Source organism: Ovis aries, chromosome 2, assembly GCF_016772045.2.
Source record: "Ovis aries strain OAR_USU_Benz2616 breed Rambouillet chromosome 2, ARS-UI_Ramb_v3.0, whole genome shotgun sequence".
NCBI lineage: Eukaryota > Metazoa > Chordata > Mammalia > Artiodactyla > Bovidae > Ovis > Ovis aries.
This window is the reverse complement of record NC_056055.1, coordinates 193,679,521-193,745,569: the sequence shown is the minus strand read 5'-3', so window position 1 is coordinate 193,745,569 and position 66,049 is coordinate 193,679,521. Positions and strand designations below refer to the sequence as shown.

Sequence of the window (66,049 nt, the reverse complement as noted above, 5' to 3'; positions counted from 1 at the left end):
AGGAACAAGAGAGGGTTAGAGGTTGCAAAGGCTTAGGAAAGGCTTTCAGTTCAGTTCAGTTCAGTTCAGTTGCTCAGTCGTGTCTGACTCTTTGCGACCCCATGAATCGCAGCACGCCAGGCCTCCCTGTCCATCACCATCTCCCGGAGTTCACTCAGACTCAGTCCATCAAGTCCATGATGCCATCCAGCCATCTCATCCTCGGTCGTCCCCTTCTCCTCCTGCCCCCAATCCCTCCCAGCATCAGAGTCTGATGGAAACACTATTCCCTCGGATGGGCCCACCAGGATGTACGGCCCTCAGCTTCCTGCATCCTCCTTGACTTTGCTAACAGTCAGGGCCCTTCTCTCTTTACCTGAGGAGGCTTACAGGGAGGCGCTGACAACATACCCTTGCCTGCATGCAGTAAAAGCACTTCCCGCTTCCTCCTTTACCATCTGGGTTTCGTAGTGGATTTCCAAATGCAGGGAAAGGGAGGAGCCCTGGATGTTCCAGGCTCACGTTGCCTAGAGATCCAGCATAAATGACTCAGGGTTCTGTCAGAGGGGCAGAGTCACTCTGTGTTTCAGGATAAAGTATTTTTTAGAGGAACTAGACCTCATGCAAGTGTGGAGGCAGCTGGGGAAGTGAAGGTGTGAAAGGGCAAGTTGGGGGATGAAGTGTCACAAACTAGTCAAGCAGAGGAGTTAATCATGTTTCAAGGACTGAAGCGGAATTGTGGAGTGGGATTGTGATGAGGTTTTCAGGGAGCTCTGGCCTTTGTTTCTGCTGTGGGTCTGTAGCCTGGTATCTGGCAAGGGGCTCAGGGCTGCTGGTCAGCATGGCCAGCGGTCTGGATGCACAGCAGAGTGAGGATAAGCTTTGCCCATCCTTCACCACACGGGACTCCAAAAAGACCCTCAGAAAGTGACAGCCATGGCCTCTCTTCTGCCTTTCAAATCTTGTGCAGTTTCCACTTCTGGTCAACTCTAACCTGGCTCAGGGCAGGAAGAGGACCTACAGAAACAAAGTTCCCACCCAGGGTAACTTGGCATAGTGCAACCCACCACATACAGTCTGCATAACTGGGAGGCTGAAAATGTGAAATATGCAAGAGGCCCCTCTGGGCAACATGCAGAATTCAAGGCCAACTTCTGCAATGCTCCACGAGCTCCTCTGTTCATTGGCCTTTGTGCTCCGATTTTCTCCAGGATAGCACTGAAGACACTGTCTTTACTTGTGTGTGCTCAGTGGCTCAGTCGTGCCTGACTTTCTATGGTCCCATGGACCTTCCAGGCAAGACTACTGGAGTGGGTTACCACTTCCTACTCCAGGGGATCTTCCTGAGCCAGGAATCAAACCCACATCTCTTGACTTTGCTTATGTCACTGATAATCAGAACATTGCTAAACCTCAAAAGGAGTGCCAACAAAATGTCATCCACAGAAGAATATTCTGCTCTCTCCAAATTAGTCTACTCCACCCCGGAGATGGCTCATGGAGACATCCTTCTGGCTTCCACAGGAAAAACCTTAGACCCTAGCATCAGTGAAAGCTTTTATTAGCAAAGGAAGTTGCCTGGTTTCTCTACTTTAGTTCTCTCTATATAACTTGAGATGGTGAAAGAGATGATCCCTAAGGAATGTTCTAGTTCTGACATTCTATAATTCTACATCTGTGGAAGCTTAATGTCTGGAGTGGCAAGTCTGCCATTTTCATGCACAGGATGAAAATCTGCCAAAGAAAACCTCCAACTTATGGAAAAGAAAAAGCAGTAGTCATCTTTTCTCATTAGCAACACCAGATTCCGCTACCTCAGCTGGATGCTGGTTAGTCATCTCCAGTAATAACCTCCACTCCCAGCTCCAGGCCGCTGCCCAGGCTCAGGCTGAAGTCTGTGGTCATGAGTCACAAACTCTTAGGGCCAGGAATCGAAACGAGACCACGAAAGGCAATTTGCCTTCCCAAACTGGTTTCCTAAGAATGGGTTCCTTCCCGAAAGAAAAGAATAGTATTTGTGGCTTATGAAATACCAAGTTGTATTCCCCCTAAACGCATGGCTCCAGATATAAGTTTAAATCTCCAATTGGAAAAACCAAGATTTTGGTTTTAGTTATCGCTGTCAGTTGTTGGAACCAGAGCTCCTTCGTGGGACATTAGGTCACAGCAAATGCAATGCTTAACAGAACACAATCATTAACACAATCTGCTCCTGTCTGGGAAATGTGATGAGGCTGCTTACTTGTCCTTTTGGAATTTTCCTTTTGCTTAATTTTAGGACATGAATTAAACCAAGGCTTTGCAGTAGCAGTGTCCTTCTAAGGCCAACCTACCCATCCTCGCTCCCCACAGGTGTGCTCACCTGAGCCTTTGCTGGGATTCTACTAATAAACACTCACTGGCCATCCTCTCTCTCCTGCCTCATTATGAGAAATAAGAAGGAGGTGGAGCCAGTCCTACTTTTAGAGTACCACACCCAGGGCAGCCTCCACTGCCTAATTTCAAAGTTTGAGAGGAAACAGGAAATGCAATTTGCAGACTATAAAAAGAGCCTTGGAGAGGATCAAAGTTTGGATAGAAATGGAAACCCAAGTATCTTCTGCAAAGCTAGTACACTGGGCCCCAGGGAACAGCGGGGAGTGGCTGTATGGACAGTGTTACTGCCAGAATTTGGCCAAGGGAGATAAAGGGCAAGGCTGAGGGTGGGAGTGTGATCCTGGGAATCTAAAATGAGTACATGAGAGGAGAGAAGCATAGAAAACAAGGGAAGAGGCCAAGGAGAAGCAAGAAAGACCACAAAGAAGCAGTGCAGGATTTGAAGATCAAGCAAGATGATTCACGATTGGTGATCTTGCTCAAAGCCCAAGATGAGCTGTTTCTAAGACCTCCCATGGGAAGGGGAGAGGAGTGGGAAACTTTCCCCAAAAGATCCCTTCCAGCTTCCAGGGGAGGTGATGTCTGTGCTGATCTTAACAACTGGGTTGGAGGGAGTTAGTGATACCACACTGACTAGGAAGCCAGACAGCTGGGCGCCAGCCAGTCCCCACGGCATACTATTGTGTCATCTTAGCCCAAGCTATGCCTTGGTTTCCTCATCTGTAAAGTTTATTCAGTCAACACATCTTTGCTGAGCTAGGCAGCATTCTGATAAATAAAACAGACAGAAATCCCTGCTCCCTGTAGCTTACTTTTTAATGGATAAGAATAATACCCAACTCAAGGAGTGGTCATTGAAGATTAAGGAGCAAATGCATATCAACCACACAAGACAGTCACAGCATATATAACAGATGTTCAACAATGTTATTATTATTTTAATTGTTAGGTGGGCAAGAAGGCAAGGGCATTCCAGTCAGAGGTAGGAAGGATGTGGTGAATATGAAAACAGCAAGGAGTTAATGGTGGCCGCTTTGATGCACACCAGGGATAAAGATAAAGTTGGAGAGTTGATTTAGGACCCCAGCTCCCTGAGCCCTTAGCACTTCCTACACATCTTCAGAGGCAGCAGGCTTCAGGCTCTAGAGTTTACATCTCAGCTCAGTTATTCAGTAACTTGCTTACTGTGTGACTTTGGATAAGTAACTGGAGCTCTCTGTGCTTCTGTTTCCCATAAGTTGTAGTAATGAGATCTATTTCACAAAGTTTGTAGGGGATTAAGAGGGTTAATACTTGTTAGCTCTTAAAACCTGTGGTCACAACTCAGGGAGCATTTAAAATATCTAAGCTTCAATTAGTCATTCTTATCATTTTTATTTCTATCATCTTCCTCAACTCTCTAGTTTACCCATAGGTTCTACAGTCATTCTTCCTGTTTTGTTTTTTTCCTTCTATCTCCTACACAACTCATCAGGATGTTCTGCCTTTACCCTTTACTAGGTCTCTGGGATGCTTTCTTTTCCCCCTAGGTTTTCTTTTCTACTCTAGGCCCTCACTGCCTTGTTCCAATAATAGAGCAGCAATTTTCTAGTTGGCTTCTTTTTCTGAAGTTATCCTTTATCCCAGGATGTTTTTACAAAGCTGCCAGAATTATCTTAGAGAGCAACGTGCACATGTTTAAGAATCTATAATGTCTACTGCACATATTAGTCTTATCCTGCCATTCAGAATAATTTCATAAGCCCTGCCACCCCAACCACCACTACCACTTTCCTATAATTCCCCTACCCCCTCTAGGATGGCTAGCTCAGGTGCAAGACAGAAAAGGTACTTTGCCCTCTAGATATTTGACTGCCCTTGTTATAAGCTAGGGTCTCATCAGGAAACAGATGGTACATTCAAATTGAATACTTTAGGTATGGTTAATAAAAGGACTATTTACAAAGCTTTGGGTAGGATTTAGGGAAACAAATAATGAGGAGTGTAGTACCCCAGGGGCTGCAACATTCAGGAGCTGTTATCACCCACTAGGCCTGGAGGTTTAAGGGCAGAATGTAGTTACCAAATTGGGACCTTTAGTAGAGGGATGTGGGCAAGACATGGTAACCTAGCAAACAGAATGGGAAGAAGAAATGCTCTCACATTCTGTTTACCCTCTGATTTTCTCTGAATTCAACCAGAAGCCAGAGAGTGGGGCGGCCCATTGAGACAGCTCATACAGATCAATGTCTTGGACACAGAGCAAGGTGATAAAGTGGGAAGAGCAGACCAGGAGGAGCAAATGAGAAACACTCCTGCAGAATCATAATAACAAATATAAATCTATGATGACCCTACAGCTGCACAGTAAATAACATGCGCAGTCAAATGCAATAGTCCTGACACCATAATATGGTTAGGACCACCTCCACCTCCAATCACATTGTACTTCCACCCCCTAGCCTTCACCACCAAGGCCAAGGCTTGACCTAAAGGTACAAATCAAGAAAATGTATACCCTCCCCAAGACACGACTTTTATTTCATGGAAAGTTTTGGAACATGCTGAGTTTGTTAGAATAAGAGGTCTTACAGCCATCTGCCAGAAAGTGTTCATTATCATAAAGATACAAGCCTGCAAGGACGCATACACAAGGACAGCACCATGAGGAGCTCTGCAGACCCACTCCCCAGAGGAATAAGCAAAACTAGTGAAAACTATTAAAACAACAGAAACCACATTTAAAGTCTCTGGAAATTGTCCTAAATGAGGAAACCTTTCTTTACACAAGAAAATTTACTAAAATTTTATTTCAAAATCAGAGAGATCCTGAGGCATCTGAATCAACAACCAATTTCTTCCCTCCCCCTCACCCCCACCCCCCGCCACCCCACCACTTCCCCTGCATCTCAGCTGAATGGAAATTCTACTATAGGCAGGTGTAGCCAAAAAGATTGAGCTTCTTCTCCCCTCAGCTCCCTATCAAAAGTTACTATATCTCACCAGGAGAGCATTTCTTATCCCCTCCAGTTCTGAGTTAAAGAGGCTAGATTCCTTGTGAGTGTGGCTGAGAGGCTGGGATCTCTTCTGAAACACAGCTACCACTTAGAAGATAGGGCTCTAAGCCAGGCGTGGAACAAGAACCCTGGAATGGGATCACCTTCATCCCAACTCACTGATGGGGTTGAGGCTCTACCCTGGAAGAGACAAGCTGAGAAGAGGAGAGATTCTCACCCTTCCCAGCGCCCAGATGGCTTAGAGGTTTTGACCTGGGGAAGACAAAGCCCATAAGAAAAGGGAGCCCCCATGCACTTCTTTAAGAAATCAACTTTATTTAAAACAAAGTATAAAATGGAGTAGGACAGTGGGACCCTCCTGGGTACAAGTCTCCCATTTCTTGTTTGTAGGATATAGGCCTCATTCAGCTTGCTAAACCCACTGTCATTCCAGGGTGGTTCTGTACACACCTAAGTTTTCACCCTCTGAGGAGCAACACTACCAGAGGGTGAGACAGAGGGGGAAACAGACTTCACCAAAATAGTCTAACCAAGTTACTAAACAAACAAACTATAAAAACAAGCTCCAGAGACAAGAGAGGGAAATTGGAATCCAGAGTTGCTACAATTGCTGTTACCTAAAACATACAGTTTTCAACAACAACAAAAAAAAATTATAACACAGGCATAGAAAGAGGAAAATGTGACCCATACATAGGGAATGAAAGAGCAGACAATAAGATCTGCCTTGATAGGGCCCAGATGTTGGATTATACAAAGACTTCAAAGCAATCATTATAAAGATATTCAAAGAACTAAAGGAAACCATGCTTTAAAAAGAAAGATATGGTGATAATGTCTCATCAAACAGAAAACATTAATAAAAGGATCGAAATTATTTTAAAAAACCAAATGGAAATTCTCAAGTTGAAAATACAATAACTGAAATGAAAAATGCACTAGAGGGGCTCAACAGTAAATGTGAGCTGGCAGAATAATGAATCAGAAAACCTGAAGATAGATGGAGATGGTTCCGTCTGAAGAAGGAAAGAACATGCAAAACAATCGATAGAGCCTTAGCAAAATGTGACACACCTTTAAGTACAGCAACATGTGCATAACTGGAGTACCAGGAAGAGAGGAAACGAAAAGAGCAGAAGAGATAAGGGCTGAAAGCTTCCCATTGTGAATGACAACAATTTAGATGTGATGCTTTTCGTGTGGTGCACAGCCTGTGCAGCTGTACATGGCAGTCTGAATTTACCACCACAGTCACCACCACCATTACCATCTCTGCATTCCCCCCCTTTTTTTTTCCTCCAAAATAACAACTCTGCTCTATTCAGGTCAGTCTAAATTATCATCTGAACTTGTCTTAAGTCATTCTAGCACGTATCTTTACCCTTGTCAACTCCTATTCTTGGCTTACCCTTCTGGTTTCTTTTTATTAGTTACAAACCTATCATTTCTACCAAGTTCCCAAGCCCACGTATTTTTATCTGACTATATATATTGCTGACATGCTTTCTGATTGTTCTAACATTTTATTTAGTTGCCTGACAAATATTTATTGAATGCTTATTATGTTTCAGATATCATACTTAGCAGTAGCAAACAAAAAGACAAAGACGTCACCTTCATTAGGCTGCACACAAGTAGGCAAATAAACAGCATACTTTTAGACAGCAATAGGTGCTCTGTGAATATAAAGCAGGGTGACAGAGGTTACCTGGGGGTAGAGAGCTGTCTTAGATAGTGTGCAGAGAGGGCATGGCTGATATTTGAAAAGAGAACTGAATGAAGACCAGGAGCCAGCCAAGTAAGTGCAAGGAAAGAGGCAGGGGAGACAGCAGAGGTGAAGGCCTCAAGGCAGGAACATTCATTTGTTCTTCTGAAGAAGAACAAAAAAACCAGTGTGATAGAAGATCATTACATCAGCAGGAAAAGAGTAGGAGCTGAAGTTGGAGGAAAAGGGTGGGGGAGGGGGCTCCATTGTATAGGGCCATATTGGTGTGCCCTGTCTCTCCTTGGGAAGTCTGGCTGGGAGTACTTCTTGAAATACCTATGTTCTCCCTCATCCTCTACCCAGGCCCCATCTGTCCAGTGGAAGAAGGGCAATTTTTTTATATGTAGACCTCAGAGTCTCTGATCTTGAAAAGGAGAACTGTTAAGAGCCAAAGGTGAGGGCCAGATTGACTGCAGAACAGGACCAGGGGCACTGAGGGTTAGAGATCAGCGACAATCACTAAGGATGGTAGGGCCCCAGTAAGTCAACAGATAGATATTTTGTAATGTTACGAACTGTAAGTTTAATCTGTGTCAAGACCTTTATATACACAATGCCATATAAACTTCACTGCAATCTTGAGACACAGGCTTTATCTTCCTGTTTCACACAGAAAGAATCTGAGACACAAGATATTAGTAGTTTGTCCACAATTACCCTGTTGAGGGTAAAGCTAGGATTTTAATCTACATTTGTTTGGTCAAAAGCCCAGACTTTTAAGCAACCACTATCGCTTCTGTGTAGAAGCTCAAAGGTTTTATAGGAGAAAAACAGTAGGAAAACAGTAGGAAAACCAGAAAAACAGTAGGAAAAGGAGGAAAGCAGTGAAGGAATTTAATAAGAAGAAATCCTTAATTTCTATGACCTGAGAATATTTTGACCACACAAGTAAATATTATTGACCTGAGAACATTTTGACCACACAAGGAAATATTATTGTTTATGGTCAATCTGTTCTTTTTATTTCATATAAGTAAGCATTTGAATGAGAATTGACTTGGGAGTAGAAAATAAAATCCTACAGTTTTTATTTTAAAACCAATAGCAAGGTTTTTGTTGTCTTCTTACAATACTGTTATAGGTTGGTTTGTTTAGTTTAGAAAACACAGAAAATAGAAGAAAACAAAAATCACTTAGTGAATACTCATTCAGTTTAAGTGCTGACATACCTGTTTAGAATCTTCTGGGTCCTCACTGTAAATTCTTAGTAGAATCTGATTGGTTCAGCTTGGATCTTATTTTGTTCCTCGAGCCATTCACCTGTAGCCAGGAAGGTTAGGATCATATAGTGATATCAGATTTGCAGAGACCCACCCCTTTGGATTTTTAGAGAAGAAGATCATGAAGGACCCAAGAGGCAATGAAATTTGGTTGTGGAAAACTCTTCCTGAAGGCAGTGTTGTTGGGGAATGGGGGGCATCTAGCAGGACCAGAGAAAGATGAATTTGGGGCTGTGCACCTAGGCAAAAAAATAGGCTTCTGTACTAAGTAGTGACTATTGGATGGAGAGCTGAAGAAGAAAAAATTAGGAGGGAGAACCAACTACCTTTGGTGACTGATTTGATGGGGGAGATGAGACTGGGTTTAGGTAAGAGGACAGGAAAACTGGTTAACAAGATGGTGATTTTGAGGTGCCTGTGGAACAACTAAGCAGATATGTCCCATGGGCAGTTGTGAGCAGTTAGAGCTTAAAAGAGTGATCTGGGTTGGAGTGAGGTGGTGGTTCCAGCTGGGAGTGAGGATAAGATAATCAAGGAGAATGTGCAGAGTGAGAAGCCAGAACCCAGGGAGGGCTACTAATGGATAAGGGGCAGTCAATTAGGAGTCTGAAAAGGTGTGATCAAAGAGCTGAGAGAACTAGCATGGAGTGCTGTCATGGAAATCAGCAGAGACTATTGTCAGGAAAGTTGACAGGAAATGCTGCAGGCAGATCCAATGACACAGATCCTGGAGAGAACCTTTTCAACCCAGCAGCAAGGTAGACTCAGTGTGGGGAGGGGCGGAAAGCGAAGCCCGCTTGTGGAAGTGAACACACTGTGAGAACAGAGATGATGTGGGAGGCCTTTCAGGAAGTCTGGCCATTAAGGGAAGAAGACAGGATAAGGCAGAAGCCAGAATAAAACAAATATGGACAGATGAGAGAGAAAGAGTGTGTGGTGTGTGTGTGTGTGTGTGTGTGTGTGTGTGTGTGTGTGTGTGTGTGTAAGAGAAAGAGGAGAGAAAGGGAGAGGGGAATGTGGCTAAGTGCATTTAGGAAGTTTAATAAAGAATAAGATGCAGAAGATGGGATCCTGAGCACAAGCGAAAAAGATGGACCAGTGCCTTAGAGGATGGGGAGGGGTGAGTCTGGGTGGTGGTTGGTGTGCAGACCTATAAGCAGTGGGTTGAGGGATCTCTGCCTGGTGGCCTTCCTTTTCTCAGTAACCAGAGACCAGGTCATCTGCTGATGAGGTGGGAGAAGGTAAGCTAGGGTTTGAGGAGTATGAACTCTATGTGTGCTGTGCTTAGTTGCTCAGTCATGTTCAACTCTTTGCCACCCCATGGACTGTAACCCACCAGGCTCCTCTGTCCATGGGGATTCTCCAGGCAAGAATACTAGAATGTGTTGCCATGCCCTCCTCCAGGGGATCTTCCCAACCCAGGGATCAAACCCAGGTCTCCCACACTGCAGGCGATTCTTCACCACCTGAGCCACCAGGGAAGCCGAGTGTGAACTCTATGCCATGTGAACTGGAGACATAAGAGACATTTCCTGCTGACATCAGAATCTGTGATGCTGTGGAGACCTCTGTCTGAGCAGCAAGGACTTCTCTGTAAAACTCAGCAGCCCTGGCTGAAGAAAAAGAATGCATATGATTAGACTGGTCTGGTTTCGGGGTTTTGCTGAATGTAGGGGACAGAATGGCAAAAATGAAGGGGTAATAGGCATAGAGAAGATGGATTAGGAAGTGGGAGAGGAGGAGGAGGGGCCAGGGCCAAGGTGGGACAGCAGGAGCACAGCACTGTGTGTTTAAAATAACCTAGTTTCTCCACCCAGGAGACCATAGATGACAAAGGCTTGACTCTTGTGCTTTAGTACCTCTGTGTTAGGCTTAGACAGTCTAGTCTCTAGCTAAAGGCTCTCCCAACCACAGGGGTAATAATAAACTAATAATCAGCTAATAATAAACATTTCTGAGCCCTTCAGAACATTTGTGCTAGTGGCTTCTCATGGTTTACATCATCTAATTCCATGCCAATCCTGTCCTTATGTCTGCTCTTACCCTCACTTACAGAGGACATTTGGATTCAGAGTCTAATCAACTCCAACAACATATGAGCTTGGCTGATTTTTGAAAATACCCCTTCCCCCAAATCAACTCCAAATGTGTTGTTAGCTTCATCTATTGAACATTCTCCTAGGATTCCTGACAGCCTTGTGCATCTCCAAATAACCCAAAGAAGATGACATATCAAAGAATACTCATTTTAAGTTCCATAAACTGTAGGAACTGGAAGAGAAGGGGTCCTTAAGGCTGGCAGAGGGGACAGGGCAGGGGAAGGATGATGGAGAATATCCTCAAGGTGCCGAGAATCCCCCAGAACTGCAGTTTTAACTGAGGTAAATCTGGCAGGAAAGCCCTGAAATGCCTAAAATCTTGAGCCTTTGATCAGTGGCTTTTCTGAAAACTATTTCTCCCGCCGCCTGCCCGACACGTGCAGGGCTGAGAAATCTTATTAAAGACCTTTCAAAAAGGCTCCATGTCTTAGAGCATCTGCTTGTGGTGTGCAAGAGATTATACATGCTTGATCTCGGCCAGAGGGACCCAGCCAGCTCCAGGCTCCATCAGGGAGACAAGACTTCAAACAGGAGGCTCTCAATTAAGGAAACAGCCTTTCCTGGCCGTGGCTCTGAATCTCATTTTTAGCACAGGCTCCTCTGGTTAATGATAAGGAGCCTGGGATAAGAGCCTGCTTGTGTCCTGAATGGCTTCCTTCCTGAGGGAGGAGGAAAAAAAAAGGAGCAAAAAAGATTAGCACAAGCATCAGGCTCGTGATTTAGCTTCCCTTCTGAAAAAATTTTTTTACAAAGAGCTTTTGCCATCTGAGGCTGTTTGGATTTCTCCTCTCACATTGCCCCATTCAGGGTGTGTTTTATTTTCTGTGGTTGACCCTGTGCATTGTAGGGTATTGCATACTTTTTCTAGGGAAGGCACTTAATGGATTAAATCTGAAAAGAGTCAGTGGTAACAGACATCCATTAGAGAGGGCTATTTACATGCAGTCACTCCTGGAGTTTTTGAAAAGCACAAAATTAAGAGAAAAAATTGCTGGAAAATACAATCATTAGAGTCCTTTGTCCCTCCAGGCTCCTCCTCTTTATACCCCTTACCTGATGTAGGGGAGGGGAAGGGAAGGCAACAAGGCACTTCTAGGGATTGACTTTGGGAGGGTGGGCATGGTTTCTGGGGTGAAAAGGACAGTCAGGACCAATGAAGATTGTGAGGCTTTACCATTTTTCCATTCTGCTTCTGCTATGTCTCAGGGTCTTTTCCTCTGGCGCTCATAGAAGCTCTCTTGAACAATCTGATTCAGAACAACTTCTACAATTCTTTACAAAAAGCAGATGGCTTGATATGAAGTTTCAGATTCAACCTTGTGCTTTAAATCAATAGTCCTGGGCCAGAGAGTAACTGACAGAGAGCTTTAAGAATTTTACGTCTCCTCCTCCTTAGAGAATTGTCACATTTGAGTTCTTCATTTAAAGGGCTATGTTATGATTTGTCATGTTGGAAAAATCTGCACATTGAGAACCTTGTGCTTTGTGATCTTCACAGAGTTAGTTTATTTAGCACAGTTGTTAGCCGGATACATCTTACTCATTAATGGAGAGGGCTGGTAGAAAACACCAGATTTAAGTCTTTTCCAGGTCATATTCATAATGGATGCAGAGATCGGATCTTTGTCTGATTTAGAGAAGAAACACAGATGAGAGGAAATACAGGATCAATGCTCTCATGTGTTAAAAGATAAACTGAGGCATATTAAACATTTTAAGAGTTTGAGCAAAAATCAGTTCAAAACAGACAGCATCCAATTTAGCAGAAAGAAAGGAGCTCTAGGGAGCTGTACAGAAGGAAAGAGGACTATAGACAGGCGGGAGCAGAAACAAGGAAGTTATACTATAGGCAAAAACGTAGGTTGGTTGGTTACTGTAAGGTCACTTTCCTTTAGGAGTTGGCAGGGGTCTATCAGGCAGATTATCTCACTAGTGCTGATCAGGTGATTCCTGAATGACTGGTTTAAGATTATATTTCTGGGTGAGCCCAGTCTGTAATTAATTGGGCCTGTGGTCTTGTTTTTTTGTTTGTTTGTTTGTTTTGTTTTGTTTTTTAACACATCTCAGACCTCAAACCTACATCTTTAAAGTAGAAAGGCTTGGGGTTATAGAATATAAAATTAATAAAAATTCAAAAAGCTTCTGTTAAATTGTGTTGATAGTCTAAAGCAAAATGAAAATCAATTCAACAAATATTTATTGACTATGCTAGATGCTTCTGGGACTAAAAGATAAATTCAACATGAACGAATGTCAAGTCCAACATTTAGGTTGGATCAATTGCATAAACTCACAATACATGGTACACGGATGAATCAGTTAGGAGGTCATGTGAGAAAGGCCTTGAACTTCTGATATGCCTGGAAGATGGCTGATGAAGCCTTGGGTTGCTCTAGCTGGGATACAATACTGTTTGAAAAAAATTGAAGTATAGTTGATATACAATATTATATAAGCTACAGGTTACAATACAGTGATTCACAAATTTTTAAGGTTATACTCCATTTATAAATATGGTCCAACTCTCACATCCATACATGACTACTGGAAAACCATAGCTCTGACTAAATGGACATTGGTGGGCAAAGTGATATCTCTGCATTTGACAGAATGGAGACTGTTTAACCTTGAAAAGATCTAGTTTAGGAAAGAATAACAATCACAGAATTGAGTAAGAGTGACCTTCTCTACATCTTTTAATCTCTGTCTCTTACAGATTAGAAATCAGGCCCAGCAAAGGGAATCCCTTGCTCACCTCCATCTACAGTCATGCCTAAACCTGCTAGTTTTATTCCATAGCATCAGGTTACATAATCTCAATACTCACTGTATAACCCAGGTTATGCTTCCTGTCAGCTGGCTGATTCCTATGGTCAGAAGGATGGACCTTCTTGCCCTGAAAGTAATAGAAAAAAGACCTAGAGTCTAATTCCTCTTCCATCCTTCAAGACAACTCAGATGGACCTCTTGGCTAAGCCCTCACCCATTAGGTGCTCTCTCCTTTTAGTTCCCACAGCTCTCTGCTAATATCTCACTGTAGCATCTTTCACACTGAATATTAACTATGTAATGAGATTACATGTATGTTCATCTTCCCACTAGACTCTGGCCATGTGGGCTAAATGACTCCAACTCAGCCTGGCTGACACTGTTCCCAGCACGACAAGTGACTTCTCCTTTTGGCCAGAGCTTCCACACAGTTCGACTGCCTTGGGGTAGTCAGGCTCCAAGAGCAAGTGTTCCAGTGAACACAGCAGACTGCACGACCTTTTATGACCTTGCTTCAGAAGTTGCATAACATCATTCCCACCATGCCTGCCAAGATTCTGGGGAGAGGGACAGAAACCTCACCTCTCTATGAGAGAAATGTCAAAGAATTTGCAGTCGTGTTTTAAAACTATCACCTGCTGACAGAAAATAAACTAATAAATATGTGAAATACTAGATACTATGTCTAGTGGTGACTAACTTTGACAAAGAAGAATTTTAAAGGGCAGATAGACAACACTATTATTTGAGGACTTAAGGTGAAATTCTAGATAATGTGGTCAGATAAGGCCTCACTGACAATATGGCATTTGAGCAAACACCTTTCACTATTTGATCTTCAATCCATGTCTTTCCATTCCTTCTGTGTCTTTAGGCCTTATTCTTACTGACTCCACTGTACTCAAAGTTGTTCCAACCATGGACTTTTAAACTCTCATTTTTATGGCATTGTCTATCAGGGTCTGCAGTGTGGATTCCCTCAACCTATGGGTCAGCAGAAGTCACATACAAGCATTCTTGACTGCATGACACCATGTCAATAAAAATGCAGGCATTTCAAAACTGTGTCCTTGGTAAGAGGTGTCAGTTACTAAGGAACCAAGAAAGGGAACACACAGCCCCTTCCTATTTGCATAAGTTTCAGTTAACATGGCACTGTGCAAAGACTGCCTGTATTAACTAGTTTAAAAAACCCTACTTTATTATTTCAAGCCTCTCCTCAGTACTTAACTACCTCTCCTTTGTGTACACGGCTTGGGATTTTTGATCTAGGATACTTAAGTGTTTGTTGACTGAGTGTTTTCTAGAAGAGAAAAGTTCATGAAGGTGGAAGAACAGTCAAATACAAACTTGTGGAATAGCACACAATGTGAATGGAGGTAGCTGGTAGATATTGTGTGTTCCTGTGCGCTCAACTGGATGCCCTTTTCTTCATTCACCTACTGTTTCTCACAGACAAAACTGCGCATAAGCAAAGGCAAAATTAGTGTTATGCTCAAATTATTCCCTAATGTATCAATCATGTTAGAACAAATTCACAATTTCAAAATAAGTGTTATAGCAGAACCGACTGTATTGAGTTTGAGATGTCTACTGTCAGGCAAGTGGAGCTGTTAAACAGGCATCTATCTATAATTTAGAGAAAAGACCAAAGTTGAATATATACACTGAAAAGCCATCAGTTTATATAGATATTAAATCCACAAAATCTTTCAGAGTTTGAGTATAGATAATGAGGAGATTCAGACCAAGGTATTCCAACATTTAGGGGTTAGAAAGACGCGGAGCAACTAGGAAAGGAGCCTAAGCAAGAGTAGTCTGTGATGAAGGAATAAAACTAAAGATTGTTCTAGAAACAAAGAGAATTCCAAGGAGAAGAGAATGATCAACTTTGCTCAATTCTACTGATAAACAAGATAATAACTGATGGAATGGTAGGAGTAAAAGCTTCATTGCAGAGGGTTCAGGAGAGAAAGACAAATTGGAGACAAGTATAGATAACTCTACCAAGAGGTGTGCTCTGGGAGGAGAGTAGAGAATTTTGCCATAACCAGTATGAAATATGAGGTCAAAAGAGACTTTAGAGATTTTTTTCAACGTGGGAGGAATGACCGTCTTGTATGATAATAGAAATAGGGAGAGGAAAGGGGACAATTAGTGAGGCCCTGGGGGAAGAAATAATTAAAGGAGATAAGACATTCCATGTGAGAGAAAAGATGGATGGAATTCAGTGCCCACGTGGAAGGGCTGGCTGCAGATGGGGTTGTGGATGGTTGACACGTGGAAATAAGCGGGAAAGCAGAGAATATGGTACATGGTAGGTAGGTATGTACGTGAAGTGGTAGGAGCTCTTGTCACAGCTTCTTTTTCCTCAGTGAAATGAGAAGCAAATTCATCAGCTGAATAAAGATGTAGAGGAGGAGAGATTGAGGAAAGCTATGAGGCTATAAACAGTTTTCTGGAAGGTAGGAATAAACTAGGGATGGCCCAGTGGAGATTAGGGATCATGAGATGATAAATTAAGTACTAATCATATAGTGTTTGGAACAGTGCCTGGCACATCATTGTAATTCAATCTTTGTCAGCCATTTGTTATTATTATTATCGTCAACATCATCTCATAATCTTTACTCTTAAGAAATTTTAAGCAATCGTAAAAGGAAGGAAGAGGGGTTTTATATTGAACATTTAATGTAGCCTCCTTACAAGAATTTTCCATTACCACTTCCCACCACAAGGCCTTGCTTTTAACTAGATCACACTTTGTCTACCATTTAGTTACTTACTCCAGGCTGCTGTGACAGTTATGCTGGCAACTCCAGGAGAATCATTCACTCCCAAATGTGATACAAGTTGAGCTGTCATAGAACCCTATGTCTCTGGTAGCAGTAATCCATCGCATGGTAGACATATGACCCAGTCAGATTCTTTCCCTATATTACTATATAGCTCCAGGAATTGGTGAAGGGCAGGGAAGCCTGGCATGCTGCAGTCTATGGCATCTCAAAGAGTCGGACACGACTGAGTGACTGAACTGACTGACTGACTGACTATATAGAGCTAAGAGAGAAAGAAAATCTTCTTTCTCTCAGGTTGCCTAAAGTGGGAGATGCTCTACACCATTGTCCAACTGATGCTTTCATCTGATTGCTGGTGTATCTTCATTCCTTCTTTAGCACACACTGAATGATGCCCACAGCACTTTGAATACTCATGCACTGCTTCTAGAGGACTCTCTTGTTTTCTCATTTTTGCTCCTATTGGTTGAGATGCATACTTACCGAGAGCTGGTTGCATTTGTTCCTAAACCCACTTATAAAACCTGTTCTTGAATATAACTACATAACATCATATATATGTATAAATCAATGATATATGAGTATGTAAAGAGAGTTGTGTCTGTGAAAACAAAGCCAAAGGCTTTGGAAAGACTTGATAAAAGCAAAGCACTACACAAAATAAAGTTTCTATCAATTTAAGCATGGGCAAGAAAACTTTAAATGATTGAAAGAATCATAAAAATTTAGATCTAAAAGTATCTTTAAGCTCTCCTGCCACAATAAACAAAGCAGAAATAGAAATGATAGATAATACACAATGGAATGGTTCATGTAAGAAAGGCCACTCAGAATAGTAACCAGAGAGAACTTGGCACTTCATCAAAAAGTTGGTGAGTAAATGTACATTAAAATATTTTAGGTTAAAATAGACTAAGGTAAATGCATATCATTCTTTAAACTTTATACTGTAATAATATTTCAAAATTTACCTAACAATTCCTAGACCTGATCTCATAGGATAAGAATAATTCCATAGAAGCTTTTGACAACTCTGTTTCAAATTTACTAGGAGGCAAAATAGAGACAGTGAAAGGTTTCATTAGATAAGTGGCATGCAAGAGCCACTTGATGTTGAATCGGGAAGTGGGACTTGGGTCAAATTCTGATCAGGAGTCTAGCTAAAAATTTGTGTTTGGGGGTGTTCCTTGATGTCCCCAAGTTAGATCAATGGGAATTTAGCTAAAGCAGGAGGATAAGTGTTTCCTGGCACATGTGTAGACATGGGGTGTGGTGATGAGACAGGTGATCAGTCTAGAGTCAGGATTCACAAGTTGTGCAAGCAAAGAGCAGGAGTAGAAGTGAGCACTGACCCTAGGGGAGAGGCCTAAGGTTGTCTGCACTACTTTATGCTGCTAACAGGACCTGGTAATCCTGGGCCTCAAACTGCTATCGAGAGGCAGAAAGGATGGAAAAGAGTCTCATTTGAGAAAGAGCTAATTTGAGAAAAAGCTACAGATGCTGAGATTAATTCACATTATGAAAGATTTTGACATTAATTTTTAGTGTGTAGGCTAGTCTTATTGAACAAAAGTTATCTGAAGTAGGAAGGCAAAATACTTTCTATTTTGAAAAGATTATTCCAGGCATTATTCATGACTGTGATTTTTTTTGTACTTAAAGTCACGTTCATATGTATACTCAGTGCCAGCAGACCTAGGAAAGAATTTTAATTCCTCTTCAAATGCCTTATCAAAAGAGCAAACCTCATGCACCCACCTTGCACTTAATCATTGTTTCCATAGATAAATCAAATACAGTCACAAGTTTTAAGTGTTCATCACTTTTACTGAAAAGTCAAAGACCCCTTTATGTATTTTGAAAATCACACTGCAAAGCTGGATTGATTACTGACACAACATAAGTCTAACTTGAATTTTTTGCTATGTTCCAGATTAACTCTCCAGAGTTTTATGAGGCTTTCTTAGAAAATTTGACTACTATTTAGGTATAGTTATACTTAGCAATCAAGTGTTACTTTTCTGAACATATCTTATTGTGCATCAGAATTGAACAGTAACTGTACAATCTGAATTTCTTTTATTTCAAACAATTCCAGCAATTACATATGCTTCTTTTGTTTGGACAGATACTAACTTGATGAGTCTCCTATGTTATCAGCACCTGGCTAAAATTTATTTTGAGGCTCTGTGAAATCAATTTCTCTATCTACAGAAGAAATTATTCATAATAAATATGTGGAAGAATCTGGAGATGTAACAGATTAAGTCCCCACAGGGTATCTGGATTCATTCTCAATGGAAATCTGATTCACATAGTTCTGAGGTCAAGGGACAAATTCTACTCTAGAAAGCTTCATAATGATCTTAAAACTGCAATGCATGCTTTTGGAGCAGTCAAGTTGTAACCTTTCATTCGTTCTCTGGTTTTCTTCCTTCAACATTCAGCATATCTGAAGGTTTTATTATATGCAGAAAATGTAAACATGGGATAGTACATGGTTATATGGAAACTTAGGACAAGTGCTCAATAACATTATAAAAACCAAGTAGCAACAAGGTAGTCCATTTCTAATTGTCATTGACGTTGGACAATGAGTTTTGTGAATTAAAAGGAGGAGGGAACCCTCATAAGTTAATGTGCAGGATGGACTTGAGCAAAGTTCTGAAAGACACAGTGGATTCAAGGAAATGAGATGCACAGGATGACTGAGGGAAGCGGGGGATTAGGCATGGACATGGAAATCATTGTGCTCATTTAACAGCATGGACTAGTCTAGGCTATCTACCTGGGGTAGCTACCCAAAATATTTTTGTTGAATTTAATTGATGGCACACTGGAGTAGAGTCTTGAATGCTGGCCTCCAGGTCATGGAAAGTCTTTGAAGTCTCTTGAACAGGGGCCTGGCAGGATGTAATTCAAAAGAAATTCCTGCTGTAGTTCAGGAATAACAAAATAAGGACTTGGATTTGGCCAATCAGTGCACTGGCCACAGTGATTAGTTCAGAAAATTGAAAATATGAATCAAATATATCCACTGAAAGTGAATCCCAACATTTTTCTGTGATGTCTTCTTCTATGATGTCTGGATAGTTCTAGATAATTAGACTAAGTTGAAGTTTTGGAGAGTTTTCTGGGCTTCCAGAAAAACTTTTAAAGGTCAGATTCAATAAATATGAACTATTTTTGCCTTTTTTCCTGAAAAGTGGAAGCATGGGCTAGAGCCATGAAAAAGGGACAAGAGGCATATTGAGATCTTGGCCTTGATGATTACAAGTCACCCAAAGAACATCACCCAAAGAACATCACTCAAAGAACATCACCCACTTCTTACTTGTTCCATGAGAAAAACAACTGCTTATCTTATTTTAGCCACTGTTATTTGTTTGTTTTTTTTTTTGTTTTGTTTTGGTTTTTTTTGCTATATACAGTCAGTTTCACCTCTGGTAACTTTTCCTCCTTAATTTTCCAATTTTAAGAGGACGAGATGGTTGGATGGCATCACCAACTCAATGCACAGGAGTCTGAGCAAACTCTGGGAGATGGTGAAGAACAGGGAAGCCTGGCATGCTGCAGTCCATGGGGTCATGAAGAGTTGGACACAACTGAGCAACTCAACAACAACAACAACAAATTTTCCCCCATGCCATTTTCCTTATCCTGACCATGCATTTTCTGCTCCAGGAAAAACAAAATACTTTCAGTTCTTTCAACAAGCCATGTCTTCTCACCTACAGGCCTTTCATATGCTTATTCTTTTATTTTTTTCTCTCTCCCTTAAACTCTTGTCCTGGTTAATTCTATTCAACCTTCACCCACCTCCACCCCCACCCTGCCTCCATAGTGGTGCTTTTTCCTTGAAGATGTCACTTTCCTGTCCCCTCCCACCACCATCACCACCACTACTCCCCCAATCCCTACCCAGATTCTAAGCTTTCCTAAGAAATCCAATGCATACATCACTCTCTCCATTAAGAAAAATAGAACATCAAAGCGGCTCTTTCAAGAATATCATACTTTTCAATGTGTTCAACATATGGGAAAGCACAGTGAGGGAGCACGTTTACACATCCAGGTTAGCTGGTTAGTTTTGGTCTTCCCAGAGAATCTCTCTGCCTGACAGCCTGTCTGAGATCTCATCAAGGGCTGGACTCCTTTACTCCCAAGGGATCTTTTACCCAGTGGAGCACAAAACAAAAAAATGGAGCAACTCAATTCTTATCCTCTACCACATGGATCTAATAGTTAATTCAAAACATAGGCAACCTTGGCTCATTCTTTGCCTTTGGAATTATTTTGATACCTGACTCAATTTATCATACTATGATGTAAAAGAGTCTGGCCTCAGTCTGTGAAGGTTCTATCCTTCACAGTAGTTTATTTTCCATTAAAACAAAAATAGTAATTGTGGGTAGATAATTTTCCCCACTTTGTATCCTTTCCTTTTTCCTTCCTTCTTTTCAAGGCGGTCCGGAAGTCAGCCCTGTTCTCATGGTCTCTGGGTAGGCTTGTAGAAGGAGAGAAAGTGAAGTCACTCAGTCGTGTCTGACTCTTTGTGACCCTATGGACTGTAGCCTACCAGGCTTCTCAGTCCATGGGATTTTCCAGGCAAGAGTACTGGAGTGGGTTGCCATTTCCTTCTCCAGAGCAGATAATAAAAAGACCAAGTAGCTGAACACGGGGATCCGTAAGTACCTTTGTCTGGCCAAGGTGCTAGGGGTAGGACAGGAGAAGGTGACCCTGCACCATGCTGTCCGGATGTCCCAAACCTCCCACAGCCTGGTTCCCCTGCAGGAGGGGAAGGGGTTCCCTTACTACCTGCATGGGTCCAGGGAAGCCCTGCTGGCTGTCAAGCCAGAGCAGCATTTCTGGGAGACAGACAGTGTGTTGTCTTCCAACACCTTGGGTGAGATTCTGCATGTGACCTCGACTAGATGCCAGCATTTCCTCTCACTAAGGAGCAGGGGCCCCTGGGATGGGGCCTGAGTGCGGGGCTGACATACAGGGTTATCTTGATGTTAATTATATCGCCAGATCAGAAGTAGCTTAGAGAAAGATCTGACTTTATCTTACAAAAACCCTTCTCTCCTCTTCCTCTCTTTCGCCAGACTCAGAGAGGACCTCTTAGCCAGCTTATGGAGAGGAAGAAGACAAAGTGAGAGAGAAGACAAAAGAGAATGAGCAATGGAGAGAGAGGTGAGCTCTGAGAGAGAACCACAAGCTGAGGCTGCTCTCTGCAGAAGTTCTGTGGGGAAATGGCTGCATGGTGAATCCTGGGAAGGGATCACAGGCTTCTGAGCAAGGGTTCCCATGCTCCCAATATGTAATAGAAACAGCAGCGAGCCTCCAGCCCTGCAGGTGAGATGCATATAAAAGCAATGGAAAGCACAGTGGCAACCAGAGCTGCTCCCCTGCTCTCCCATCTCTCCTTCCTGAGGTCTTAGAAATTCAAAGCATCCACCTATCCACATGGGATGGGGGAGAGGCCCAGGAAAGGCGAAAGCTATCAGGACTACTGCACACACATGTATTGGTTGCTTACAGAAAAGTGCTTGAGCTGAGGGGTGGGGGTGCAGGCTGGCTGAAATCTATGTGTTCTCTGAGCCCCAAGCTCTTTACCTGAATGAAGAGGCTTTTTGTGACTTGCTCAGTGAAGGTGTGCTTGTGATTCTACTACCTGGAAGGGGTGCATTTTGGAAATTGAGTGCTAGCAGAGCCACAAAAGTTGGCTTCCACTAACCCAGAGTCAGAAATTAATAGGTTTCTAGACAGTGGGATCCATATCTACTACATGTGTGCCAGGCCCACCTGACGGATGGCTGAGAAAATCAAATGAGGTAATATATGTGAAGAAAGTATTTGAAAACTGGTGACATGCACACATCCTTCAGGTATTATTATCAGCAGCTTCAAGACTTGGTGCCAGAACAGTTCTTTTTATGTATGATCCATATAAAACTTAAATTTCTCATCATTGCACTTGACTGGGAAGTGAGAGGGCTGAGCCTACAAAATTGTATGTTCATTTTATTCAAGCCACTGCATTTGGCTTGTGGAATGGTTATTCTAGGTCCTTATATCATTTGTTTGCTTAACAAAAACAATACACATTCTATGTACTATTAAATAAACATTGATGATTGTGACACTAAAATTAAAAATATAAAGTACCATAAACTCAATTAAATCATTCTCAAAGGACTCTAAAATGCAAGCTTTCATGGTGCCAAGATAATTTCCTCTGTTGGTACGCCAGACCAGGTTTAAAATGAAAATACTGAGTGCGCGTAAACTCAATGGTTCTGTCCTATATTGTCACAGTAAGTGTTGAACCCAGGGACTCTAATTTAGAAACTGAATCCAATAAGACTTCTATTTTGGCTTCATAAAGGCCTTCCTCTCTTTCCTATTCCTAATTTTATTTTTTAAGCTATAACTAAAATTACTTAGTAAAAAAATGTTTTGAGACATGTGAATTCATTTATAAAGTAGTTCTGCTGTAAAATATCTTTTTGGCATCAATTTCAATGAGCTCATTCTCCCCCTTATTCTTTTGTTTAAAGATGAGAGAAACTGGTAGGCGGAAAAACTTGGGGGGTGGGGGGAATGGTTGGCGCCCTCAGGACTGCCTGTGACAGGAAGTCCCAGCGGAACAACCCACAGTTACAGGAAGCAAGAAGCCTTTCTTCCCAGAGTCTTCTGCAGCTGTGTCCACCAAGAAGGCCACATTCCTGGACTGACCTCCACTTAATTACTCTGATCAACAAAGCCCCAGACTTTGTCCTCAAAAGTGGAGAGAGTATTTTCTGATATGAAAAGTAGTTTTGCCTCCTCACCTATCCTAGGCCAGCCGCTGCTGTGGGCTCCACCCTTGGAAGTTCCTTGGAGTCTCCTCTTCTTGAGCAAACCATCTTCTGGAACTGCTCCCAAGTACAAGGTACAAGAGCTTGGAGAAAACAGACAGCCTTGAAAGAAAGAGTATCAGAGTGACAGTCTGCTGAATTTCACATATCTTCTATTTTTCTCTTAGTAAAAGTGTAATATCGCAAGGGTTTCAACAGGTCTGATAAAAATTTGTATTAATAATAAAAAAATAGTAACTGGTTAGAGGAAACAGAATTTATTGGCCCAGAGTCTGGAATTATATATATGAGTCATTTTTATAGCATTTCTAATATTCTGGGCAAGGAAAAAAAAAATGTCTCAGCAAGATATGCTTGCTTTTGACCTTCAGAGAAGGAATGTGATTTCAAGCCTTTTTAATAGTTGCAATACCTTTAAGCATAAAGAAATATGCTAACTCAAATGAGCAGTGTTTTTTCAGTGGTAGGAATGGGATGCTCTTAAAACTCTTGCCTGTGTTTCCTACATTACAGAGTTCAACTACCGAATAAATTAGGGCCTTCAAGGAAGCCATAAAAACTCATCATTTAAAGGCACATTAATTCTTCTAGGTCACTGGGTGTCATTAAGTAAATTACTGGCCTAAAACATTTTAAGATGCCTTTGGGGCATCTGAAAGAATATGTGCTTTTCTCAAAGAAGGATTGGATCACTGATGGTTGGCCTGCCTGCCCTTCTTGCCAGGAAAATCAGGACCCATCTATCTTAGACTCATGTTTAATTCTAGGAGGTTGCTATGTATCAATGCCAGGAACCAGCTTCTGCTGAATTGCAACTCTGTGCTTTGTGTAAAGGCTTGATGCACTGATTCTTCACCTTGAAAGATTCCCAACATTAGGCTAAGTGTTTCTCAACTCTCTTCCATTGTTTTTCTCATAAGGATCCTTTGAAGACATTAATTGCTACCCCTCTTCCTAGGAAATTAAACACTAAGTAACTAAGGAATAAGATTTTGTCAGGTAGGTTTGAGCCATTGTAAAATTGAGTTTACTGTCCTGTAGAGAATATATGCATTAGCTAGGGCTTCTTAGCTTTGACGCTGCTGACATCTGGGGCCAGACCAATCCTTGTTGTGGGGGCTCACCACACATAGTAAGATGTTTATAGTAGGATGTTTAGAGCATTTGTAACTTGACCCAATAGATGCCAGTGGTACCCCACTCCCTTGCCCCAGTGACACCACCAAAAATATCTCCAGACCTTGCCCAATGTCCCCTGAGGGAGAAAACTGCCCTCATGTGAGAACCACTGCTCTCAGCATATAAACAAGAAGGAGGCATGTCAAGCAAAAGTCAGAACAACATTTTTGACAAAACACAGGAAAGACAGCTTTTGAGAACTCAGGGAGAGTCTAGGAACTAGAAGGTCTAATGCAGAAGATGGTAGTGAGAAAAATGAAGAGCAAAAGGCAGTGCTATGTTGGGGTGCAGGAAAGGAAATGATTGGGAAATCAGATTGATTTATTATTTGTTCTGGGGTGGGGAGCTCACTGATCTCACTCTCCTCACCCCACTCTGCCCTTGGGCTCCCAGCACACTGAAAGCCTGATGAGAGTTTGTATGTTTATCTTTTATTTATAATTTGTGGATCAGTTTGGGGACTTTTTTTAAAAAATAAATAAATTTATTTATTTTAATTGGAGGTTAATTACTTTACAATATTGTATTGGTTTTGCCATACATCAACATGAATCTGCCACAGGTATACACGTGTTCCCCATCCTGAACCCCCCTCCCTCCTCCCTCCACATACCATCCCTCTGGGTCATCTCAGTGCACCAGCCCCAAGCATCCAGTATCATGCATCGAACCTGGACTGGCTATTCATTTCATATATGATATTATACATGTTTCAATGTCATTCTCCCAAATCATCCCACCCTCGCCCTCTCCCACAGAGTCCAAAAGACTATTCTATACATCTGTGTCTATACATTAGTATACTGTATTGGTGTTTTTCTTTCTGACTTATTTCACTCTGTATAATAGACTCCAGTTTCATCCATCTCATTAGAACTGATTCAAATGTATTCATTTTAATGGCTAATACTCCATTGTGTATATGTACCACAGCTTTCTTATCCATTCATCTGCTGATGGACATCTAGGTTGCTTCCATGTCCTGGCTATTACAAACAGTGCTCCAATGAACATTGGGGTACACATGTCTCTTTCCATTCTGGTTTCCTTAGTGTGTGTGCCCAGCAGTGGGATTGCTGGGTCATAAGGCAGTTCTATTTCCAGTTTTTCAAGGAATCTCCACACTATTCTCCATAGTGACTGTACTAGTTTGCATTCCCACCAACAGTGTAGGAGGGTTCCCTTTTCTCCACAACTTCTCCAGCATTTGTTGCTTGTAGACTTTCGGATCACAGCCATTCTGACTGGCTTGAATGGTACCTCATTGTGGTTTTGATTTGCATTTCTCTGATAATGAGTGATGTTGAGCATCTTTTCATGTGTTTGTTAGCCATCTGTATGTCTTCTTTGGAGAAATGTCTATTTAGTTCTTTGGCCCATTTTTTGATTGGGTCGTTTATCTTTCTAGAATTGAGCTGCAGGAGTTGCTTGTATATTTTTGAGATTAGTTGTTTGTCAGTTGTTTCATTTGCTATTTTTTTCTCCCATTGTGAAGGCTGTCTTTTCACCTTGCTTATAGTTTCCTTTGTTGTGCAGAAGCTTTTAAGTTTAATTAGGTCCCATCTGTTTATTTTTGCTTTTATTTCTAATATTCTGGGAGGTGGGTCATAGAGGATCCTGCTGTGATGTATGTCGGAGAGTGTTTTGTCTATGTTCTCCTCTAGGAGTTTTATAGTTTCTGGTCTTACATTTAGATCTTTAATCCATTTTGAGTTTATTTTTGTGTATGGTGTTAGAAAGTGTTCTAGTTTCATTCTTTTACAAGTGGTTGTCTAGTTTTCCCAGCACCACTTGTTAGAGAGATTGTCTTTAATCCATTGTATATTCTTGCCTCCTTTGTCAAAGATAAGGTGTCCATGGGCATGTGGATTTATCTCTGGGCTTTCTATTTTGTTCCATTGATCTATATTTCTGTCTTTGTGCCGGTACCATACTGTCTTCAAGTATGGTACCTGAACCTACCTGAAGTCAGGCAGGTTGATTCCTCCAGTTCCATTCTTCTTTCTCAAGATTGCTTTGGCTATTTGAGGTTTTTTGTATTTCCATACAAATTGTGAAATTATTTGTTCTAGCTCTTTGAAAAATACCATTGGTAGCTTGATAGGGATTGCATTGAATCTATAGATTGCTTTGGGTAGTATACTCATTTTCACTATATTGATTCTTCTGATCCACGAACATGGTATATTTCTCCATCTATTAGTGTCCTCTTTGATTTCTTTCATCAGTGTTTTATAGTTTTCTATATATAGGTCTTTAGTTTATTTAGGTAGATATATTCCTAAGTATTTTATTCTTTTCATTGCAATGGTGAATGGAATTGTTTCCTTAATTTCTCTATTTTCTCATTATTAGTGTATAGGAATGCAAGAGATTTCTGTTGATTTTATATCCTGCAACTTGACTATACTCTTTGATTAGCTCTAGTAATTTTCTGGTGGAGTCTTTAGGGTTTTCTATGTAGAGGATCATGTCATCTGCAAACAGTGAGAGTTTTACTTCTTCTTTTCCAATTTGGATTCCTTTTATTTCTTTTTCTGCTCTGATTGCTGTGGCCAAAACTTCCAGAACTATGTTGAATAGTAATGGTGAAAGTGGGCACCCTTGTCTTGTTCCTGATTTTAGGGGAAATACTTTCAATTTTTCACCATTGAGGATAATTTTTGCTGTGGGTTTGTCATATATAGCTTTTATTATGTTGAGGTATGTTCCTTCTATTCCTGCTTTCTGGAGAGTTTTTATCATAAATGGGTGTTGAATTTTGTCAAAGGCTTTCTCTGCATCTATTGAGATAATCATATGGCTTTTATTTTTCAATTTGTTAATGTGGTGTATTACATTGCTGATTTATAGATATTGAAGAATCCTTGCATCCCTGGGATAAAGCCCACTACATAATGATTAAAGGATCAATCCAAGAAGAAGATATAACAATTATGCACCCAACATAGGAGCACCACAATATGTAAGACAAATGCTAACAAGTATGAAAGGGGAAATTAACAATAACAAAACAATAGTGGGAGACTTTAATACCCCACTCACACCTATGGATAGATCAACTAAACAGAAAATTAACAAGGAAACACAAACTTTAAATGATACAATAGACCAGTTAGACTGAATTGATATGTATAGGACATTTCACCCCAAAACAATGAATTTCACCTTTTTCTCAAGTGCACACAGAACCTTCTCCAGGATAGATCACATCCTGGACCATAAATCTAGCCTTGGTAAATTCAAAAAATTGAAATCACTCCAAGCATCTTTTCTGACCACAATGCAGTAAGATAGATCTCAATTACAGGAGAAAAACTATTAAAAATGCCAACATATGGAGGCTGAACAACACACTGCTGAATAACCAACAAATCACAGAAGAAATCAAAAAAGAAATCAAAATATGCATAGAAACGAATGAAAATGAAAACACAGCAACCCAAAACTTGTGGGACACTGTAAAAGCAGTGCTAAGGGTAAAGTTCATAGCAATACAGGCATACCTCAAGAAACAAGAAAAAAGTCAAATAAATAACCCAACTGGATACCTAAAGCAACTAGAAAAGGAAGAAATGGAGAACCCCAGAGTTAGTAGAAGGGAAGAAATCTTAAAAATTAGGGCAGAAATAAATGCAAAAGAAACAAAAGAGACCATAGCAAAAATCAACAAAGCCAAAAGCTGGTTCTTTGAAAGGATAAATAAAATTGACAAACCATTAGCCAGACTCATCAAGAAACAAAGGGAGATAAATCAAATCAATAAAATTAGAAATGAAAATGAAGAGATCACAACAGACAACACAGAAATACAAAGGATCATAAGAGACTACTTACTATCAGCAATTATATGCCAATAAAATGGACAAAGTGGAAGAAATGGACAAATTCTTAGAAAAGTACAACTCTCCAAATCTGAACCAGGAAAAAATAGAAAATCTTAACAGACCCATCACAAGCACGGAAATTGAAACTGTAATCAGAAATCTCCCAGCAAACAAAAGCCCAGGTCCAGACGGCTTCACAGCTGAATTCTACCAAAAATTTAGAGAAGAGCTAACACCTATCTTACTCAAACTCTTCCAGAAAATTGTGGAGGAAGGTAAACTTCCCAACTCATTCTCTGAGGCCACCATCGCCCTAATACCAAAACCTGACAAAGATGCCACAAAAAAAGAAAGTTCAGTTCAGTTCAGTTCAGTCGCTCAGTCGTGTCCAACTCTTTGCAACCCCATAAATCGCAGCACGCCAGGCCTCCCTGTCCATCACCAACACCTGGAGTTCACTCAGACTCACATCCTTCGAGTCCATGATGCCATCCAGCCATCTCATCCTCCGTCATCCCCTTCTCTTCCTGCCCCCAGTCTCTCCCAGCATCAGAGTCTTTTCCAATGAGTCAGCTCTTCTCATGAGGTGGCCAAAGTACTGGAGTTTCAGCTTTAGCATCATTCCTTCCAAAGAAATCCCAGGGTTGATCTCTTTCAGAATGGACTGGTTGGATCTCCTTGCAGTCCAAGGGACTCTCAAGAGTCTTCTCACTATGGGCCAATATTACTGATGAACATAGATGCAAAAATCCTCAACAAAATTCTAGCAATCAGAATCCAAAAACACATTAAAAAGATCATACACCATGACCAAGTGGGGACATTTTAAATCTGCTTCTTCTGCTTCTTCTTGTGACAGAGTCCAAGGGAAGTATTGGCATGGCCTATCATGGATTAGGTTGAGATGGTAGGCAACCAGGCCTCAGTTTATAGCCAGAGTTACCAAGGTGAACAAGAATATTCACTTCCTTCCAAACTCCTTTTCATAATCAGTACCATTCATCCTCTACTAACTGATTTTCAATGAGTTAAGAGATGATCTTGACCAGTTACTTGCCTATGGCCCCAGTCTTGCTTCAATCAGTACAGTTGTGCTTCAGTCTTTTCGGGGTGTATTTATAAGATTTTATTTGAACGAAGATTTCCTTTACTTGAAATAAAAGCATTGATCATTTAGAGGTGGAGAGTTACCCCTTAGAACTTCAATTTACATAGAGTACTGAGAAAAGAGCTAACGGCATAAGAACAAATACAAATAAAATACTGTAACTCTGTCTTACTACATCTGATTCCAAGGAATTCTGAGGATCTGAAGGATACCTCTTGAAAACCAGCAATCAAGACAGCAATCAAGGAACTGCTATCAGGATGAGGTGGTGCTAGTGTTAAAGAACACATCTGCCAATGCTGGAGACATAAGAGACATGGGTTCGATCCCTCGGTGGGGAAGATCTCCAGGAGGGAGGGCCTGCAACCCATTCCAGTATTCTTGCTGGAGAATCCCATGGACAAAGGAGCCTGGTGGGCTACAGTCTATAGGGTCGCGAAGAGTTGAACATGACTGAAACAATTTAGCATGCACGCATAGGGACGACAGATCTGACCAAGAATGGGCAACAGTGGCTTAATGTGACCTGGAATAACTCTATTTAGATTGGTTTGATTAGATTTCATCTCTGCCTGTGAGAGTTGGAGGAGGCTTAGAAAACTACAGCAGAATTGTGCAAGAAATCATATAACTGAAACTAATATGATGTTGTAAATCAACTATACTTCAAAAATAAAGCAACTACTGATTACAAAAAATTAATGTGTAATAAACAAGAACCAGAAGAAAAGGATTAAAGAATGTTCATTTTCTTAAAAGGGAAAGGCCAAGAGATGACTTAGTGCAGGAAAGGGAGAAGATAGTTAATAGTTTAAGTGCTTTCAGGATATCATGATTCTTGGCAATCATTTAATCTTTACAGTTAGCTAGAATGGCAGGCTACCATTTGCCCTGTAGCATTCATTCTTCCCTTTTGCCACGGTTAATAGCATTTTCAAGTGGCCTGATAGCCTCCAAAATAAACACTACATTATATGTGTATTTATCTACATTCTGATTATTGGGATAAATGTGTTGTGGTAGACTTTGAGACTCTGCTTCTTCTCTTCTTGCAGTTAGCTGGAGAGTAGATACAGAAGCTGGAGCAGGAGCAGCCACCCTGGAACTTCAGGCTGCTATGGACGGAGTCACATGATGAAATGAGTCCTTAATGGCATGGAGTGCTATACCTGCTCTGGACCAACCTCCAGACTATATATGAGAGAGAAATGAACTTTTACCTTGTTCGATTCTTCATTATTTTGGATTTTTCTGTCACTCAAACTCACCTAATCTCAACTAATAAATCTAGGCAAAGGTCATTATCCCACTTCCAGGTAAGAAAACTGAGGCTCAGAGGTGCTAAGTAGCCCAGAGTGCTTTTGTCCAACACCAAAGCCTTTGAGTTTTGTATTACACTGAGTCTAAACTACCATACAAATTAAAAGTTTAGACAGGTCTTTAGGTAAAATGCTATGCATTACTGCTGTTCTTCATATCCAGAACTGAAAGAACATAGGTTTATCTTACAGTAAGAGGTTGGTAGACCTACCATATCACCTGATCCCTAGTTAGGAGAAATCAAACTTCATCAGTAAATCTGTTTAAGTAAAGACCTACCTGCAAAGGAGGATGATCCAAACTTATTCGGTCTCCTTTTAACAATGTCCAATGAGCAGTTCTTAACTACTAGGTACTGTTCTGACATTGTGGAGGCAGCAATGAACAGAAGAGACAAAAACTCTTGCCTTTGAGGAGCTCATTTTTTCCAGTAGAAGTAGAAAATAAACAAAAGGGTCAAATGAAAATATTTTAGATGGTGATAAGTATTATGAAGAAAATATACTAAGGAAAACAGATAAGAAATGGAAAGAGGGGAAGAGAAGGGACTGCATGCTTACGTCAGTGGTCAGGGCCTCACTGAGAAGGTGATGTTTGAACCAGACCTGAAAGAAGAAATGAAGGAATATGCAAGGTGGATACCTGAAGGAACAGCCTTTGAGGCAGAGGGTATAGCCAGGACTAATGCCCTGAGATAGGAGTGTATTTACTGTGTACTAGCACATGAAACAACAGACTGGTTCCAAATAGGAAAAGGAGTACATCAATATACATACTCCTTTATTGTACGCACTTCCATATTGTACATATACAATATACACTGTATATTGTCACCTGCTTATTTAACTTCTATGCAGAGTACATCATGAGAAACGCTGGGCTGGAAGAAGCCCAAGCTGGAATCAAGATTGCTGGGAGAAATATCAATAACCTCAGATATGCAGATGACACCACCCTTATGGCAGAAAGTGAAGAGGAACTAAAAAGCCTCTTGATGAAAGTGAAAGAGAGAGTGAAAAAGTTGGCTTAAAGCTCAACATTCAGAAAACGAAGATTATGGCATCTGGTCCCATCACTTCATGGGAAATGGATGGGAAAACAGTGGAAACAGTGTCAGACTTTATTTTGGGGGGCTCCAAAATCACTACAGATGGTGACTGCAGCCATGAATTAAAAGACGCTTACTCCTTGGAAGAAAAGTTATGACCAACCTAGATAGCATATTCAAAAGCAGAGACATTACTTTGCCAACAAGGGTCCACCTAGTCAAGGCTATGGTTTTTCCAGTGGTCATGTATGGATGTGAGAGTTGGACTATAAAGAAAGCTGAGCCCTGAAGAATTGATGCTTTTGAACTGTGGTGTTGGAGAAGACTCTTGAGAGTCCCTTGGACTGCAAGGAGATCCAATCTGTCCATTCTAAAGGAGATCAGCCCTGGGTATTCTTTGGAAGGACTGATGTTGAAGCTGAAACTCCAGTACTTTGGCCACCTCATGCGAAGAGTTGACTCATTGGAAAAGACTCTGATGCTGGGAGGGGTTGGGGACAGGAGGAGGGGACGACAGAGGATAAGATGGCTGGATGGCATCACTGACTCGATGGACGTGAGTCTAAGTGAACTCTGGGAGTCGGTGATGGACAGGTAGGCCTGGCATGTTGCGATTCATGGGGTTGCAAATAGTTGGACACGACTGAGCAACTGAACTGAACTGAGCACAGCAAGGAGGCAAGTGTTCCTGGAGCAGAACATGAGATAGAGAGACAATGAGAGGCCAGATGGTAGAGGGCTTTGTAGGTCATTGCAGAGAATTTTGCTTTTACTTGAATGAGGTGAGAAATAAATAGAGGGTTCTGACCATGAAAGTGAAATGAGATGACTTCAATGTTAAAAGGATACTTTAGACTTCTCAAAAGAAAACAGGCTGAAAGGGTAATAGCTGGGGCAAGGAGGCCCATGAGATGGCCATTGCTATACTCTAGGTAAGAAATGATGGCAGGTTCTGGTTCTGAGAATGGCAGAGGAACATGTATCGATTAAACCTTTCACAGATAATAGTTATAAACTCTGAACAAAAGATTTTCAAAGAATTTTAGGGCACTGTCAATTGATCAGAAGCAGGGGGAAATTGGAGAGAATACAACCCTTTTAAGAAAGGAATCACACTAAGTAGATTGTGGGTTTTCACTGGACAGCAAGCTCCAGTCCATGTAACACAGGGCAGCTAGAATTCACTCAGAAAGCAGTCTTACTGGTTTGAAGAATCAGACAGAATATAGAGGCTATGAGAGCAGCTGGAAATTGAGCAAAGAAATCTCAGGAAAAAAAAAGATGCCACGGCACGGGGATCCCAAAATTCTGCATATAAATTCCATTCAACTTCTTGGTGGAATCCTGGACTACAAACATATGGGGTAAAAAAGTTCAGAGGAAAACAATAGGAAGAAGACTATAAGAACTGATCAGAAATTTTAACTATTGCTCACAGAAGGGGAGGCAGAGTTTGGAGTTTAAGTTTAGCCAAGTAAATTATCATAAAATAACTGGATAACAAAATCCAAGATTCTCCAAGATATATAATCCACAATGTTCAGCTTGAAATCCTAATTACTAGACATGTAAAGGAAGAGAAAAATGTGACACAAGGTCAAGAATAAAAACAATCAATAGATGCCCAAGATGATCCGATAGTGGAATTAATGAACAAGACCTCTAAAGCAGCTATTATAAGTGTATTCAGTGATTTAAAGCAAAAGTAGCCATTACTCTTGGTGAATCTCAACAGTAAAAATGAGAACTATGAAAAAGATTATAAAGTTCTACACTGAAAAGCATAATATCACAAATGAAATCTGTGACTATCACAGATGGTCACTAGATAGGCTTACCTATAGACTGGAATAGCAGAAAAAAAGAGTCTGTGACCTTCAAGATCCTATTTCAAAATCCTAAAAGATGATGCTGTGAAAGTGCTGCACTCAATATGTCAGCAAAGTTGGAAAACTCAGCAGTGCCCACAGGACTGGAAAAGGTCAGTTTTCATTCTAATTCCAAAGAAAGGCAATGCCAGAGAATGCTCAAACTACTACACAATTGCATTCATCTCACACGCTAGTAAAGTCATGCTCAAAATTCTCCAAGCCAAGCTTCAGCAATACGTGAACCGTGAACTTCCAGATGTTCAAGCTGGTTTTAGAAAAGGCACAGGAACCAGAGATTAAATTGCCAATATCCACTGGATTATTGAAAAAGCAAGAGATTTCCAGAAAAACATCTATTTCTTCTTTATTGAATATGCCAAAGCCTTTGACTGTGTGGATCACCACAAACTGTGGAAAATTCTTCAAGGGATGGGAATACTAGACCACCTGACCTGCCTCTTAAGAAATCTGTATGCAGGTCAGGAAGTAACAATTAGAACTGGACATGGAACCACAGACTGGTTCTAAACAGGGAAAGGAGTATGTCGAAGCTGTATAGTGTCACCCTCCTTAATTAAGTTATAGGCAGAGTATATCATGAGAAACACTGGATTAGATGAAGCACAAGCTGGAATCAAGACTGCCAGGAGAAATATCAATAACCTCAGATATGCAGATAACACCACCCTTATGGCAGTAAGCAAAGAAAGTGAAGAAAGGAAGAACTAAAGAGCCTCTTGATGAAAGTGAAAGAGGAGAGTGAAAAAGTTGGCTTAAAACTCAACATTCAGAAAACTAAGATCATACCATCTGGTCCCATCACTTCATGGCAAATAGATGATGAAACACTGACAGATTTTATTTTGGGGGGCTCCAAAATCACTGCAGATGGTGACTGCAGCCTTGAAATTAAAAGTCGCTTACTCCTTGGAGGGAAAGTTAATGACCAACTGAGACAGCATATTAAAAAGTAGAGACATTACTTTGCCAACAAAGTTCTGTCTAGTCAAGGCTATGGTTTTTCCAGTGGTCATGTATGGACATGAGAGCTGGACTTTAAAGAAAGCTGAGCACTGAAGAATTGATGCTTTTGAACTGTGGTGTTGGAGAAGACTCTTGAGAGTCCCTTGGACTACAAGCAGATCCAACCAGTCCATCCTAAAGGAAATCAGTCCTGAATATTCATTGGAAGGACTGATACTGAAGCTGAAACTCCAGTACTTTGGCCACCTGATGCAAAGAAATGACTCACTTGAAAAGACCCTGATGCTGGGAAAAACTGAAGGAGGGAGGAAAAGGGGACAATAGAGGATGAGATGGCTGGATGGCATCACTGACTCGATGGACGTGAGTCTGAGTGAACTCCGGGAGTTGGTGATGGACAGGGAGGCCTGGCGTGCTGCAATTCATGGGGTCACAAAGAGTTGGACACGACTTTGTGACTGAACTGAACTGAACTGAATTAACACAGAAAAACCAGGTAGAAACCACCTTAATCAAATGATTACATTTCAGAATAAATTACATGTATATAGTGTGTGTGTCTGTGTTATGTTTATGTGTTTGGGAGAGGCAAGAAAAGGGAAATGAGTGAAATATAAAGGAATTGAAGAAAAATGTGTAACATTGGTAAATCTGGATAATCAGTGTGCAGTAGCTCTTTATAACCATTTTGGCAATTTTTACATGTTTGAATTCATATTGAAATAAAGAAAATGGCAGCTTGATCCACAGTGGTAGTGGTGCATGTCATAAGAAACAAATTTCTGAATATATTTTGAAAGTAGAGTTGGAAGGATTTGATAATGGATTGGCCGTGGGATGCAAAAGACGGGTACCAAGGATGACCCCAAGATCTGGGACTATGGCAAGTAGAAGAGAGAAGTAGACATTTATTGAGACAGGAAAACTGTGGGTAGAAAAATTCTGTGGATGTGGAAATCAGGAATTTGTTCTGGGACATAAGTTTGAGATGCCTATTTATCAAGTAAAGCTTTTCCGTAGGCTATTGGAATATATACCTGGAGTTCAGGGAGAGGTATAGGCTACAGATATACATTTTGGAGTCATCAGTTTATTTAAAGGCATGAGAGGATGTAGGAAATTAACAGAGAAAGCAGAAGTCTAGGATATTCCTGATGAAGGTCTTCCTGCTTTAAATCTATAAACAGCATATAAGTTCACAGTCTAGATTTAGCTGTTTGAATACTCATAGTGCAATTTAATGTTACTGTAATTTATTCACTTACATTTTACAAACCAAACATTTATCATCTTCAGTATGCAAGAAAATGTCTTGAAGTGCCTGTAAATGCAAGCATCAACATGTCTAAAAGATTCTACCTAAATAATAGGACTTAGTAGGTAGCATAAATAAACAATTCAGAGTCATATATCTTGTCATGCTGCCTAACTGATTCATAGAAATTTATTGCCCTGATAAAGTACAAAGATGTTTTAGGTAACATCAAGCTATGCTTTTGCTAGAGAAAACATATAACTCTATTTTCTCATCACTTCTGGGTGAATAGGGACAAAGCTTATTACTGTTCTGTTTACTGATTTAAAAAAAAATAAACCTACTGTTCATGAAAGGTTACAATAAATTGGAGGACACTTAACCCAAAGTCCCCTAGAAGTAAGTTTGCTATGTCTAATCAACCCGTGACCTCTGTGAGACACAGCCTTCCCAAACTAACAGCAATGGAAAAATTCACTTAATTTTGGGGTGGTTTTATATTTTTTCTTTTTCTTCATCTCCTCTTTAATTTTACTATAAAATAAAACACTAATGTAGAAAACCACACAATTTAAATGTATGGCTTACTGAATTATTATAAAACAAAGGTCTCCAAGGTTCTGAAAAGAACTTTACCAGTCACCCCAGGAAGCCCTTTAGTGTGTCCCAACCCAATCACAAACACTCTCCTCCCCATAAGTAACCACTATCCTGATTTATTCTTCTGGTCTCTATATTTCCTGAAAATTAAATGATAAATCCAGAGACAAGGTCAGATTCTGGTTCCATCCCCTTGGCAAATATATATAGGTGGTATTTTTGAAGACTATGGAGGCACATAGCATATGATTGTCATTCTTTTCCTCATTTTAGAAACTGTTAACATTTAATACCTATAGCAAATTGTGACATTCTAGTTCTATAAATATTTGATTTATTCATTAGAATACTTCCATAAAGAGACACTTCCCCACACCCACTATTTGGTTGTACTGTGATATAATTCATACAGGAAAAGAGGGATAAATATTTAGTTCTTCAGCTATACTTGCCAGTTTTCAAGATAATGATTTGACTTTCTATCATCCTCCAAAAGGAGTAATTACTTTTCATATTTTTGTGAAACCATGGATATAAATGTATTTAATATACTTCAATCCGTATAGTTATCATTATGCACTCAAAAGTTTCTACCTCTTCAGGTTGACTCCAACTCTTTTAGACACGTCCCAAGTAGTGTCTGATAGCTTCCTTGCCATCTGGTGTGACAAGGGGTTCCAAGAGTCATCTTATTCATTTTCTGCCTTATATCCAGAACCAGTCATTTCTCCAAGGAGACAGAGTCTCTTGTAGTGAAACATGGTACTGCAAGACCACAATCTGGGTGTTAGATTGTGGAGGGTGTTAGATTGTAGGTCATTGCAAAGAATTTTGCGTGGACATATCCAAGGATAAAATAAGATCAAGTACCTCATGTGTTTATAATGAAAGTTCCAATTCAGTTATGAAAACACCAAGCTTTTACTTAACCTCTTCTCTATTACTTTAGTATCTTTTTTCTTCCATATCAAAAATCCTGATTCTCAAGGAACCAGAGATAAAGGAGATGATAGAATTGTTCTCAGGGACGAAAAAGATGACCTAAATATCTTAATGATTAGTTATTTGTCTTATACACCTCATCGTCTCAGGATAGATGAAGATAAGATGAACAGCAATATGATAACTGAAAATACTCTCATCTCCACTTTTAAACAGCTGTACAATATCTATACTATCAGAGGATATAGCTCTAAGCATTCTCTGTTAGTATTTAGCCGTCTTAGTCCTAGGGGACTGTTGAACATAATGGGGCTTCTCTGGTGGCTCAGATGATAAAGAATCTGCATGCAATGTGGGAGACCTTGGTTCAATCCCTGGGTCAGAAAGATCCCCTGGAGAAGGGAAAGGCTCCCCATGCCACTATTCTTGCCTGGAGAATTCTATGGACAGAGGAACCTGGCAGGCTACAGTCCATAGGGTCGCGAAGAGCTGGACATGACTGAGCGACTACACTTTCATGTCTCTACTTAATGTTCACCAACAATCCTTATGTCAGTCAATATCTGTCTAGTTATTTTGTTGTCTGAAGCACATTTTCTGGAAGATTTCACAGGAGGAATCATGGAAACAATATTCCCTGAGATCTGTGCCCATTATACTTGAAAGTTATGCTGAATTTTAAGAAATCTTTGATTCACACTTGTTTCCTTGAAGATCTTAAATTTGTTGCTTCATAGTTTTCTCACATAGAGCATTAGTGTCGAGATGTATAATAATCTAATTTTTTTCCTTATAAATTATATACTTTTTCTTTTCTGGATACTCAGAGGATATTTTCATTTTCTTTAGAGCGAGTGACATGTCTTGGTGTTGACTATCACAGGTCAGTATTCTAAGTGTAGATGATATGTGCTTTAAATATTTAGTTTCAAGTCTTTAATTTCAGAAAGATTCTCATATTATCCATACATTCTATTTTCTTTGCCTATCTTTTGTATTTATTGTGTTCTTTCAAATAATTTTCTGTTTATCTTCATTTCTTTATTCTCTTTTATTTTTAAGTATTTTTTTAATGTTCACTTTGAGATAATTTTAGACTGTCAATAAAAATATATAATAAATGTACAAAAAATTCCTGTCTACCGTTTGCCTTGATTTCCCTAAATGTTAACATATTTACATATCCAAAGCACAATGATCAAAATCAGGAAACTAACACCAGTATAACTCTATTGTCTAATCTATAGGCCTTAAACTTTTTCAGTTGTTTCACCAGTGTCCTTTTTCTCATTCACTATTCAGTCTAGCATCACAGACGTCTGTCTCTTTAGTCTCCTTTAACTTTGAACAGTTCCTCCATTCTCTCCTTATCTTTTGTATTTTTGAACAGTATTGGTGAGTTATTCGTAGACTGTCCCCTAGTGTGGGTTTATCTGATAAAAAGAGATTTAAGGAATCAGTTCATATGATTATAGAGACTGGCAAGCCCAAAACTGTAGGATGTGTCAGCAGACTGAAGACCCAAGGAAAAGTTGATGCTATAGTTCAGGTCTAAAGGACATCTGCTGACAGATGCTTGGGTGAGGTCAGGCTTGCTTTTATTAAAGCCTTCAACTGACTGGATGAAGCTCACCCGTATTATGAAGGGCAATGTGTTTTACTCAAAGTCTACCAATTTAAATGTTAACCTCATCCAAAAACACAGGAACATCTAGAATGATATTTGACCAAATACCTGAGTACCAAGTCCCAGCCTAGTTAACACATAAAATTAACCACCACTGTCACTATAATTCAGTTTGTGTTACTTGCAGCCAAAAGCATTTCTGATACATAGTGCTATTTGAAATCTATGAAAACAACTTAGATAGTCCAAGCATTTCTCATTCTAGTTCACCTCAGTCATAACCACACAAAGTATTTTTCTACTGTCTATATTTACCCTTTATCTCTTATATTCTCAACCAAGATTTATGCCTCTGAGAATCCTAGCATTCCATTGTATATCAAAGGTCCTAGGAAATACTGATATCTATGTGCTTTTCAACAGAGAATTATTTTTTCAAATTTTTATTCACATGTTTGTTATGGTATAGTCCTGTGATCTCTAATACAGTAGCCACTAGCTACATGTGACAAATGAGCATTTGAAATGTGGATGGTTTGAACTGAGATGTGTGATAAGTATAAAACATTAATACGCATTGAATTTTTACTTAACTAAAAAATGTAAGATATCTCAATAATGTTTTTTACATTTATTGCATGTTGAAATGATAAGATTTTGGATCTATAGGGGGTCAAATAAAATATACTAATTATTAAAATTAATTTTGATCTTTTTACTTTTTTAATGTGACTACTAGAAAATTTCAAATTACACATACGAATTGCACTTGTGGCTCACATTATCTTTCAAATGGGTATATATATAGAATTTTCTTTACAAAATTACAGTCACTTGATAATTTATCAATATTGCATGTATATTTTACTTGGATTTAAAATTTTTATTCAGAAATATGTTGACTTGTTTTATTATTTTTTTAAAAGGCTAGTCAGAACACTGTTCAGAGTTCAGAAAAACAAAAATTATAGTGAAAAATCATATGTGTAATGAAAGGGTTATAAGAACAGAGAATCAGCACTTTGTGTCCAAAAAGTTTAGCAATTTTCCCAGCTCACTGAATTGTGGGAACTCAGCTTTTCCAGGGAATAAATATGCTATTTTTAACATTTTTATTATACAATTTGTCACAGGCTGTCTCATGAGAGTATCAACAATCAGTTTCAAACAGAATCCAACCACAAACACTTCTCCACATGTGACTTGGAACATCTGTCCTGTTCGAGTCCTGTCCACATCAGGCGAGGGCTGGTCTGCTTTTGATTCTTACTCTCCTAAAATCCTTTGTCCTACTTCCCACACTGAACATGAGGTAGGGTGAAAACCATCTTCTAAGGCCAGCCTTCAGCAAGTCTAAGTCCTTGGCTTCCCCTCACTGAAGACTGACACCCTTTCGGATGGAGGCAAGTGCTGAATTCCAGGGATATCACTGACTCAGTGATTTATGTGGCATTTCCCCTACTGATTCCAGATGCAAGCTTTGATCTAGAAGAAAAATCCAACCAGGCACCTCCTAGCTGAAGAGTTCATCATATCTGCCCCGAGCAGAATGCTTCAAACAAGAGGTACAGACTCTCAGGAGACTACATCTTCACATAATGAAGAAAAGGCTCATGACTGGAAAAATAAAAAAAGAATATATGCTCATTCATTCAAGGGCACTGAGGCCATCAAAGACACCAAAAGAGGGTGACCTAGTGGGATGAAGAGAATTATGTAAAAGGAACCCAGGAGTCTTAACTCCCCTTTAAACAATATCAGTCTTTTTGAAGTTAGACACTCACTAAACAATTCATTGATGATGTTGGCTATCTAAATAACTTCCACGCTAGGTACTTTCCTAAAAGAAAAAAATCTTTAGTGAAGCAAAACTATCCCAATATTATGCTTCCCAAGTGCAGATCTCCCTAACAATTTTTCTTTAAATCAGGGCATACACAGAAAATTCTAGTTCATGTAAGAGGTCGAGTCTTCAGAATAGCACGCATGCAAATAAATGCTTGTTTGACACTTCAGCTCATCCCAGTGGAACAAGGAGACACATTACACCTGTCACTACTGTGTGGTTCACGTGAGAAAATATATACTTAGGTGTTTTCAGCAATGATAACAAGACTCACAAGAAAGCATTTGCCTTAATAGGAAACAGATCTCATTTTTAAGAAGATTATTATGAAAGTAGCTGAAAATATTCAAGCAGAATTGATAGGAATAAAAATCCACTGTAAGAGTAAATACATTTAAATGAATATATGCCATTCCTTTATTATTTTACATGTTATTAATATTAAATATTAATATACTGTTCCTTTTGCCATGCTTGTAATATGACAATTATGACAGAGAGATAGTGAAAGTTTCAACTTGAGTTAGACTCAACTTAAAATCACTGCTATCATAACTTTTCAATTCAGTCTTTTAACTGTAATGACAATGTTACATGTAGTATATGTATATATTTTGTACATAGGGCACGATTTCTATTTCTGGACTTTTACAAGGAGTATTACGTAATTTTTATGTCATTACATAGTCTTCACAGTATTTCTCTCTATGAAGAATGTTTAATGGATGAACAAATCAATGAATTAAAAGGAAGCAATAATGTTGGAAAATAAAGAAAAGAAATTCTGCAAAGTCAACATAGTATTTCCATTGGAAGAATGTTCTCACAATATGCCTTTTAATTTCAATACCTAACGATAATTCATGCATCTTGTGGGAAAGGTGTGCCACCTTATGTAGTTAGTGAATGGTCTTCCACATCAACAGAAGGACAGTTTCTGTTGTTTGGTTTTTCCCTTTGGAGGAAGAAAAGTCTAAGTGACAGATAGGCCACAACCTGGGAAGGACACCCAGCACCAATGCCTACATTGCAGGGCCATGATCACGTTCTTCCTCTTAACAATGATGTTGTTGGAGCAATGACTAGATAAAATATTTACATCTATTTTTTAAAAGCCAGGTCCTTAACATTGAAATGCTTCTTTCAAGACTTCACTGGGTTTTGCCCATGTTGAAATCCCCTCTAACCAGGCAGATAGCTATATTCTTAAAGTCAGGTTCATTGTTAGATACACAAATATCTTTCCTTATAAACATAGTTCTAAGAAATAGTTGGGATCCCACACTCACATACCCAAAGGCTATTTATACTATAAAGTGGTTGAAACATTATGTTTGCAATGATACCTAGTTGAAAATAATACTATATAATATTAATCATTAAGAGAGAAAAATAATGAGGTAAAATAAGAAATATTTTCACTGAAAAGCAGCACTTAAGTTTTAACTAGAAAAAGATAAGGAGATAGAATTTTATGTTTACTTCCAGGATTTTAGAGCTTGATCATATTTTTTTTTATAATGTCTACTTTCAGTTGCTTAATAATTTGATGAATTTGTTAATTTAATGTAAGCTTGAGGAGTCTAGGGACTTGTCAATTTTGTCATTATATCTGAGCACCTAGGACAGTATCCGACATATAGTAGATGCTCACTGGAGAAGGCAATGGCAACCCACTCCAGTACTGTTGCCTGGAAAATTCCATGGATGGAGGAGCCTGGTAGGATGAAGTCCATGGGGTCGTTAAGAGTAGGGACGACTGAGCAACTTCACTTTCACTTTTCAGTTTGATGCACTGGAGAAGGAAATGGCAACCCACTCCAGTGTTCTTGCCTGGAGAATCCCAGGGACAGAGGAGCCTAGTGGGCTGCCATCTATGGGGTTGCACAGAGTCGGACACGACTGAAGTGACTTAGCAGCAGCAGCAGCAGCAGCAGATGCTCACTAAACACTGCATTCTCTCATTAATTCAGCAAATATTTATTGAACATCTGCTATTGCCTGCCACTATATAGAAACTAGGAATATAACAAAAAGAAGTCAGGAAAAACCAGTCTCCACCTTCATGATGTTATTCTCCTATTGGGAAAAGAGAAACTCACTAACGAATCTTACTAATGAATCTCACTAATGAATGTAAACCCGAGTTCAATCCCTGCGTTGGTAAGATTCTGTGGAGGAGGGCATGGCAATCCACTCCGGTACTCTTGCCTGGAGAATCCTATGGACCGAGGAGCCTGGGGGACATAGTCCACAGGATTGCAAACAGTCAGACATGACGGAGCGGCTAAGCACAGCGAATGTAAACATCCAAAGTTAGCCAAGTGCTCTAAAGGCAAGAGTTACTTTGTCATGATTAGCACACTTTTTTTTTTTTTTTTTTGGTTCAAAACTGCTATGAAGATGAAGAAGAAATCCAGTTCTCCTGAGGAAAACTGAAAGGCTAAAGGGCAATAAGAAAGGAGATTATAAAGAGTATGTGCAAGCAGAAAAGAATAAACTTTCCAGAGATGCAGTGAACCAAGCTGAGAATGGAAAGACAGAGATGAAACGCAGCACCCCTCAGAGAAAATGAGGTGAAAGGAGAGAATGTGAGGAGGAGATATCCTCCCCAGAGCACAAAGCGATTCAATCCAGAGTGGGTCAATGGGCGCAGAATGGTGGGGGGATGAGGGAGCAGAAATGCCACATCATTCAAACACAAGATGTTTCATCCTCAGGAAGTTCCTCTGTTGTCTCTCTGAAAAATTAATTTTATGATTTAGACAAATATGTCTCAATTTAATAAAATTATCTTTATAATTGAGTTCTAGAAGACTAACTGGAAGGAGAGATGTAAGGGTGTAATTGACACTTTATTATTAGAGAGTGTGGTAAGGCATTCAACGTGAACTGCCTCTATACACAGCAATGTTTCTTCCCACTTATTATCCAGCCCTGGTCACTGTGTCTTGCCTGCTCTTCTGTTCAGATAGCTCGGCCATGTCCCTCTCTCCATGGTGTCATCATCAGCTCTCTTATGTCTCTCATCCGTTGTCCCCATGAGTTTGTCAGAATGACCCAGAGCCGACACACTAGTCCCCTGCTGCATGAGGGATGGAGCATCTTCCTGATGGCGTGAAGGGGACTACATTTTTCCAGTAGAGAAGGAATTAACAGTGGCTTTTAGAGGTTCTGGGATCAGGGTCTTTGCTTGGTGGAATGTGGTAGATACGGTTCATGGATTTCTATTTTGTTCTTTTGCTTTTTCAAAATTTTAACCCAAATATTATGAACTTTGAGGGATAGGACATGGTGCTTTCAAGGGAGACAGAAAGATTCAGGATTGTGTTGCAAAATAGTTACAAAACTATCTCCAGCACTTCCTGATTAGATGTATCACAGATAAGGAGGTCTGCCTATTTGCAAGATGAGGTTAAAATTCAAAGAAGCAAGTGCATAATGGAGTTACTTTTTCTTTCTTTCTTTTTTGATGTATACCCATGTGTATATGGTAGGGTGGGAGTGGGGGCTTCCCTGGTGGCTCAGATGGTAAAGAGTTTACCTGCAATGCAGGAGACCAGGGTTTGATCCCTGGGTTAGGAAGATCTCGTGGAGAAGGGAATGGCAACCCACTCCAGTATTCTTGCTTGGAGAATCCCATGGACAGAAGCGTGGAAGGCTACAGTCCATGGGGTCACACAGAGTTGAACACGACTGAGCGACACACACGTGTACATGTATGCACGCACGCTTTCTTCAGAGGGGAGGACTCTGGACACCTTTTGTTTGGGGAAACAATTTAGCCACAAGAGAGACTGGATCATATGGTTTCAAAGAATAACATATGTTTGATGTTACATTTAAAACACGTTTATTTTAAATATCCATCTGTCAGCCACAAGCCCATGGAAATCTTATGACTGCTAAGTCAAGAGAGGCCCCCTATCTAAAATTTAAATGCAAATAAGTCTTCCTGTGTTGAATAAGTACCAGAAAAAGATGGAGAGAGAGTTGATACAGTTAGCTTCTTAGCATCTGGGCCCCCAAGGTTTTCAAGGGGAACGGTAGAAAGCTATTCCCTACAAAACTCAAATGAAGCATAAATTAAACTCTGCAGATGCAATTATTTCTCTTTATGGTCCAAAGCACCAGCTGGGTAGGCTCAAGAGCCATTTGTTGCTCAGGGGGCAGTCTGCCCGGCTGTCTCTTCTCTGTTTGCTGCCACTCACACCAAGCGCTGAAGGACATGGTTAAGATGCTGAAACCACCACCCTCATCCTCCTTACTTCAGTAGCTGAAAAAATACTTTAAAACCTATTGCCATTTTTGCTTGTGGAAAACATACCTGATCACATTATTCTAATTTTTTTTTCAGTAACAGAATTATTCTATTCAGCAGCTTAGAAAATAAGACAGGCAACAGAATAATATCTTACTTTTTAAAACAGAAAGCAACAACAAAAAAAAAAAACCCAAGTGCTATATAGCAGATACTCTATCAACAAAACAAAATCTGTCTCTAGAGGGATAATACAAATATGGCTTTCTTCGGCGTATTCTGAAAAGTTCAGTATTTTTATAAGTTTTATCTGTAATCACTTTACTTTACAAATTTCTGATCACTTGGTTTTGATTTTTCTCTAACTGGAAGTGTAACAAGTCAGTTCCTTTACAAGCAGAGAAGTGCCAGGCTGCCACATTGAACAGTGTGGGTAGCTCTGGGGTTGCTGACTAACTGCCCTGCAGGCAGGGTACCCAGGTGAACACCATAAGTAGGTGAAGAAAAGGAGGGTGCCAAATCTCTGCTTTTTAAGTGAAGACCCAATGCTGCTGTCATGACAGAGGAGACTTCTTCAGAGCTGCTTCAGAGGAGAACCAAGGTAGAGAGTACGGTCACAGTTTCTATACAGGATTCTCTAATCATATTTTCACCGGTCACATAGTTTACTGTGGGGCATTTTAATCTTCATCAATTTAATACCAAATAAAAGTACTCATTTGGGTTACTAATTTGTTAATAGAAAATTGTAAGTAATCTCCAGATACTTTTAGGGTCACTCTCCAATGCCAATAATTTGGGCTCCTGCTTTCCATTTATCCTGAGGAGGCTTAGAGATGGAGTAATTGGAGAGATTGAGATAAGCGAGGAGAATAACAGGGCCAAGTGACCACTAGTGAAGGTTTGTCCTTAAAAAAGAATAAACATGAGCCCAGTGTGTGCAATAGAAGCCCTGGGCTGTGTGTTTGTAAAGTAGGATTAAAAACTAATGGAGCTGACAGACTCTAGAAGAAGCTTCCAATCTGCTCTAAAAAGCTCTTTCTCAAAGATAAAAGATGTCAGGGCCCCTGGTTCTAAGCAGTATAAATCTGTATGAACACCCATCATTAGTTCATCAGAGGCTACAAACATTGGCTTACTGCAGCCTCATGAAACTCAATCAGTTTCCCTGATCCTTCCTATTAAATCAATGGTGTGTTGCAAGCAGTCACACTGTTCTAGACAACAACAAAAATTGAAGTACCAAGTCTCATGTTGCTGTTCTTCAGTCACTTAGTCATCTCCGACTCTTTGTGACCCCCATGCACTGTAGCCCACCAGGCTGCTCTATCCATGGAATTTCCCAGGCAAGAATGCTGGAGTGAGTTGCCACTTTCTTCTCCAAGCGATCTGCCAACCCTAGGGATTGAACCCGGGTCTCCTGCTTTGGCAGGAGGATTCTTTACCACTGAGCCACCAGGAAAGCCTGCCAAGTCTCATACAGACTTAATATTACTAATTTAAACAGTCACTATCAGATAAAGTGACAATTTCTCCCTGAGATAAAATACCTAAAGGGTCTATATCTTCTCAGACAGCTGAAGATCTCTGTTTTCTCCTCCTCCCTTTGGGGAAAATCAGAAGGGTCTATTCTTGACTTGTCTGAAACAGCCTTGAATCCAGGAATGGCTCATCTGAATGTCTGAGTTAACATCTGAGCTTGCCTGACATGAAACACTCTTCCCTGGACAGCTAGTAAGCTCTTCTACAAAAGGTAAGCCCAGTGGGACTCAAATAACAATGGACATGGGGAAGATGCAAATATAGTTCTGAAACGGTGTTCATGATACCAGATAGTTGATACTTCTGATATTAAAGATAAGATTTTTTGGAACATACATCATCTTTTAAAAATTTATTTCTTAACTGAAGGGTAATTGCTTTACAGAATTTTGTTTTCTTGTCAAGCATCAACATGAATCAGCCACAAGGAATATACACCATCTTAATTAGCTTAGAGGTAACTCCAAAGAATGAAGACCAGAGAAAGACTTACTTAATTGTTCATATAAATGTTACTTTCCTTAAGATTGCAAGAGAGAAAATTTCTTTCTGAAATATTTGCCTGGGAACTGAGAACGATCCATCTGCTTGTGCCTACTTCTTGCCAGAGGGATGGTCTCAAAGTTATTATATAAAGTTATTGGTGGTGGGGAGAGTGGAGAGATGTAGGAATTATTATAAATAAATATCTTTCAGAAAAGTGGGGTTGAGCATTCAACTGTATAACTTGAATGAACAAAGAGAAATCTTCATTTAAGCGAACACTCAGAAGAAGGAAATGGCAACCCACTTCAGTGTTCTTGCCTGGAGAATCCCAGGGACAGGGGAGCCTGGTGGGCTGCCATCTATAGGGTCGTACAGAGTCAGACACGACTGAAGTGACTTAGCAGCAGCAACAGCAGGGGGTAGAGGGAGGTGAAGGGACAGAGGGTTAGAAGTGGAGAAGTTTTGTTTCTATCTGGTCTATTTATTGAACAATTACTACGTGCTAGGCATTACAGCTTGGGTTTCTACATGGGGTCCATCTCTCCTGCATGTTTTTTTTGTACTGTGGCATCTTCCATTAATATATGCTCAGTCATGTCTGACTCTTTGAGGCCAGACTCTTCTCTCCATGGAATTTTCCAGGCAAGGATACTGGAGTGGGTTGCCATTTCCTACTCCAGGGGATCTTCCTGACCCAGAGATTGAACCCACATCTCTTGTGGCTCCTGCATTGACAGGCATATTCTTTACCTCTAGCGCCACCTGAGAGGCCCCTTCCACTAATATCCACCACTGTAAATTCATAAATGAAAATTCAGGAGTTTGAGCATCCTTTCCTAATCCAACTAAGGGAGCCTGGGATAGGGAGTGAGAAAACCAGGAGACACGGATTACAGTCTGGTTTTGCCAAAGACCATAAAACCTTGGACCAAATTACTCTGGGCCCTAATTTTTCTTACCTGTAATGTAAGGGAACTGTAAGTTATAGACTGCAATTCTCAAACTATGGAGTTTTGGCAAGGGGTCCATGAGTCTACGTGAACTTCTATTTATCGTACCGATGAGAGCAAAAATAAGTATTTCCTCTTTGCAAATGTGTTGAGATGTTCTATGATTAAGAAAATGCAAACTTACTGAATGAATTCAAAAATTATGTATCTTCCCAGTCAGAAAATGTTAAAAGTGTGAGGTCATGCAGGTATTCAGGAATAAATTAAGAAGAGGTCCTCATACTAGACAACGTTGGGATCCACCCAATTACATGACAGAGATCTCAATATTGTTTCACTGCTATTCTTGAAACTCCGCTGTGAAAGGAGAGATTCTCGTTTCAGGCAAGAGTTGAAAGTGTTTTCTCTTCACTAACACTTTTAATCCTCAGCATCCACATTGTAAGTCAGAATGGCAACCTGTGAGACACTCTCAATGTACCTACATTTGAAAAGCAGTATCAGGTTTCTACCAAGCAATCAAATGGCATTTTTGTCTAATGATGTACATTTGGCAAGACTTGTTGAGGTGAAGTCTAAGATAAAGCAAAATGGCCCATTCAGGGATCTGATTTTGGTTTAAAGACATTTTATTTTCTTCATGAAAAGAACAGTGATGTAATTATTAAATGATAAGTGGCTTGGTTGCATCAGAATAGGACTTGATGGCAAAATTGTAAGAATTTAAATCTTTGCACCCAATATAAAGTAGCTCCCATTCCTAGAATGTAGCATGTCTTAGCAGAAAATATAACTGGCCCTTGAACAATGCAGGGATTAGCATCACTGACCCTCTACCCAGTAAAAATTCACGTATCATATAGTTAGCTCTCCATATATATTGCTTCTCCATATCTGTGGTTTTAGCACCCAGGGACTCAACCAACTGTGGGTTTTGTAGTACTACAGTATTTACTATTGAAAAAAAAACTGCATGTAAGTGGACCTGAAAATTTACACATATGTTGTTCAAGGGTCAACTGTAGAACGAAATCCTGAAATCGCTGCCCCAAAGAAAAAGTATTCACAGATGGGTTTGTTTGGCAGGTACGTTGACAACCATGTGACTAACGATGACTTCTGAGCAATCCAGGATGAGGACAGCCAACCTGTACACCCAAGTGCCCATTAGAAATGGCATCTTTAGAAAGAGATATGATGGTGTGTCTGCATGTACACATATCTGCATGTACACTTGTGAAATAAGTGGTTTCAAACAAACTCTGTGTGTCTGCTGTGGTTTGGGGGCAGTTCAAGACACCACATGGTATCCTCATCTGTGGGGTTTCTTTCTAGTGGAAGGAACAAATCGGTGGGTGTATTTCCTTCCCTTTTTATAATGTTTCTGCGCCAGCTCCCAACTGCTTTTCATTTAATATTACCAGATCCCGTTTCTTTTTCAGATCCAAGTCCAATTTGTGCAAGGAAGTAAAGACAGCTGTTACCAAACTGCCTTGGAGACAATCAGAAAGACTAGATTCCAACTTCTGACATTTCCTGGATCTCTACCTTAATTTGTCCGTAATACACAGACACAAAGCTATGGTAAAGTGAATGTGCTTTCCAACAAAAAGGTGCGTATGAACATCTTTCTTTTTATTTTTGTTTATAGTCACCCAAAACCTACAAAGTAATACTATGGTAAAGTGAATGTGTTTTCCAACAAAAAGATGCCTATGAAAATCTTTCTTATTTTTGTTTATAGTCACCCAAATCTTAACACCATTCAGGTATGACCTAAATCAAATGATTTAGATCAATCAATGTATAATCAATGACCTTATGATTATACAGTGAAAGTGAGAAATAGATTCAAGGGATTAGATCTAATAGACAGAGTGCCTGAAGAACTATGGACAAAGGAGGCAGGAGGCAGTGATCAAGACCATCCCTAAGAAAAAGAAATGCAAAAAGGCAAAATGCTTGTCTGAGGAGGTCTTACAAATAGCTGTGAGAAGAAGTGAAAGGCAAAGGAGAAAAGGAAAGATACAAGCATCTGAATGCAGAGTTCCAAAGAATAGCAAGGAGAGATAAGAAAGCCTTTCTCAGTAATCAATGTAAAGAAATAGAGGAAAACAATAGAATGGGAAAGACTAGAGATCTTTTAAGAAAATTAGAGATACCACGGGAACATTTCATGCAAAGATGGGCACAATAACGGGTAGAAATATTATGGACCTAACATAAGTGGAAGATACTAAGAAGAGGTGGCAAGAATACACAGAACTATACGAAAAACATCTTCATGACCCAGATAATCACGATGGTGTGATCACTCACCTAGAGCCAGACACCCTGGAATGTGAAGTCAAGTGGGCTTTAGGAAGCATCACCAAGAACAAAGCTAGTGGAGGTGACGGAATTCCAGTTGAGCTATTTCAAACCCTAAAAGATGATGCTGTGAAAGTGCTGTTGCTCAATATGCCAAAAATTTGGAAAACTAGCAGTGGCCACAGGACTGGAAAAGGTCAGTTTTCATTCAATCCCTAAGAAAGGCAATGCCAAAGAACGCTCAAACTACCACACAATTGCACTCATCTCACATGCTAGTAAAGTAAAGCTCAAAATTCTCCAAGCCAGGCTTCAGCAATATGTGAACCATGAACTTCCAGATATTCAAGCTGGTTTTAGAAAAGGCAGAGGAACCAGAGATCAAATTGCCAACATCCACAGGATCATCAGAAAAAGCAAGAGAGTTCCAGAAAAACATCTATTTCTGCTTTATTGACTATGCCAAAGCCTTTGACAATACACTGTGGAAAATTCTGAGAGATGGGAATACCAGACCACCTGACCTGCCTCTTGAGAAACCTGTATGCAGGTCAGGAAGCAACAGTTAGAACTGGACATGGAACAACAGACTGGTTCCAAATCAGGAAAGGAGTACGTCAAGGCTATATATTGTTGCCCTGCTTATAGAACTTATATGCAGAGTATATCATGAGAAATGCAGGCCTGGATGAAGCACAAGCTGGAATCAAGATTGCCAGGAAAAAGATTCTAATTCATTGGAAGGACTGATGCTGAAGCTGAAACTCCAATACTTTGGCCACCTGATGCGAAGAACTGACTCATTTGAAAAGACCCTGATGCTGGGAAAGATTGAGGGCAGGAGAAGGGTACAACAGAGGATGAGATGGTTGGATGGCATCACCAACTCAATGGACATGAGGTTGAGTAAACTCTGGGAGTTGGTGATGGACAGGGAGGCCTGGTGTGCTATAGTGCATGGGGTTGCAAAGAATTGGACACGACTGAGCAACTGAACTGTACTGAAATCCTACAAATATTCAAGATAGAAATGAGTTTTCTCTCCTTCTGAGTAAATGTTATACCTGAGCAGCGTTAAACTTGTCAAGCCCTTTTTGAACTTGAATCTCAAAATGCCAGCTTAGACATCTGAATAGAAACTTACTGATTTTCCCCCATGAGGAAGTATGTGTAAATCACTCAGTCATCTCTGACTCTCTGACCTCATGGGCTCCTCTGTCCATGGAATTCTCCAGGTAAGAATACTGGAGTGGGTAGCCATTCCCCTCTCCAAGGGATCTTCCCAACCCAGGGATTGAACCCATTTCCAGCATTGCAGGTGGATTCTTTACTGTCTGAGCCACCAGGATAAAGTTATTAGGTAGTTTCAATGGAATAAAATGGTGCTGTTTCCTATCTAATAGATACAGCTCTATCTTCTATGAGCTTCTATTCTAAAAGCTGTTTTCAAACTTTAGGAAATTCATTTCAGGTCATTTTTAGGGGCTATAACAAGGAGAATGAGTCTTTATGATTACTCTGCTTCAGTATAAGTTAGAATACATTCTATGAGACAACAGAATGGCAATATTATCATACACATTATGTTACTGAATAAACAATGAAGATGATCTTGTAGCTGAAGGACTACTTTCAGGTTTCTAAATCAAAGTTTTATTTTCTGCTGTGCAGTGAGTGCCTCAACAAATCCACCCCTCTCCTTTCTGTGTATGAGCTAAGACCCATGTAAACTTATTTGATTTATAGACATGCATACCTTTCTGGGAAATGATTATTACTACTGCATATAAAATTAACAATAAACATGTTTTTCTATGTTTATAATTTGCCCCTCATAAAAAAAGAAGGGGGTGGTGAATGCATATGCCTTTACTGTTCCTCTCTGTCAATTAAAATCTCTGTCAGGAAAGCTGAGTTTGCAGAAATCATTTTAGAGAAGGCAATTCTGAATTTAACTAGCATAGAACTGCACACAAGAGAATGGAATGGCTGATTACTAGGAAATGATTCACAAAAAAAATTTTAATTAAAAAAAGTGTTTGAGTACCACATTCTGTGGTACGCAATGATGTGAATTCCACTTGCAGTACCTCACAGCCTCACCTACAAATTATTATCACTGCACAAGGTAAGTCATCGTAATTGTAGACGACTATTAAAGAACCACCTCAGAGGTCTCTCATGATTTACCACAAAAGAACTGAGCACAATGATGGCTCAATGGGTAAAGAATATGCCTGTAATACAGGAGACATGGGTTTGATTCCTGGATCTGGAAGATTTCCTGGAGGAAGGCATGGCAATCCACTCCAGTATTTTTGCCTGGAAATCCCACGAACAGAAGAGCCTGGGGGCTACAGTCCATGGAGTTGCAAAGAGTTGGACATGATTGAGCGACTAAGCACAGCACAGGAAAGAACTGGATTGAAGAAGGAAACACCTAAAAATATTCAAACACACTTTTTATGAAGACTGCATGGAAAACTGTAAATGGAGATAATCAGGGATATGGATAGGAGCCACTGAGTTAATGGAAAACCAAAATATCATATAAAATTAGAAGCTGCTAATTTACTTCAAGGAAACCTTGAATCTTTTCTCCATATGATCCCATTAGAAACTCCCATGCCTGATCCTTGTGGCTAGAGAAAGGCTATTTAAGTTCACATTTTTAGAAATCCAACTGTCACTACTTAAAGTACCTGAAAATTTATTAGTCTTAATGCTTTCCCCCTTCTACCACAAGAGTGTATGACCTCTAAGAGTCATGAATTTCACTTCTAAATGACTATGTCAACATGTTGCAAAGCTACAAACTAATATTAGTTAGTACTAACATAAAGATACATAATCAATGTAATAAAGAATCAAACAGTACAGTGGGGCAAGGATGGCCTTTTCAATAAAAGGTGCCAGGTTCACTGCAGATCAATGCGGAAAAAAATGAATCTTAACTCCCTACCTTACACCATTCAAAAACAAAAGCAAACAAACAAAAACTCCTATAGACTAAAGAGCTAAATGGGAAAGACAAAAATAAAGGTTTTAATGGAAATCATAGGCAAATATAATCATAGACTTGGGTAAACAAGCATTTCATAAATAGAAAACTAAAAGTATTAACCATAAAGGAAAGAATCCGCGAACTATACTATGCTAAAAGGGAATATCTAGTCATCAAAAGGCACTGGTAAGCAAGGAAAAAGGAGACCAGACTGTGAGACAATACAGACCACATACACACCCTATAAAGGTCTCATATACAAAACAACTGCAAGTCAAAGACAGAGAATTTGAACAGAAAAAAATGTCAAAATACTTGAATAGGCACTTCACAAAAGATGATAAGCAAATGGACAATATTGAAAAGGTGTTTGGGTTCATTAGTCACCAGGAAAATTTGAATTAAAGATCCATCAGAAGGATCAAAGTGAAAATGACGGCCAACACCCGGTATGGCAAGGATGTGGTGCAACCATGACCTCGTGTGCTACTGGGGAGAGTGTAAACTGGTGCCGATACTTGTAAGACAGTTTGACAGAATCTACTAAAGCTGGACACATGCTTACCTATGAACCAGCAGCTCTATTCCCAGGTATATAACCAGCAGAAATGTATACAGATATTCACCAAAAGATGTTCATAGGAATGTTTGCAGCAGCACTGTGCGTAACAGCCAAATGCCCATCACAGCAGCATGGATTACAAAAGTGCTGTCCACCCACATGATGAAGTATCATACAGCCAGGAGAACAAACTTTAGCTATATTCAATAATATAAATGAATCCCACAATTATACCTTCCCCAACTTACGACAGGATTACATTCCTGATAAACCCTATTATAAGCTGAAAATTCCATAAACCAAAGATACATTTAATACACCTAAACACCAAACAGGGTAGCTTAGCCTAGCCTGCCTGAAACATGCTCAGAACATGTACATTAACCTACAGTTGGGCAAAGTCATTTAAAACAAAGCCTGTTTTATAATAAAGTGCTGAACGTCCCATGTGATTTACTGACTACTACACGGAAAGTGAAAAACAGAAAGTTGTCTGGGCACAGAATGGTCGTAGGTGTATCAGCTGTTTCCCCTTGTGATCTCGGTGTTGACCAGGAGCTGCTGCCACTGCCCAGAATCACAGGAGCATCTCAGGCCCAGGAAAAGATCAAAATCCAAAATTCAAAGTCGTTTGAATGAAAGAGGCCAGAAAGAAGAGAATATACTGGATGATTCTACTTATAGGAAGCAAAAAAAAAAAAAGGTCTAAATTAAAACATAATACTAGGCAACAAAAACAAAGTTACTTTTACATGGGATCATGACTGGGATGCAGGAAGTTTCTGGGTGTTATCTTTGGGGTGCTTTTTTCTTGGGTGCTAGTTATATGGACATGTTCACTTGGTAAAAAATTCTTGGAAAGGTCCATTTCTGGTTTGTATATATTTCTGATGTGCATATCATTAAAAAAATTTTTTAAAGAGAATATGCCAGATCCATTAATTGGTGTGAAAAAGTAAGGAAGTTAAAAAAAAAAAAAGTTGGAGTGAAATGACTTAAGAGAATATTCTTAAAAGTCCTCACCACAAGAATTGAGAGGTGATAAATGTCAACTAAATTTATTGTTGTAATTTCACAATAACACATATAGCAAATCATTATGTTGTATACCTAAAACTACCTGGAGGAGGAACTGGCAACTCACTCCCGTATCCTTGCCTGGAGAACCCCATGGACAGAGGAGCCTGGCGGGCTCTATAGTCCACGGGGTTGCAAAGAGTCAGATGCGACTGAGCATGAACACACACCTAAAACTAAGTGTGTGTTAGTTTAAAAAAAAAAAAATTAAAAAACTAAGTGCAATGAAAAGGTAACTGGCTGATCTATTTCTTTTCTCAGTACTGCCAGGCCTTTTGGTGAATATGGAATTAAATTCTGTTCCCAGTTTTCTCCTTAAACACTGAGAAGCTGAAACTGTTTTCCTTACAAAGTTAGAATTTTGTTGAATTTTATGAAATTGAGCAGTAGGATCTGGCCACCACGCCAGCCAAAAAAAAAAAAAAAAAGTTAATGAGGAAGAGATTGTGGTTTATGCTCTACTGTGATTAACTACAGATTTTGAAAATGATCTTCAAACCTAAGAGAACAAAGCAAACAACTTCAAGATTTGGAAGAAAACAACTGAAAAAGAATGAATTTTCTACCAAGTGGCTATTGGAATACAAGCTGATGAGACTCTAGTGTCAGCTCATCAAGACTGAGGCTTCCTATGGTTCAGCTAGGCAAACCCTGAGAACGAAAGCACACAGAATGGAATTGTTAACGTGAGATCCAAAGAAAGAGCCCCTCCAATAATAATATAACTCCTCAATGTTAAATCTTCAAATGGAAAATGAAAACTCACAGCTGCTTTTCTCACCAGGTGGAAAGAAGAGCAGACTACTGCCCTTCCTTTTCATGAATTTGAGTGCTGCTGTATTAATGGAAAAACAATGCCCAGTTTAAAAACAAATCCTACTACAATGCCTTTTGGCAAAAGAATAGACCATTATGGAATTTACCAGCAACTTACACCATTTCAAAAAGTGCTTGCTATTTGAACATCTTAGGGCCTAAACTACCTTACCTAATACATGAAATGTTAACAGCATATAGAGAGGAAAAAAAAAAAAAAAACAAAACCCAAATGCTGTTTTCTATTATATGTAGCTTCAAAGAATTTTAAACCATGCTGTAATTATCATAATTATACTCAATTACATGAACTTGAGAGTTCTCACTCAGCATATTACTTGAAATGCCATGATAATAAAACCATTTATTCTCTTAGATTTCAGCCAAACCGTCAATTCTAAGGATGTGCCCAGTTCTCAGAACCCTTGGCCCTGGTACATTGCCATTACAGACAGGCCCCGTATCGCCTGGAGTACAAGCAAAGGCACTCAAACTGCAGCTGAAGGTCCTCCATTTGAGTATTGGGTCCAAGTTGTTATTCCAAGTATGAAATCACAAAGCTGTATCCAGCCTTTAAGTTGGTAACTTCCCCAAGTTCCTTTCTTGCCTTGTGGTAGATGGATGTCAAAGTCAAGGGTAACTGCGTCAACAATGAGGGAACTTGGCAATATCATGGTCTGATGTTTGGTCCTCACTGCCTGGTTACTTTTTTCAAGCACAACATCTACAAGACACTCCATGGGCCAGGCAACCAAGTGGTGGTTGGGAATAAGTTAGGGCTGTGTTACTAGTGTACACAGGAAATCTGGAGTGCCACCAGTACTTTAATTCTCCATTGCAGGACAGTGACAGAAATGCAAAGACACACAAACAGTGGATGCTCACCTGCTACAGTAGGTAACAGTACAGTTTATCATAATCTCTAGTTAGGTGGGACGTGGGTGAGCAGCACAGGTTGGTCTGGCCAACAATGTTGTGCCCTGAAAGCTTCCATTCAGGAAACAACCTAATGATGATCAGCAGGGGACTGGATAAATAAAGTATAGTGCATCCATACAACTGAAGACGATATGGTACAAAGAATGAAGAATGAAAAAGGCAAAGTAAAGAACAATATCTATCACATATTAGCTTTTGTCTACTAAAGCAGGAGGAAGGTAAGAATCTCTATTTTTATTTCCTCTTGTAAGCATATGCATAAAGTAAAGAAAAAGAAAGACTGGGAAAGACTGAAGGCAAAAGGAGATGGGGGGAGCAAAGGATGAGAGACAGATAGCATTACCGACTCAATGGACATCAATCTGAGCAAACTCCGGGAGAGAGTGAGGGACAGGGGAGCCTGGTGTGCAGCAGCCCATGGGGTTGCAAAGAGCTGGACACGACTTAGCAACTTAACAACAAAGTAAAGCAAAACCAACTGAAAACAATAGTTCATTTTTCAGGAAGGCAAAGGAATTGAGCAAATGGGCGACTGATGGGATGGAAAATCTGTGTTATATGTCTTTTCATACTTCTTTTTATGTCAAACAACGGGAATGCATTACATATTTTTTAAAGTATTAAAAAAACCCCACCTCTCAGTTCCAAATTTCTACTCACCTATTTCAGGAATCATCAATCTACCACTTTAGATACATGTTGGAAAAGACTAAAAGAAAGCAATTATATCTTCTATTTGAACCAATAAGCACAAAGGCTTTTGAGGATTTTTTTACAGGAACAACTTTTTTAAGTACAAAAGTTAAAAGAAAATCCCCAGAAAAATAGTTTAAATGACTGTTTCTGGTTTATAAAAGGTAAGTGAAATTCAATTACACAGAGAACATGTAATGTTTGGATTGTAAAGCCTTTCCGTGCGATAATACATTGACACATAACTTAAGAAAATAGCTTGAAATACAAAAATACAGTTGTGATCCAGGAAATGGCACCAAATTAGAACAGTTTTATTATTTAACATACCAATGTATATACATTATCCTCCCAAATAAAAAACAATTTTGATTCCAAAGTTTAAAATGTGATTTCCAAAATGAATCCTAACCATAAATTTTGGGGTAAAAATAGTCCTGCAAATTAACACATATCATTTTGATCCTTGACTAAAATATGCACCCTGTACTAATCACCTCTCCATACAAAATGTATATTATAAATAAAACTTTCAAAAAAGATCTCAGATGTTTACTGCACATCATAGAGAATGCTTATCACCATCTGAAAGGCTTTAAGCCCTTGCCTTTATTGGATGTTTAAAACAGATACTCAAATCTGGATGAAAACAACACTCTGCAGGTATTAGCATATCTAGGATCATATATGATGCTTGTCAGAAACAGGAATATATAACCTTGCTGGACTGCTTCTGTTACTTTTTCTAAAGTAAGAATTACTCTTTCCTACTGTTTTAAAAGCAATGATAAGAGATGTGAACAAATTAAAAGTCCTGTTCAAATGTCAGTTTTCTCTTTTCAAACAGAAACCACATGTAGAGGCATTTTTACCCAGTCATATATTTCTACTTCCTAGGACCAGCCCTTCTTGAAGTATATATTGTTAAAGACCATCCTACAAGGTTCCTAATGAATGCTGTCCATTATCACCAGTAACTGTTCTGGTCTCAGCATTTTCAAACTCTCTTAGCTCTGGTAAAGCCAGCACAAACCAGCCAGAACACAATGGCCTTAAGGGAAAAAAAAAGGGGGGGGGGCCCTACTAATAAGTTTTTGTATCGCCTAGTACAGTGCCTAGCACAGAGTAGGCATTCAATAAATAGGTGACGAATGGATGCACTATCTTTTGAGACCGTTTCCTACACTTCGATGTATTAATGATTTATGAGTAATATGCTGCATTAGGGCACACAAATCTAACATGATGACTAAACAAAGAACACACATGACATGGCATAGATACTGTTAGCTTCTACAATTCTGTCCCAGGGCAGAATGTGTACTTTAAGGGTTAAACTACTCCAATAATAAAAATTGATTAGTCAAATATTTTTATTTTGCCAAGGGACTCTAACAGTATTAACCTTTGGCAATTCCCCAACATAGAATGAACTCCAAACAAAACAAAACCAAATTGCACTGTTACAAAGAAACGAGTCCATGGAAGCAGAGAGGAGGCGCCAGTTAAGGGACAGCAACTTCAAGGAGGCGGTTGTTTTTTCGCTTGCACGTTGGGACACTCCCGTTTTTCTGGTTGCCCTGAATAAACTTCACGCACACTTTGTCTTGCCTGAACTGCACCAGGAACCTAGGAGGAAAGAATAAGACAAACTAAAGAAAAGTACACACAGAACAGCTGATGATCACATGAACACTAGCCTTTGTTTTTTAATGGATATTTACCTTGACAAGTATTCCCCTTTCCATCAGCCCTTCTAGCCAGAGGATTATACCACCAGGTATTACATTGCCTTTTGCTTCCAACGGCCACCATTTAGCCCTAAGTAAACTCAAGCTCATTAGCTCATCCTATTCCTATACAGTAAGAAGGACTATGAATAATTATTTCCACATTTGAGATATTAATAGACAAACATGCTATTTTCTCCATTTTTCTCCACTTCTGCATAGCAAAAAAAGTAAAATTATCAACAAATTGAGAAAATGAAATACAGAAATACAGAGAACAGGTCCAGAGACATTCCAGACTATGGTTTCTAAATATTGGATATTTATACACTTCCTACACTACTTTTTTTATATCTATACACTAAATAACTGTTTTAAAATAGCTATGACCTACAGAATAAAAATGATGAAATCATAAGTCTTATCTGCCAGTTATATTTTTAATATCCATTTAAACATATGTATACACACACAGGTATATCATCATAAAAATTTAAAAATCTATCATGTACACCTAAAGACATCTCTTATGGTACAAGTGGTACAAGCAGTACACTGTGGGAAACGGTATTTTAGTTCAAATCTTTCCTTTCACAGACCAAGAGCAGTCAAGCGTTTGCCCACAAGACTATCTGTCACAGCTTCCTACAACAGACATGTGACTGGCCTCCCCTGGGCTGGGTGCTGTGAAGAACAGGCACTGCATGTATGAACGGAGGTCTCTGAGGCATCACTGGGGAGGCATACGGGCAGCACGGCTGTACTGGAACCCCGGCTTTCCCAGCTCTTTTCTCTCTACCATCAGAATCAGTATAGCATTGCCACGTGCTCAGTGTGTTTCTCAGGGAACTGTTTCTGAGTTACTGGTGTATAATTAAATGAGTCAGTCTAAAAAGCATGTGGCAGGGTCACATGTTCACTGGCACCCACGATAGCTCTGCTCTGTACATGTCAGTCTCTGCTTCAAGGTCTAAAGAGCCCATGTTTCGCAAACATTATGCCCTGGAGTGAAACGTGACACATAAGCTTGTACTCATCGGTGGTACATCTGAGCTTTAGATGGGCTGTTTCTTTTCAACTTGAAAGCACTAAAAAGCAGCTCTAGTTCCAAATTCGGCTGCGATCTCTCTCTAGCACGCATATTTAAATCTATGTGCCTCAGAGGAAAAGCAAAATCTTTCAAGTTTAACACAAATACATACATTTAAAAGATCAAATATATTTACATTTTAATTTTTAAAGACAATCTGTAGTGTAATAAACGTAGAGGGAAGTTCTTTTCCCAATAACTTAAGCATATACCAACTGTCTCCATGTCCTCAATTCATGCCCATGATTCACGCCAGAAATAACAGCAGCTAAACCTTACTGAGTGTTTACCACGCACCACACTGTTCTCAGTACGTTACACATATTAACTCAACTTTAAAACAGTCCTATGAGGTAAGTATACTATTATCTCTCTTTCACAGAAGAGAAAACTGAAGCCTAGCCCACAGTGAGGACATACCATCCTCCAGCAAATAATCATGTCAGATGCATGATTTCACAGCATCCAAACCACTTAGAATGTCACAGCAAACTGAGTACAGGTTAGTTGTTTGCATTTAAAATATTCAGAAAAACAACTGTATAACTTAAAGGATACACGTGTATGTATTCCATGTATGTATGCCTATATACATATATTTAAAGTATTTGATAGAAAAACTTCACTTTAGTTTTCAATACTACAGATCCATTTTTAGAAGAACTATAGATCTTGTTTAATGTTATCCTTAAAATGCAATCTATTTACAGATTGAATAGTTTGGGAATTTAAGGACTGGGCATCACAAGGCAGTCGAGTCTCTCAATGAATTCAATTCTCATGTCGACATGTGCTGGTTAAAACTGCTCTGAGGAGGAAGCAGGCCTTTGGCTTTCCTCCTGTAAGCTGACATCCAGTTTATCTACAATGATTATGGAGATTGGGTTTGTTAGAATACCTACGTCTATTTCTAAAAAGGATGCACTGAGGGAGGTTTTGGTCATTGAAATGTATGTCTGTATAGTCCACAAAAAGACATCATGGGCATGCTTGTCCATGACTCTGTAAAATTTTGTTTAAATTTAAAATGCTCACCAAAAAAGTATAGAATCCCTGCTTAAGGGCTCCCAGAGGTTATGAAGCAGAGGCTACATGGGAGCCTTGTTCTGCCACGTGGACTCCTGTGCTGCCTAGGGAGGGACTGTGGGGCCATGCAAGGCGCCATCAGCTATTTTCTTTGTATGAGACCAACCAATAATTAGGAATAGGAGAAGGAAAGGTGTTCTGGTCTAGTTTATAATGCTACTAATGTTTGTTTTCTTCACATGGACACACTGAATCTTCGCTCAGATAAGCATGTTTATTGAAAACTTACACACTTAGAACATCACTCCCACCCCTTCTGTGACAAGCAGGGTCCCTTTCACCTGGAAGTCGTGTTTTGAGATCGAATGCCTCAAAGACAAACTGTGAGAGCTGCTGACAGGGTTCTGTGGTTGACACAGCACCCTGCACCCCCACAGGGCGCCTCAGGAGAGTCACCATGTACAAGAAGACTGCAAAAGCTCTAGGAAGTGCTGTACTGAGGGACAGTTCCTCTCTTCACAGCACATCACTACTAACATCCTGCCAAGGCAGTGTTCTCAGAATGCCAGTCTGGGAAGTGCTAAAAGCAGCAATCCTTGGTGGCCTGGATGTTGGTGTAGTTTTCTCTGTAAAGATGGCCCTATTAACATAGTAAACCACATGTGAAGCTGCTTCATCCATATACCAAGAAGCGTCTGCATCTGAACACAAAGAATCTTTCCAGGAGGTGTGGGAAGACCAGTCCCACTAGAACAGGAGCCCAGCTTCCTGAGTTATGAAATATTTCAACTAAGAGCTTAAAGATCTAACAACCCTAACAGGTGAACATTTTAATTGATGAGAACCCAACTGGTCCATATCTTTTCTCCTAAGTCTTTGTTTTATGAGAAAGGACTTGATAACAATGGAAGTTATTTTGTTTAAATTGCAATTTCCAATATAGGGTATACATGAAAGTCAATTACCACCCCTCACCCTCTATTCCCATCTAAACACCATTCCTAGTGTACGACGAGAACAGACGGTGAACTTGAGGTTCTGTCAAACCTAGTATATCAAGGAGAGCTGGTGTGGCTTACAAAGGGACAGGAATGGATATGAACTTATTTTAGAGAAACTTTTAAAAAGCGTTGAAATAAAATAGGCAGGGAAAATCTTAATTAGAAAATAAAATCATTTCCTATGCAATATGGTGATGCAAATTTTACTCCATGTCCAAGAAAGTATATATACAGACAGTAAACAATCTATTGAAAAGTAATCAATTAAGTATCAATCCACATAGTAACTAAAATTCATTCCAGTGATCTCATACTGACAGATTTAATAAACAGAGGGATGCTCCAACCTGTATGCAAATAATAGGTCTCTAGAATTAGAGTCCTACTGCGAAGCAAAAAAAGCAGATTTCAGATTCACAGCAGTCTTAACACTAGTGAACCCCAGTCAACCCAGAATGCTTATTCCATAACTCTACTTTGTATGTAAAAAAAAAGGTATATCAAAAATACCTAACATATTCCCAAATGGCACTCTTGACTTCCCCCCACCCCCAAACCCCTCATTCTTCAATGTCACTACTGCAGTAAATGGTACCATTTGGGCTCATGCCCGAAACCTAACACCCAATCTGTTAATAAGTTCTCTTGTTTTCCTTCAAATTACATTCAGAACCTGACTACTTCTCACAGCCTCCCACTCACACCCCTGCCTAAGCCTCGTCATCCTTACCCGACAGCTCGGAGAAGCTCCTATTTCCTCTGCTTTCGCTCTTGCCTCCCTACAGTTATTCTCCACACCATAGGCAGAAAGATCTTTGAGAATCATAAATCTAATCATGTCATATTCTTGCTCAAAATCTATAGTGGCTTTCCATCATCCTCAGTAAAATCTCAACTCTAGGCTCCACACAGACCCTGCCTCTTGCTCCACGGTCCTCCCCCACTCCCTATTTTGCTCTAACAATGTCCACTCCCACTTCAGGGCCTCTGCACCTGCTGCCTCTCCTGGAAGGCATCTCCCTGGATTCCAGTTTCAATTCAAGTGTCACCGCATCAAAGCGGCCTCCTTGGTCTACTATCAAAAATAACACTTTCTGACCTTTACTCTGCTTTTTCTTTCCTATGCCAGCATTTACGACTAACCAAAGTCATGCCACCTATTTATTATTTCATCTGTGTATACCTGTGTCCTCTATTAGGATGTCAGGCATGTGACCGTGGATACTTGGTCAGGGTCACTCACTGCCCATCCATCACCTAGATCACATGTCGAACACATACTCGGTCCTCAATAAGTAGTAGCTGTCAAAATGAATGAGACCAGGTCCCTCAACTAAAGCAATAAAGCTGACACGGAAAAGACATATTCAAAAAATTCATAAACATACTCATCAGAAATTTCAATATTGAGCTTCTGTTTGGTTTGGCTGAGAGTCGTCCGATAGAGCTTGGTGGCCATTTCAATCAGGTGATCACTGCTGAAGAGAAAGTCTCCCTTACTAGCTGCTTCGCAGCCCTGAAAGAACAAACCAAGAATCAGGCTAATTGTAATTAAAGACAGCTCGGGAGGTTATGTGTTTACAGGTTTGGCTGAAACCACATTCACAATCTCTTTAAAACATCAGCTACTGGTGTCAAGTCTTCCGAATCAACAGTGATGACAAGAGCAGTCATCATTTCTTCCAACTTGCTCAGAGCACTTTAGTAAGGTCACCTAAGCCCTTGTCCCCCCGAGCTGGTCGATGGACCAGAAGTACCACCAGCACCACCTAGGAGCTTGTTGGAAAAGCATATGCTGAGTCAGGCCTGACCACAGGCTTACGGCAGATGCTTCCACAGCGAGGCCCATGTGTGATCTGCTTGCTTGCAGGTTGGAGAAGCACTCACTGGCCTAACCTACAACTTATCCTGAAAGCGCTGTTCTAAAAGCTCCTCCATGATTTGGTTAAAAAAATAAGAATAGCAGCAACAACGCTTGCAACAAATATTCTAGGGCAGTGTCCCAACCTCAGCTGCACAAGGGACTCACCTGGGGAGTTTTCAGAAAATAGAGTGCTTGTGCCCCATTCCAAGAAACTCTAATTTGGTTGGACTGGGGAAATGGCCTATGCACCAGCATATTTTAATATATAATCGAGGCTCATAATCAGCAATGAAATAATATGCTCCCTTAGGTTAAAATCCACAGTGGGGAAAACAGGCTAAACAAAACGTATGGGATTTTTTTAAAGTTCAAAATCAGTTAGATAGACTACTATCTATTAGTTAAGTATATGTCTCTATATATGTTAATATTTACTGACATCTGTTTATTCAGTGACTATTATGTGACATGTACTATGCTAAGCACTTTACATAGTTCCATTCAACCCTTATAACAACACTATTAAGTAGGTACTAATATTTTTCGTAAGAGAAGAAAAATTAGGTAGGCATATTAAAGTTTAAATACCTTGGCCAAAGTCACTATAAAGTTAACGGTACCAATGCCAGAGTCTACACTTTAACTGCCCAATTCAAGCCAGGCGGTCCTGGTTAAGCTGACATCAAAAAATCTTCAGGTCAAAATTATTATGCAGTTGTTTTACTATAGTTGCATCCTTTAATTAGAAAATCCCCAAATTGAGTACGGACAAAAAGACATTTACCAATTTAGGAGATACAAGAAATAATAGAAGGAAGCATAATTTTAAATGTCTTGATATTTCTAGGCATTAGTCTCAAAATAATGCACATAACACTGGGTATAAACAAAAAGCTACTCAATGAAATGAGAATTCAAGTGAACAAGTCAATAAAAGTCATTAATCTTATTTAGTTACTGAAAAATGAAGCCTGAGATTTTATGTAAGAGTGAATATAGCCCGATTTTGCAGATCAGTAAGAAGGATATATAAACTTCAAGTAACAGGATTATCCACATGTGGAAAATCTCAAATCAATGGCTGAGAGATCAGACCAATGCAGAAATCTTTCAGTCAAATCAATAGTTGAAGCTTTACCTCTTTGAGGTGGATGGCAAAGAAGCCATCATTTTGTGAGCTCATAGATACTTTGGTTACATCCACCAGGGGAACCTCTGACTTTATCTGTCCAGACTTTTGATCAGCAAGAAGGAGATTATTATTTGTTAAGAGGAAAATACGGGATGTACTCTATGAGAAAACAAAACAAAAAAAGATATAAAACCAAAGATCAAAAACACCTCCAAACTGTCCATGTGTTTAAGGCATTAGTTATTATAGAAACGCATATCTTATAATAGTATTTTTCAGCCTGAACACCTATGTAAACTGAAAACACACTAAAGAATACAGCCAATCTATTTCAATTTGCAAAAATTTCAGAGAATGAGCAAAATTCCACCTAAGCTTAAAGGCAAGAGAAAATAGCTTCCTTCACAGTAACTCTGCAGAGAATATGAAATGCAAAATTTTTTTTGCTGTATAGTTGATTTATAATGTGTTAGTTTCAAATGTACAGCAAAGTGATCCAGTTATACATATACTCTGTGTACATATTTCTTCTCAGATTCTTTCCCATTATAGATTATTACAAGACATTGAATATAGTTCCTTACAGTAGGAATTTTCTGTTTATCTATGTTATATAAAGTAGCGTGTATCTGTTAACCCCATATTCCTAATTTATCCCTCCCCTCCCCTTTCCCTTTTGATAACAGTGCTTGTTTTCTACATCTGAGTCTTTCTGCAATGCAGATTTTAACATTCAGAAAACTGTCCCAATTGAAACACTGTCATTAAAGGTCTCCAGGGTTAGCATTCTTACCTTCCCGTTAGCACGGTTAATTTTGTTCACAATCTCAGCAATGATAATCTTTTCTTCAATGGCATCTTTGAGTTTCTTATACTTGGGATTCTTATTGATTTCCAGGTAAGGTCCTTGGAATGGCTGCCCAACACTGAAGGGAAAAAGTTCCTAACATTAGAAATGGTTTCAGATGGAAGTACTACTAGAAAAAGGTAACAGGTTGGTTAATTCTGAAATTCAAACTTCATTATATTTTTGATGTGACCATGGCATTTGGTTGGTAAGACTTTGATACAAATCTCATCACATGGAACAACCA

General features: G+C 39.7%; 1 protein-coding gene and 1 long non-coding RNA gene across 12 annotated transcripts in view; one reads left to right on the top strand and one right to left on the bottom strand.

Moving 5' to 3' along the window:
• Positions 1-22,788: 22,788 nt before the first annotated feature.
• Positions 22,789-38,131, top strand: LOC132659225 (uncharacterized). Its single transcript, XR_009599376.1, has 3 exons — positions 22,789-22,939; positions 26,898-27,009; positions 30,035-38,131. It is a non-coding gene; the product is annotated as an uncharacterized LOC132659225 (long non-coding RNA).
• A 19,274-nt stretch (positions 38,132-57,405) lies between these two features.
• MYO1B (myosin IB) overlaps positions 57,406-66,049 on the bottom strand; it is a 191,965-nt gene continuing 183,321 nt past the window's right edge. For all 11 annotated transcript variants that reach the window (XM_004004774.6, XM_012140860.5, XM_012140869.5 and 8 more), the window contains 4 exons: positions 65,749-65,881; positions 64,962-65,114; positions 63,348-63,475; positions 57,406-58,741 (listed from right to left, as the gene is read on the bottom strand). In XM_004004774.6, the coding sequence (XP_004004823.1) occupies positions 58,618-58,741; positions 63,348-63,475; positions 64,962-65,114; positions 65,749-65,881 (538 nt within the window). In that variant the 3' untranslated portion in view covers positions 57,406-58,617. The remainder of the gene's footprint in view (positions 58,742-63,347; positions 63,476-64,961; positions 65,115-65,748; positions 65,882-66,049) is intronic.